Below are 72,089 nucleotides of genomic sequence, written 5' to 3'. Positions count from 1 at the left end.
AAAACTGGCTAAAATAACGACAGAAACAGGACTGAATTGGGTCAATGCTCTCCCATTGGCGCTACTATCTATTAGATCAGTCCCACATTCCAAATCTCTTCTTACCCCATACGAGGTAGTTTTTGGTAGGCCCATGAATATTTGGAATGCACCCTCTCCAAAGTCCATTTCACAACTACCGCAGGAGATATTGATTGATTATTTGTATGAACTTACTGAAACCCTGTCTTTAATCCATGAACAGGTGCGGGCCACTACTGAGGACAGATCCCAGGGTCCAGGCCACCACATCCTCCATGGCGACTTTGTCCTGGTGAAAAACTTCGCCCGCACCCAATCTCTACAACCACGCTGGAAGGGGCCTCTGCAGGTGCTCCTGGCCACTAGGACAGCCGTCAGAGTGGAAGGAAGAAAATCGTGGGTGCACGCTTCCCACTGCAGGAAAGTGGACCCGGTCACCAAAGAATAGCTACAAGCCCAAAAAGAAGTCTTAAGGCACGAGAAATCAGCAACACCACACCTTGAGTATGACACTGAATTGGAACTTTGTGACAAAGGAACAGACGGATACTATCTCCGGTCCAAGGCTAAGCTAAAGAACAAGTCCAGTTCCAAGGCCTAAGAAAGCTCTAATGAGAACTTGTAGCACCCGGACAGCAGTACTGATTATCTTGACTACAATTTGTGTCCTGTTCAGTATCCTATTCTGGACCCTCGAAGAAATGGCGCCCACCAAACATAATGTACTACCCCAAGCAACAGTTCCACCAACGCCACCTGAACATTCTCATGTACCTTGGCCGGACACACATCTCGACAGACGCTTGGAGTTTCATAATAATACTTTTATTCAAATGCTACACCAATTTAATCAGGTCTCCAATGCCACAGACTGTTATGTTTGCGGACTCCTGCCTCACGCCGTCCAGCACACTAACTCATTCTTAGTGTTCCCTGCCACTCCCGCCTACACTTGTGCTCTGATGTATAATTTGACGAACGTTTTTCCATCACGTTATGACAAAGGCAACCTTACAACATTCCAACCCTTTCTTTAGACTCTTCATGCAAAAAACAATACTATCTATAATGTCTCTGACCCACCACAAATGCGTGCTATTATGTCCACCCCTATGCAGGACACCTGGGGTTACACTTTCTTTCCCACCCAAGAGAAAGAAGTTGCCATCTCAGTCACACCACCTCCTGGTACATTGTGTCTGCAAGGTCAAGGAAAAATAGCTGTAGGAACCAGTCTATGCAATACTACCATAACCTACAGTAACTTCACCCCATAACTCAGCCTTCCGTCAGGACTGCACTTTGTATGTGGAAACAAAGCTTACACCTGGCTGCCTGCTGATTGGAGTGGCACCTGCTATATCGCATTCCTGCTGCCACCTACTTTCAACAGGAACAACTTGTACCACAGACAGAGAAGACGAGTACCAGATATAGACCAGACCGACACCAGCAACCAGCAATTCGGTGATGCCCTGAGAGGCCTTCTACCTTTTTGGGGTCCCATGTCCAACAGTCTCAACACCAGACGACTCACCAGGGTCCTGGAAGCTACTGCTAATACCACTGAAGGAATACTGACCCAACACACAGCTGAGATTGATACTACACGAATGGTTTCCCTTCAGAATCGCATGGTGCTCGACGTCATCCTGGCAGATCGAGGAGGAGCCTGTCGCATCATCAGGGCCAGCTGCTGTGTTTATATTCCTGATTCATCACCCTCTGTCTACGAAGCAATCTCCAAACTACACCGGATTGCCACCGAAATGCACCCAGACAATGGGACCCCTTGGACCTGGACAACTAGTTTTTGGCACATTCTGATCACTTGGGGATGGAAGATACTGGTGTTCCTCATGATCCCCTTGGGTACCGTCTTCTTTTGCAGTCTATGCATTCATTGTGGCCCAGCACTCTGTTCTATGTGTACTTCCATTTGCAGATCCACCCCATGACACATCAGGCTGAAACCAACAAAATACTATATCATCAGACATTTGAAGAACTCTGTAATATTGACATTTACTAATGATGTTGCACATGGCAAGAGGAGGGACTGTAATAACTATGTTTCTTAATGTTGCCGTGTATGAACTCCATCTTGCTCACAAAACCCTTTCTTGACCTTTCACAAAATTGTCTTCTACGTGACCCCGTGTTGATACTATGGACCAGTTTCTACTGCACCCACGCATTTATCTCTGGAACCTGTATAGACAACATAACAGGTCTGTCCCTAACCGGTCTGTCTCTGCCAACGGCCTAACACCTGGCCAGGTCATGAAACCCTCCTCACCTGCAAGGCATGAAAGCTGCCTCCAAACAGGAAAATGTCCAGTGCACTCCTGAATTTCCACATTCCATGGACTTTCCGCTGGCCCCAACACCTGAAATCCTGCTGCACACACCTAAATTCCTGCATACCAACTGACATTTCTGTCGTCCCCCCACCCCAGAGGGGAGGGTCTACATCCTATAAAAGATGCTGCATGCCAAGGACACGTTGAACAGTCTCCTGACACCTACGCAATCTGTGGGTCTCGGACACTCTTCCATCTCTAGAGATTATCATTTTGTTGTATTAAAATCAATCTTTTGTTTCCTTGCTTCCAGTATTGTGGTCTCCCTTTCTTTGGAATTACAGATCTCTGATTTGATTTCTTGTTTGATTAGCTTTGGCTTTCCATGCCAGCAATTTACCACATCCTTCTCCATAGTCATGATACGACATTTTACTGGCTTCCCATTTTTTCTTTATAATAGTCTCAAAATAGTCAGCTAACTCCAATTTTGCCTCTTGCAATTTTTTCTTTAACTGAGCAATGTTTGATTCACCCAAGTTTTGCTCAATTTGTACTTGTAAACTTTGAAAAGCATTTTCTAATTTATTTATCTCAGCCTTAACTTTTTCATTATGCTCAAACGATAGGGACATTATCATACCTCTTATATAGGCCTTATAGGTAATCCAAACAATCTCGAGTGGAGCCAAATCTATATTGAAGAAAAAAAACTCATTTGTGGCGTTTTTTCATTGTTCTACTACCCCTTGATCTGAAAGCAGAGATCTGTTTAGTGTCCACCTACTAGAGAGTGGCCTTGTTTTTAACGTGACCTCTAGAATAACAGCTGAATGATCGGAGAAGTGTTCTGGGGTATGAGTTACTTTATTCGTGATTTTACTAATATAGTTATCATTAAGAAAGAAATTGATCCTAGACCAATGGCCATACTTTTTGCAATGAAAAGTGAAAGCTCCCCCACCTGACCCAGCCTTGGCTCTCATTGACCTCCATATATCTATGAGGCCTAGATCAGACATTCATTGTTTTAAGATACTCCTCATCTCATGAGTCACCATACTTCTTTTAGATGTAGTGTCTAGGGTTAAATCTAAAACCACGTTAAAATCGCCACCAAGTAAAATGGGGGTTTTGATGTCTATCAGATGCAGCAATAGAGATTGCAACGGAGCAGGGTCATCTATATTAGGTCCATAATACCCCACGAAGGTCAGCCAAGACCCCTGTATTTTAACTGTAGCTATTGCCCATCTACCTAGAGGGTCAGCCCTCCATTCCCCCAGAAGAACTTGAATAGATTTTTTAAAAAATAAAGCAACTCCCTTAGTCGGACAGGTTTGGGTGGTACACACATAATGTTCTACCCAATTTTGTGATTTAAGTATCTCAGACCACTCATCTCTCAGTAGGTGAGACTTGTGTACTATAATCACTTCCCTATCCGAGATTCTCAAAAACTCTAGAATCTTTTTCCTCCTTGGGGCTACTCTAAGGCCGATGACGTTCCATGAGAATTTCTTTAATTTTTTTTAGTCTGTCTAAATTGGCCATATGACTCCAAGTATTTAGTGTTATTCAGGTGTTTATAGCTCTTTAATTGAGCTGAACTGTGCCAGGTTCTGTCTAAATCATTTTGACTAATGAGGTTTTTTCTTTTTTTGCCATTGTGCACGCCCACCCTATACGTGCAATTAAGTCATTTTTTGTTTAAGTTTTCTATTTTGCCAGTGGCCCTCCTTCCCCCCCCCACTTTCCCACCCCAGGAAACCCTCCTACTACTACTAGAGGTATCTGGGTAGATTACCTCCTATGTGAGCTCCAGGTGAAAGAAAATATAGTGCTTATTTACGTTGTGCCTTAATTTGTTCAATGAACTTGCAGACTTCAGTTGGATCCCAGAAACTATGCATTTTGTCATCCCTCATCACTTTGTGGGAGGCTGGGAAACGCAGGTTGGCAGTGGCACCCAATTCTCTCAGCTCTGGAATATACTTCCCCATCGCCCATTGTTTGTCTTGAGTTGAGCGAGAAATGTCTGATCTCACTTGAAAAGACCATTCACCCATCTTATATATATTTGCTTTAAGCCCTCCTGATAAAATGTTCTCTTTCAGGGAATAAGATTTGAAGTTAACCAGAATTTTCCTAGTTTTTTTTTCCCTGGTCTCTTGAGATAGGGATCTCGGTGGACTCTGTGGATATCCTCTTCTAGAGCAAGCTCATCAATATCCATGTTGAATTCTTTCAGAAGTTTAGTTATAAACCCCTTTAAATCCTCCCCTTCCAGACCCTCTGGGACATTCAAAGTCTTAATGTTATTTCTTCTGGCATTATTTTCAAGGACCTCCAGCTTATTCTGCAGTTCTTTATCGTTTTCTTTTAGTTTAGCAATCTTGTCACTGTTCACATCGACTTTTTTTTAGAGTTCTTCCATTAAAGCATAGGAGCATCGCCCTGCTAATTAAAATGCCTCAGCTGGGTTGGTAAGCAAGCACAGGCATCCAGTTAACTTGGGAGCGCTGTGAGTGCCAGCTCCATCCGAACCTGGCACTGCTCTCATGCTGTTAAACAGTTAAGGGAGTTGGCTGGGGCCCTAAATGTCATAAGCAAAGAACCCCGGATGGAGCGAAAACATGCTGGAAGGTAAGGGAATTTTGTTTCCTTTTTACTAAATGTATTTTATGTGTGTCACTCTGTCTTCATATGTGCGCTAAATCGCCAACAGTTTTAAAGTTAAACATTTCAACTTTGAAACGATAATGTAATGCATGTCGGAAATTTAGCGTGTGCCTGCACCCATTAGCTTTTTACCCACACCACCACTTCTCATTGTGGGCAGCCTCTGAATGCAGTCACAAACTTATTTTCACAATCAGCAGCACATAAAGATCATGGGTGCATAGGCAGACAATAGGAAAAAGAGGACTGCCCTTATTAAATAAAGTGGTACAAAAGGGGGTGGTGATGGACCATCACCACCCCCTTTTGTACCGCTTATGGCCGCCATAAGTGTGGCAGGGTATGCTCAGACATGAGTCCCTTGCTCACTTTGCCACTGGATTCAAGCAAGCCGGGCTAAAGACGGCTGGAATGCCAGAAACCGCTCATCGGAAGCTTGTTTCCGGTCCAGGGAAGACATGGCTTGGCAGTTCGGGCTGGACTGTTCCCATGAGGCACAGGGTCAGACTGATTTGCATATAGCCATGTCTGAACTGGGGTGGCAGAGTGGGCTAAAAAACGGTGATGGATTAAACCCAGATCTTTTGACTGGGTGTGAGTGTGTGATTGATTCAGATGCTCCGTCCATCACCACCTCCTTTTGTACCGCTTTTGGCCGCCCTAAGTGTGGCAGGGTATGCTCAGACGTGAGTCCCTTGCTCACTTTGCCACTGGATTCAAGCAAGCCGGGCTGAAGACGGCTGGAATGCCAGAAACCGGTCCTCGGAAGCTTGTTTCCGGTCCAGGGAAGACATGGCTTGGCAGTTTGGGCTGGACTGTTCCCATGAGGCACAGGCTCAGACTGATTTGCATATAGCCATGTCTGAACTGGGGTGGCAGAGTGGGCTAAAGAACGGTGATGGATTAAACCCAGATCTTTTGACTGGGTGTGAGTGTTTGATTGATTCAGATGCTCCGTCCATCACCACCCCCTTTTGTACTGCTTATTAAATAAAGTAGCATAACATTCTTACCTGGATCCGGTTTGATGATCTGATCCTCCACCTCGCGCTGCCAAGGAAAGATGTGCATGCTGGGTAACAGCAACCCAAGCCATGCCAATCACTGCTGTTATGCTGCTTTTAATACCAAACAGTGTAAGAGCAGTGCTAGGACTGCCTGGTTCAGGAAAGCAAAACTCTCGCTTGGAGACTGACAAGGCTGTGTCGAAGCTCTTCCAGCTCCCAGGTAGTGTTGATCATGGAAGCCTGAGCTGCGCTTGTCAGGCTGGCTACAGCGAAAACACTGTCCAATCAGACATGCGCAGTTTATTATCACAGTCTCCTCCAATCCTCGCCAGATTGTTCCATAGCTCCGCCCCTACCCTACAGGAGCCAAATACTCAGGTGTATGGAGTTTGTCTGAGGTGTAGTGGCTCGCAGTAGGGAGTCAACGCCCCCACGCTCATATGCTCCTATGGATGACCCACCCCCTGTCCCAAAGCACCAACTCCTCAGTCTCCACCCTGTGTACAGATTTCATATTCATACTGAGCCACCTGTTATTTGTGTTTCTCTTGTGTTTGGCCTTTCAGTGTTATCTTGTACTATGAGCATCAGGACTTTGAACCTGTTGGCGCACTGTGGGGGGGCGGTTACCATTTCCATCCAATGGACATTTGTGGTTCACTGATAGGCAAAGGGGTTAGCATTCAATAAAACCATTTATAGTTTGTGTAGCCCTATTGACCACACAATAAGGACCAGGAATCAGTAACTAAAGTTAAGTGGGTTCATTACACATTAATAATCAATCCAGTGAATAATCAGAATAAGAACATATTATGAACGTGGAACATTACAACAAGTATATTAATGCACCAGTACAGATTCTGGCTTGACAGTAAAAGGTCAATAAAGATTGCAGTCAGAATAATCCAGATACAAAAGAATACAACTCAGTGTTCTGTGAAACTCTGTTCCTCTTTCCTAAACATGAAAAGTTCTAAGTAGTTCAACCTAAGTCTTGAATCTATCTATGGAAGGGTGCTAAGGTAAAGGTGAGCTGGTAATTTAGAAATTCATGAAGGTGTCCGCATAGTGGGAATTTCAGTAGAAATCCTATAAAGGGAACAAGTGTTTAGCTTATAGCTGTACGCTCACAAGAATAGAGCAAGCAGAGATATCTGTACCTCTCAAAGTCCAAAAGAATATGCTCTAAGCTCTAGCAATGTATAACTTAATTAAAGCATACAAACCTTCATGATAGGCCATGTCTCACACCACCCCTTCAAGAACCAATGGTGTTGAACTTCACATTGTGTGATGGCAACTCTTCCAGATTTTCTCATCTCACGAAACCTGGACTCTCACAAGGACCTTGAGTATCCCACTGTTCCTAGTACGCGATGAAGTAGCAGCTTTGTCAGCTCATTTGGTCTCCACATCTCTGCCAATATTTCTCTCACTGGCCTCCTTATCACTAATACACAACACTCCTTTCTCTAATTAGCAAAGCCTTAACAAAGTACCTGCAGTAGGGTGACCAACCGTCCGTAAATTTCACGGACAGTCCGTAATTTCGGCCGTCTGTCCGTTGTCCGTGAAGGATTCTTTAACGGACGCCATTTGTCCGTCATTTTAACAGGGCACCGGTTGCCCCACCCTAAAGCCGGCACAGCTTGCACCCACCTCCCTTCTTCACTCCGATGCTGCACCAAAGCTCCTCAGATACTCAGCAGCATTGGAGAGGCACAGCGGGATGGCAACCCTCACACCTCCAGCCCTTGATGACCTGTTAAGAGGTGCTTGAAGGTGACAGAGGGAGGGGCTGCAGGTTCAGGAGCAGCGACATCTATTCACATGCAAACAGCCCTGAATGCGTCACGTCTCTGCTATTTAGAGGGGGCCTCACACATTCCATTTCTACCCAAGGCCCCAAACATCCTAGACTCGGCTAGATTATACCCCTGATTACACCGAGGCAGCATGTGCTTCTCTTCACTGAGCTTAATTACTGTCACTAAATTGTAAGCAAACCTCGGTTCGTCAAACATGCAGTCTATAATGTAATACAATAAAGAAATGGCGCAATCGCACCCACACTGATTAACAAAGTATGGAGGAAAATCAGTTCAATCAGTTCTCTTAGAGTATCTCCTGTAAGTACTGTACATCACAGTGGGAAATGGCATTTTGGACAGAGAGCCTTTCTTCTCGTCTTGTGCAGGAGTGGGCAAGGAGCCCAAGATGATACTAGAATACTGCATGCCCACCCCTGTGCCCACCCTGGTGGATCCTGTTCACTCTCCTGTGATGGCTCCTGCCCTCCCCTCAGTGATGGCTCCTGTCCCCCCATGTGGTGGCTCCAGTCCACCCCCCCCCCGCCTGTGATGGCTCTCTTCCCCCCATGTTGTGGCTCCAGTCCACCCCCGCCTGTGATGGCTCTTGTCCCCTCATGTTGTGGCTCCAGTCCACCCCCGCCTGTGATGGCTCTCGTCCCCCCATGTTGTGGCTCCAGTTCACCCCCGCCTGTGATGGCTCTTGTCCCCCCATGTTGTGGCTCCAGTCCACCCCCGCCTGTGATGGCTCTTGTCCCCCCCTGTGGTGGATCCTGTCTCCGCCCTGGGTGGCTTCTGTCCCAGTCCTGGAACGGCCCCTGCAGCGAGGGTGAAGTTCTTGATGGGCCTCTTCTCAAAAGGGCTCAGCTCAAAATTAATATGAAAAGGTGGGCGAGTAAGTAAGTGAAGGGATGGGTGGATGGCTGGACGAATTAGTGAAAGGGTGAATGGATGAATGAAAGATTGAATAAATGGATAATAAGAGAGGATGGATGGATTGGTGAGTGAGGGGAAGGATGGAGAGAAAATGTAAATAGCTGGATGTATGGGTGGAAGGGTAGCTGGATGATGGATGAGGGGAAAGATGGATGAGGGGAAGGATGATGGATGAGGAGAAGGAAGGATGGATGGATGGATGGAGGGGAAGGATGGATGGATGAGAGGAAGGATAAATGGATGGGATGGATGGATGTGATGGATGGATGGGTGAGGGGAAAGATGGATGATGGATGAAAGGAAGGATGGATGGATGAGAGGAAGGATGGATGGATGGATGGATGGATGAGGGGAAGGATGGATGGATGAGGGGATGGATGGATGAGGGTAAGGAAGGAAGGATGGATGAGGGGAAGGATGGATGGATGAGGGGATGGATGGATGGATGAGGGGATGGATGGATGGATGGGTGGGTGAAAGGATGGATGGATGATGAGGGGAAGGATGGATGATGAGGGGAAGGATGGATGGATGATGATGAGAGGAAGGATGGATGGATGGATGGATGATGAGGGGGTGGGTGAAAGGATGGATGATGAGGGGGAAGGGTGGATGGATGGATGATGAGGGGTGGGTGAAAGGATGGATGGATGGATGGATGATGAGGGAATGGATGGATGATGGATGATGAGAGGGTGGGTGAAAGGATGGATGGATGATGAGGGGAAGGATGGATGGATGATGAGGGGAAGGATGAATGGATGATGAGTGGGTGGGTAGAAGGATGGATGGATGGATGATGAGGGAAAAGGATGGATGGATGGATGATGAGGGAAAAGGATGGATGGATGATGAGGGGAAGGATGGATGGATGATGAGGGAAAGGACGGATGGATGGATGATGGGTGGGTGAAAGGATGGATGGATGGATGGAGAGTGGGTGGGTGAAAGGATGGATGGATGATGAGTGGGTGGGTGAAAGGATGAATGGATGATGAATGGGTGGGTGAAAGGATGGATGTATGGATGAGTGGGTGGATGGTGGGTGGGTGAAAGGATGGATCAGTGGATTGGATGGTGGGGGGGTCGAAGGATGGATAAGTGGATGGGTGGATGGTGGTGGGTGGTGGATGGTTGGGTGGATGATGGGTGGGTAGGTGGATCAGTGAAATGATGGATGGATTGATGGATTGATAAGTGCAAGGGTGAATGAATGGACATATGAGTGAAAGGGTGGATGTAAGGATGGATGAGTGAGTGAAAGGGGGTAGATGGGCAAAAAGATGAATAGATGTGTGAAGGAGTGAAATGATAGATGGATGAATGATAGGGTCAATGGATGGATTCATGAGTGGATGAGTAGATGGATGGATGGGTGGGTGGATGGATGGATGGAAGGAAGGATGGCTAAGTGAAAGGGTCAATGGAGAGAGAAAGGGAGGATGGATGGATGACTAAAAGAGTGGATGGGTGGAAGGATTAGTAAGTGAAAGGATGGCTGGATTGGTGAAAGGGTAAATGGCTGAATGGATGAGTGAATGGATGGATGGGATGAAGAGTGGATGGATAAGTGTACAGATGGATAGGGTGAAAGGGTGGATGGATGGATAATGGAGGATGAGTGAAAGGATGGATGAGGGGATGATGAGGGGAAGGATGAGGGGAAGGATGGATGGATGATGAGTGGAAGGATGGATGGATGGATGATGAGGGGGTGGGTGAAAGGATGGATGATGAGGGGAAGAGTGGATGGATGGATGATGAGGGGGTGGGTGAAAGGATGGATGGATGATGAGTGAATGGATGGATGATGAGGGGTGGGTGAAAGGATGGATGGATGATGAGGGGAAGGATGGATGAATGATGAGGGGAAGGATGGATGATGAGTGGGTGGGTAGAAGGATGGATGGATGGATGGATGATGAGGGAAAAGGATGGATGGGTAATGAGGGAAAAGGATGGATGGATGATGAGGGGAAGGATGGATGGATGGATGATGAGGGGAAGGACGGATGAATGGATGGATGGATGATGGGTGGGTGAAAGGATGGATGGATGGATGCAGAGTGGGTAGGTGAAAGGATGGATGGATGATGAGTGGGTGGGTGAAAGGATGGATGGATGATGAGTGGGTGGGTGAAAGTATGGATGGATGATGAGTGGGTGGGTGAAAGGATGGGTGGATGGATGAGTGGGTGGATGGTGGGTAGGTGAAAGGATGGATGGATGGATGAGTGGGTGGGTGGATGGTGGGTGGGTGAAAGGATGGATCAGTGGATTGGATGGTGGGTGGGTGAAAGGATGGATGAGTGGGTGGGTGGATGGTGGGTGGGTGGGTGGATGGTTGGGTGGATGATGGGTGGGTAGGTGGATGAGTGAAATGATGGATGGATTGATAAGTGCAAGGGTGAATGAATGGACATATGAGTGAAAGGGTGGATGTAAGGATGGATGAGTGAGTGAAAGGAGAGGTAGATGGACAGAAGGATGAATAGATGTGTGAAGGAGTGAAATGATAGATGGATGAATGATAGGGTTAATGGATGGATTCATGAGTGGATGAGTGGGTGGGTGGGTGGATGGAAAGAAGGATGGCTAAGTGAAAGGGTCAATGGAGAGAGAAAGGGAGGATGGATGGATGACTAAAAGAGTGGATGGGTGGAAGGATTAGTAAGTGAAAGGATGGCTGGATTGGTGAAAGGGTAAATGGCTGAATGGATAAGTGAATGGATGGATGGGATGAAGAGTGGATGGATAAGTGTACAGATGGATAGGGTGAAAGGGTGGATGGATGGATGGATAGATAATGGAGGATGAGTGAAAGGATGGATGAGGGGATGGATGAAGGGATGGATTAGTGAAAGGATAGGTGGAAGGATACATGATGGATAGGTTTGCAAATGGTTGAATATGTTTGGAAATGGCTGGGCTTACTTATATACTATTGCGCGACCTCTGATGTGTCTGTAAAACGTACCTATTGTCCTGAAGTTTTGTCCTGAATTTTGACCTCCTGTCCTGAATTTGTGTCCTGAATTTTTACCCTTTGTCCTGAATTTTTACACTCACCGTCCTGAATTTGCACCAATGCCAGTTGGTCACCCTAACCTGCAGAGGAGAGAACATGGAAGGCAAACAGAAAAATACATTTAGAAATTCAGGTCTAGTCGAATTAGCTTTTTTAGACACTACAATGTGCACTTCGACTACATTATTATATGTGCACATATAACTTCAAAATAACTGCAGCAATATCAATGTAACTTAGACAAGTCATGGTTACACATGCAATGCACTTTTAAAAGATGCAATAGGGCTTGAAATATACTTGTAAATATAGGTGAGGACTACATTTCTTCATGGTTAAGCTAAACATTAATATGCACACAGTTATAACTCTCTAGGTTCTACAGTGAATGCACTTCAGACGTACATTTGAATGCTTCACTCCATGTTAATAAAGTTAAGGCACGCAGAGTATATGGTGCTAAGTGTATGTGCATATTGCACTTCTGTGACGTGTAAAGGCGGGGCTAAAATTGCCCCACTCCAAACGTGTACACTGTCCTCTTAAATTCGGTTGTTTTCCTCTCCCCTGCTCTCATTGACTGGCATTTTCCTCAAATGACAGGCGAGGGCCAAACATATCAGTTTAATTTGACTGTACTTCATCATGAGGATTCTGAACTGGGCCCTCAATGCCTCCATTCACTTAGTACGACCTTCCATCCCCTGTTTGACTCCAAGTAACTATTATTGCCTTCTAGATCTCTTTCTTAAAAGTAGCTATTCCCATTCACATGAATCTGTATTAATCCACGACAGAAGGTCTCCAAATGTTTGCAATAATTTAATTTCTCCTAGGTCTTTTCTCTTTATTGGACTTCTAAACATATAAGCTGGTCCCTTTCTCTTCCAAAGCACCCTCATGGATCGCTGCAGACCCATGTTCTGAAGTTGCACCTTCTGAAACATTCTGCTGGGAAATGGTGATAAATGTCCACACTAATTTCCGTACAGTCCTTCGGTAATAAGAACAGTTGGATTTCAAGATCAATTTCCGGGTTAATTTTTCACCTTCCCAAGAACTTCATGAGCATGTTTGCTCCTTAACTGCTGGACAAGAGATTGCCAAATGCATTACAGGCACTTCAAGGTTTGCCTTCTCATATCTGCCTTGGAACTGCCACAGTTGGAATCTTGTGTGGATGTTGTTTCTGGAACAGAAGAGGTTAAAGCAGCATGGCATGTATCCCAATAGTTAAAATCAGGGCCACTAGCTTTATGCTTGTGGATGACTTCGGAACCCCTCTCAGAACACTTTTTTCTTGGCATAAATACCCTGTTTTTCCCTGTGGAAGTTTGTAAGTGTACAGGTACCCAGGGCAGAGATAAAAGGGCGTGTGCAGGAGTAGACAAATGGACCAGCAGACAAGAAGGATAGAGTGCTTGTTGTGAGCTCACAGGGCACTCGTGAGTAGTTGAAAGACCCATACTTCTTCATACAGTTCTAAACTGTACTGCATTCTGAGGTGGAAATGGATTAATGAAAGCAGGGCAATCTAGATGACAGCATGAGCAGTGAGAGCGGTCGCAGTCAGCATGTTATTGACGCACCAGCCTTGGAAATGTGTTAGAGTGGCTACAAATCAGAGGAGCAGAGCAGAGTAATTTAGGCTCCCCTTTTATACGTCACAACTACTCATACATGACATTTATATTCAATGTGTGACTTAATTTTATTAAAGCTTGTAAGGCATTTAAATTGCATAAATGATGTGTAACTACTGTAACCTAAGGATTCATATATAAATTAGTATATATAATATATGTAATATATGTATTAGAAGATCAATTTGCCAATGCAATCATGTTTTTTAAATATTCACGTTTAACTTGTGTTTCTATTATATACGTATGTAGGTGCCTAATTGTGTAACCAAAGTTCATATGGATTCTTGTGTTATCTTAGCCTGATTTTCTGGCCTTATTGTAATATGTGTTTAAACTTGCCAGTCGGCAATTTCCCTCCTTTTGCAGGTGCCTTTTCCTGTTTTTCGTTAGAGTAAAACATGTTGGGGCATATTATCAAGCCTGGGCGATAAAATTATCGCCGCTTTATCTGCAGAAAACTGCTGATAAAGTGGTGATAATGGGCTTGATAATATGCTCTATGGAATTCCAATCGAAGCCCATGTTAGATGTGAAGCAGTTTTCTGCTGATAAAGCGGCGATAATTGTATCGCCCAGGCTTGATAATATGCCCAATTGTTTTTATTAAACAACTGATAGTGAGGCCTGTGAGGAGGATGTTGGCAGTGAATTCGGAGCAATAATGGTTGAAGGATGCCTCCTGTTAACTGCGTACCAGGAGAATGAGGTGCCCAAGGTTGCGAGCAGCGAGAATGGTTTCGGGGGGATGGACCTGGGGATATGTCAATTTCTCTCACATTCAGCAATTTGGTTGGTTCTTGCTGATCAAAAGAGAGATAGAGATGTTTTTGAAGTCACTTTTATAATTAATTGGTGATTCCATAGCTAGGTAGGCAGACTTTCCCCCGACTTTGAGAGGGAACATACCTATATCTCTCTTGCTTGACTTTCCCCTGGCTGTGAGACTTCGTGCAGAACACTTCTTTATTTTCCCGAACTTCTACAGAAGTTCTATTAAATGCTAACACCTTCTATACTCCCTGGATAGAAATCCCCATGAGCTAATTATGTGCTCAATCTATGTTTAGAATAGAAAAGGAAAGTTTCTTTATAGAACACCTTTTTGCAACAATTTGCTTCATTCTCGTTGTGGCTGTTGCCATTCTGTATCTCGTACTATTACAGCTCAATTTATTGGCACATTTTGGCCTCCAGATTAAATTGTTGTATATTGGGATCTATTTTTACTTTGATAATATAACGGATGATTAATGGTCTAAAATAAACCCATTTAATCAAATGTATTGATTTCTTGTCCTTCCTATGGAGTCACATTGGCTTCTCCAGTTGGAAATGTATATTTGATGTTACCGCCCTTACAATGCGTCAAGTCAACTAACAAAGGTCCATTCGATCAATGGGGAAATATATCTGAAGACTTTACGGAGAGATTAATGTGCAAGTACCAGGGCATCATCAGAAGCAAAAGCTGGCATCATCCAGATCTCCTGTAGCAATATTGAGGGACCACAGACACACCTGTTCACTAACTCACACCTTTATGTCTGGACTCCCACATCTCTTGCTCTCTCAGATTCAACAACCACTGAAAGAGCATTAAGAGGCCTTCTTCTACTGGGCAAGTGCCTGCTTCAACCTTGAGTCACCTACCTCCATTCAAAGCAAAAACATACATCACATTCTGCATCGGTTATGTGGTTATGTCAATGTCTATGCATACGTTCTGATATTTATTTATTTATAGGGGAACAGTGTTTATGGTGGGTATGACAATGTTATTAATGGCAAATATTTAAAGCTCTGCCATTTGCAAGGTGCATAGGCAAGGACACAGCAATCAATTGGACATCATCTCCTACTTGCCTACTTTCTACTGAACCCTGCCCTGCTTTACTTCTACTGTCAGGTGTCACGTTGCTGGCATGGGCCCTAAAACTGCATGCACAACTGGTGTTAAGTGACTTTTGGAAGGATTTTCTTTTTGTACTATAGAGTAAATTCTGCCATGAATTTTGTGGTGGTGTTGCTCATAAAGTTGCTGCTTTTAATGATGTTAGCCTGATGTAAACAAACAATTCTTTCTAAGCAGTAAATAATGACAATGATTCTGTAGCCCATTTAGAAAGCACTGATCTTAGCTGGTTTGACGTTGTCTCTCTGACACATTGTGTACCTTTTCTGTAAATTTGTCAGCCTCTTTACAACTTATAGCTTTTCTGACACTTCTGCCTTTAGGAATTACCATAACATGGGGGTACAGATTCACTAAGGACTTTCATTACCCTTGCATCATGGCAACTCAAGCCCTTAAGAGGGATTTTCCAAGCCATGGCTCTGCTGGGTTTATTAAATCCACAGTAACACAAAGCAGCACAAATCTTTGCTTTGCTTTAATCTGTGTTAAAAATGCGTTCCATGGGTGGAGCATGGGTGTTCCCATTCATCCACCCATGGATTTTGACACAATCCTAGCATTACTAACGCCAGTAAACCTGGAATTGCATCAAAATAGTATCCCTTCCCAAGTGAGGCATAACAAGACGAAATATCTTTATTTCTCCTTTTTATTTCCTTTATCCAAGTGTGCTACAATACAGTGCAGTACAAATACAAAGAGGAAAATGCTGCTAAGTATTGTTTTAGTACAAGAAGATATCCATTCCTGCACAAAAACAATCATGCCTGTAACACACATACTCTTACACCATGGCGCATTTCTCCTCTCTCCCTGCATTAGTGCGAGGTAGCATACAGCTTGCCAGCGCAGGCAGAGAGGAGAAATGCATCATATCTCAGTAGACATGGCTGCTCTATGCTGAGTGACTATTTGATAAATCTGCCCGAGGTTTTTAGTGCTCCCTCGGTGGCAGAAATATCCGGATTTGCCCTAAGTAGTATTTCTCAAGTGAAGAATATGCTGGGTAGGAACCTGGTGCTTTCAAGGCTTCTGGAACTAAACCATGGCAACAAGAAATACATCCCTTTGCCTTCTACTTGCTTTGTGTGTTCCTGTGGTGTACTATGATGATCCTCTTATTACTTGACCATAGAGGAAAATGTCCAAAATAGTAATGTTCTCAGTGACAATTCAAAATGTGTCTAGAAATATAAATGTTAGTATTACAGTGTCCTGATCTTTAAGGTAAGTTGATAAAAGCACATTCAAATCCTCTTAAAAGTAGATAGCATTGAGTCATATATTATACCTGAAAGATTGAAATGCAGTGCATTTTAATAACTACAATAAAATATTGTAACAGATGTTTCTCTAGTGCCTCTTTTAGTAATACACACACCATAGGCATTATGTAAAGATATAACAGTCTAATGCAGTGGTTCTTGACCTGTGGTCGCCTGAATCCTGGGAGTCCGCAATGCCTACTCAGGGGGTCCGTGACTGCTCAAAAAACTAAATAATATTAACAGATTCATAAAGTGTATATAAGTATAGAAGTAAAATGTACAATTGAACATTTTAAAACATTTTGTAAACATTGGGAGAAAATGTGGCCTAACAGCTAGGGCAGTCGACCTTGGAGCTGGGGAAGTGGGTTCGAGTCTCTGCTTGAAGCTCAACAATCTGTGATTCTGGGCAAATCACTAAATCTCACCGTGCCTAATGATAGAGCGCGCAGGTCACCCGACGAACAACTTTACCAAATGCACACTTGGGCCCATGAATTTCAATACACCATACTAAATATAATCGGGTAACCTACACTCTACTACCAGTAACCCAATTCGTTCGTATTTATTTCCAATGTACCCGACTTACCAATCCTCATCACGGGTACCTATGATCACAATGGATCAGGGAGCTAGCTGGAAAAGATAAGCAGTTACCAAAATACAATAACATTTATAATACTCGCACTCTTTATAATAACCACAGACTCAAGAAGTTTTGAAAACCTTTATCTAATCTTCTTTAATATGTGAAAGTAAAAGATTTACAGCAAGTAAGCTATCAATAACCAAAATCATGAAAAGCGTATATCCATGTAAGAAGAATATAAAGCCAATCATTTAGAAGTCTAAAGGGAAGGTAAGAACAGGGAACATACTATAATAAACTCACAGAATCTTTATTTAGAAAGGTGTTTCTAAAGGACGGTAAAATAAGGAACATGCTAGAATATCACAGTTTATTGTTTAAAACAGGATGGGTAAGAAAAGGGAACATGAAACAATAATGACGAAAACCGAGCTCACCATGTAACTATAAGGTGGGTAAGAAACTGGAACATGCTAATAATTCAGAATGACCACTTTAGTACAATAAAGGGAAGGTAAAGAAAAGGAACATCTATTTATTCAGAGACAGTATCTTAGTATCCAACCTATAAGGTAGGGAAAAATGTAACATGCTAATAAAAGAACTTTCACGACTTCAGTATTTTGTCACGAGGGAAGGAAAAAAAAGAAAGGAACATATGCAATTATAACTTTTAGCAAGGTTTCAGTAAAGGGTAAGGGAAAAAGGACGCAAGTGTGTTTCCCTCACAAACTTATATTTACCTAGAACGGTCTGGAGACTAACCCTGGCCGCGGGTCAGTTAAGGACAGTAGGAACCCCAAGGAATGCAGTCGCCAGTAGGCCAGCAGATGCAGAATGGAAACCCAGGACAGGAAAACCAGATTAGGATCAGGACAGGACTACCAAAGTTGAGACCAGCACCCGCAGTTCAGTTGCAACGCCTGCGCTACACCTTCTGTGCAGCTATCAGTCAAAAACCCGATTGGGTTCTCGAATTCCCCCAGCAAAGTGCTTCGCCAGCACTTAAGGTTCTCAAAACCCCGAATGGGTCCGTGAGTCTGTCTGACAGAGTGCTCCGCAGCACCTCTGTTTCTCGATCAGCTATTGAGTGCGTTGGGTCAGTGACAGGTCAGCTACTCGGACAAGTCGGACAAATTCTCTAGCTAAACCTAGGCTGGTTATACTGTTTTCGGGTCAGTGTTCCACCCCCCAAATGTTGCAAGTGTAAGATCCCCAATTTCGATTGGACAAAAGAAAGGACAGGTCATCACACCACCTAGGATTTGACTTTCTCAAGCTCATAATTTGCATTTTCAAAGACCGCCTATCGAACTTCAGGTTCTCATGAGGTCTTCACTTTGCGAAACAATGGACAGTCTCTTGACAATTACATTGTTGTCATTTTAACTTCTTCTCAGTAGGGTCAAATGTGAGTTCCCAGGCACATCTTGGCCGGTGCTTCTGTCTGGTTGGCGTTCAATGACACAGAGTTCATCCTATGGTTGTGGACTGTCATGCGCAGAAAGGATTTTCAAAATGGAGTAGTCCCGTCCCTCATGCCCGAGGATTACAATACATGAAAAGTAAATAGAAACAGTTTTAGAACACACAAAAAAATGAATGCACTGTATACCATGAATCCCTATACTACTCCCATTACTTTATAATAACTATAGCTTTAGTGATTAATGCAGGACAAACAGCATAGCCAAAGCATTGCTGCAAGCTTCAGGCATGTGAGAACACAAAGCAGCCATTTTAGTTCTACTGCGCAAGTGCAAAGAGATTCCCACCAGAACTGCGAGTACGTCACGTCACATGGGTATGACCGACGCATGCGCAGAAGAAATTCCCACGTAGCAGCAGCCATCTTGAGTAGCAAGCGTATTACGATTAGAAAACACATAGGCAAGCTTCACTGGGACACCCCAATGTCAGAATAAAGGGTAAATTAATAAGACAAACAGATTGATTAATAAATTAAAGTTATTCGAGGTTCTTGATTACAAGCAAGTCACTTTGCGTGTGAATCCTTGCTCCATCAATCCCCTCTTTGATGATATTTTATATCATCACAAATTAATGGAACCAGATGACAACTTTTCACATTTCACCCAGTTCAATCTCTTCAAACATTTTGTTCAGCTTTTTCTCAGCATCTTTATTAGGATGAGAATTTTTCACCCTTTTGTAAATTTGATTATTCAGTTCTTCTAATTCGAGCTCATCAACATTTCTTTTCACTCCTCTCTTGTTCACAGTATATTTCTTTTTGTGTTTTCGACATTTGCAGCAAATTATTATTATAAACACTACTAGACCTATTCCTGAAATTGGCATCAGTATTTTGCTTACAAGACTTTTACCTAGGTTAGAAAACCAACTACCTCCAGCGGAGAGACCATCAGTAAGTCTCTTCCAGGCACTGTCAACCTCAAGTGGTTTAAGCTCTTTTTCCAAATTAGTAACATTTCTCACATACCCTTTAATTTCCACACTTTTGTCAGGTATGTAAGTGCAACAATGTTGTGCTTTCAACATTCTGCAGACTCCGCCCTCTTTTGACAATAATGTATCAAGAGCAAGTCTGTTTTGTAAAACCATAGATCTGCCCCCAACCAATTCGGTATTGACCATCAGGAAGCCTCCAGCAGTGTTAGTTGATAACCGATCTACTACTGTTGACAATTTGCAAATTCTGTGTGTATTCAGAGCCACTCCCACTGTAGGTATCATTGCACTAAAAATATCACCTACTATTTCTCCAACACTTTCTCTTTTACTACGTACTAATTAATTAGTTCTTTCAGTGCTTCCAGTGATTTTACCCACATGGTATATCTTTGGGAAGACAATACCAAAGTAACAGCTTCCATACCAATGGTCGGGCAATTTGAAATAAGCCTTGTTACCACATATATAATAAATTCCAGGAAACACAGGCTCTGACCCATCTTTGAAACCCCATCCCCCAAATACCTTGTAATTGTGTTCGCACTCACTGGAACCAATGAATATATTATTATAATAACTGGTTCTTTCTCTTTGAAGACAAAGTTTCCCTTTCTTTTCGAAATCCAGCAACATAGCAGCATTAGCCCCACCATTTGAGGTACTCTCTATGCTTTCAGCCCATTTAGGGGTTTTCTGATTTTTGTCTTTTGCTTTCTTTTGGAAACTTTCTCTTCTTTTTTCTACCATGTTTAGAAACATTTTCTCTTTTTCATGTAATGAACAGGTCAAGTTATCTTTGTGTGCGTCATCTATATTTATTTTACCTACAGTTAGAAAATAATCACTCATGTATTTTGCTACATCTCTAGTTGTATGTACAGGGTTCAGGTTTCTTCGCACAGGAAGTTCAGAAAATATCACAGCAAAATTTGAGTAATAATACTGTAAAGGTCCTCTTCTATAAAATAAACTAGTTAGAATACTACAGGAAATTCCATAGGTTAAGGGCAAGTGGTGGTACGTCACACCTTCAGCAACCGAAGTAGGCAGCTTCATACAGACATAACAGTCATCTATTTCCATAGCTTCTACATAATGTACTAACAGGTTTGCGAAAACATTTAAATGAGTTTTGTTCTTGATCTTATTATAATGTAATCCTTCCTCATCTGGTGCTTCTAAATCTAACTTTGTTTGCTTAAGGCTAAGTGTCTTCTCTGGTGCATCTACTCTTTGTGGTGTATTTCTTGTGTGTGATTCTACAGTGTCTTCTGGTAAGTGATTATTCGGGTACAGGGTCGGGTTTTTACTCATCATAGAAGGAATAGCTATTGTTAGTCCTATCCAGAGTATCAATACTATTGCTACACTACATAAACATACTTGGCAGCATGTTTTTACACAACTTCGTCTCGGTCTCCCATTCACAGAGGAATCAGACATTTTGACTCAAAAGAAGCTTCAACCCCTCTTTGTGACTCTGCACAGCTTGCTTACTCGAGCAACTTTTCAGGTTGGTTTCGCTTCTTCTTCAGCTTGGTCAATAATCAATTCTTTATCACTTTCGTCACTTATTTCCAAATTTTCAAATTCTTCCAATACAAAGTAAGTCCATTCAGGACTCTGATACTTGTTATTCAGTTTCTTTATACGGGCACTTCTTCTCTTGGCTTTTATCACAGCTGGGTCAGTTTGACTTGAGACCTCATTTATCTGTTCAGGGTCTTCGTTTATTGTCTTTAATCTTAATCTCAGTCTTTTTACGAATCTAGGTATTGAGTCACCTTTTCTGAGTCTTTTAACTGGCACTGTGTCTTGACTTTCCTCAAACACTCTTTTATTTTCGTTCAGTTGTGGCACATTTGTTTCAAGTTCGTCTTCAGTATTTCTTCCTAACTGACTAGGTCCAGGTCTTTCATCAGTTTCTTCTGCCTGGCCCCTAAACTGGCCTTGTTCATGTATATGCTGATTTTGGCTTTAGTTTGTATCGTTTTCTTCTTCCTGAACACAATTGTCTATTCCTATCTGTTCCTGTTCAAGCACTTCGAACCCTTGATTTTCTTCCGCTTGAACCTCCGCCCTAGTTTCTATCTGTCCCTCTCCTGGCTCAGGAGTTCTTGGTGGAGTGTCAATTACCTGTTCTCTCCCTATCTGGGCCTCCTCAGAATCAGATTTGACTTGGATTTCGATGATCTGAGTATCTTCCTCTTCACCTGTCTCGTCCTCACTATCCCACTGTCTATCTAAATAAATTTGTCTTCTGGTTCTCACAGGATCTATAGTCAGGTCGACTATTGGGATCCAATCATCTTGACTGGAGCTCGGTTGTTCTTCTTCTTCAGCTACTTCAGGACCGATATCTTGGGACCCCTCTGCTGCACAACCTTCAGCTTCAGTTTCTTCAGGTTCAGTCACTTTCTTCGTATGGCTGGCATGGATCCAGCGCGGTACTCCTGCACACTTCACAGCTGTGGTGGTTACTAGGATCACCTGTCGTGGCTTTCCCCACCTTGGTGTAAAGCAATTTTTCCGAGTATGTTTCTTTATTACGACCCAGTCACCTGGATTCAGGTCATGTGCTGGAGTCGTTGGCCTGGCGACAGCGTCTCCCCCAACCTGGTGAGAGATAGAACGCACTTGGTCAGCCAGTTCTTTACAGTATTCTGGTACCAAATCATCAGATATGCTTATCAGTTTGTATCCTGGCACCCATGCTTGCCGCATTGCTCTTCCCATTAGTATCTCATGGGGACTCAAGCCCGTGTTCCGATCTGGAATACTTCTAAGTCCCATCAACACAAGGGGCAAAGCATCTGGCCATTCCATTTGCGTGAATTCACACATCTTTCCTAATCTCGATTTGATAGTACCATTCAGTTGTTCTACCACTCCAGAAGCCTCTGGGCGATACGCACAGTGCAGTTTTTGAATGCTTCACAAATCTGCTTTATTACTTCATTTTGGAAATGACTTCCTCTGTCTGATTCAATTGTGACTGGAAAAACGTACCTAGGTATGAGTTCCCAAAGTAATAGTTTGGCTACTGTAATGCTGTCATTTCTACGTGCAGGGTAAGCTTCCACCCATTTTGAGAACAGGCAGACAATGACAAGTAATTATTTCATTCCTCGACAAGGAGGCAACGGAATGAAGTCAAGTTGTAGTCTAATAAAAGGGTCTTCTGCCTTTCCAATCTTACCTGGTAACACTACAGTTTTCTTTCCTGGGTTAAATTACTGACAAATCAGACACCTCTGCCTCTGCTATGTTTCTGAATTTCGAGTTGAACCATGTCTGGCGGAACATGCGAATCATTGCATCTCTTCCCAAATGTGTGTCTCCATGTATTAACCTAGACATAGGAGCAAGCAGACAGTCTGGCAACACAGGCATGCCATCCAAGTAAACAATGACACCATCTTCTACCCTTCTCTGACAACCAAAGTTTCTCCACCTTTGTTTTTCCTGTGGCTCTGCTGTGTCCTGTAAGTCTCTCACTTCCTCCCATGTATTCACTTCCTCTAGCATCAAAAGTTGGCAGCTGTTTCCGTTTCCCCCAACCTTTACATTGATTGCTATTCGGTATCTTGCACAATGTTGGGCTAACTGATCAGCATATCGATTACCTGCTGTCACCTTGTCATCGCCAGATTTGTGAGCAGCACACTTGACCACAGCCAATTCTTTTGGTAACTGGATTGCTTCCAGTAAATCCTGCACATAATTTCCATTTCTGATGGGAGTGCCCGAAGAAGTCAGTAACTCCCTTTGCATCCATAATTGGCCAAAGTCATGCACAACCCCATAACCATACTGGCTATCAGTATATATGGTTATCTTCGAGTTCCTCCCGAATTTACAAGCTTTTGTCAATGCAACCAATTCAGCTACTTGTGCAGACTTGACTCCATGTAAATAAGATGCTTCCACTGGACCTCCTAAAGTACACACTGAGTAGGCAGCACTTAGGCCTCCTTCCTCATGTCTCATGCATGAGCCGTCTACAAACAGCTCATAATCTTCATTAATTAAAGGGTCTTCTTTTATATCTGGGCGTGGTTTTGTACTAAACTCAGTCAAATCAATGCAGTCATGTTCAATTTCCTCCCTCACTTCTGCTACGAATGAATTTGGCAGTAAGGTGGCTGGATTCAGAATATTACATGTAGCAATGGTCACATTTCCTGCACCTACAAGGATTCTCTCATACTTAGTCAGCCGACTAGGTGTGAGATACTGAGTTTTAGTTCTTGTTAACAAAATTACAACAGAATGTGGAACATACACAGTTACTGGATGTCCCATCACAATGGACTCACTCTGTTCAAGACTCATGCACGTTGCAGCTACAGCTTTCAAACATCCAGGTAATCCAGCTGCGACTGGGTCCAATGTAGAAGAAAAATATGCCACTGGACGTCGAGTCAAACCATGAATTTGGGTCAGGACTGAAAGTGCACAGTTATCTCGTGTGTCACAGAAAAGTGCAAAATCTTTTGAATAGTCAGGCATTCCTAATGTAATTTTACAAAAGCCGTCATGCTTTCGTCATCCCATTCCACTGGATCCTTTGCTCCTTTCTTTGTCATTTTTATCAATGGTCTTGCTAGGACTGCAAATCCCACAATCCACTGCCTACAGTATCCTACAACTCCAAGGAACATTCTGATTTCTTTCTGAGTATTGGGCAATTCCATGTTTCGAATTATTCTTATTCTTTCTGTGGTAACTTTCCTGATACCTCTCTCTATCTGGTGCTCCAGATATTTTACTGAAGAGGTACAGAACTGCAGTTTGTCTGGTGATACTTTATGTCCTCCTTCACCTAAATGGTTCAGCAAGGCAATTGTGTCAGTCACACAGTCTTTTCGACTCTTAGACGCCACCAAGAGGTCGTCTATATATTGCACCAGGACTGATTTTCCCGGCAATACCAGAGTTTCAAGGCACTTTTTCAAAATGTGATTAAAAATCGAAGGACTCTCCGTGAACCCCTGAGGAACACGATTCCAGACGTATACATGACTGTCGAATTCAAATGAGAAAAGAAATTTGCTGTCTGGATGTAATGGAATTGAAAAGAATGCATGACATAGGTCAATGACGGTAAACCAGCCAGCATTCCATGGTATTTGGTATAGGATCAATGCAGGGTTTGGCACAACAGGACAGCAAGGAACAACAATTTTATTAACCTTGCGCAGGTCATGTACTACCCTGTACTTTCCACTAGGTTTCTTTATGCCAATTATCGGTGAATTGCAAGGACTGCTCAATACTTCTTGCAATATGCCTGCTTCTAGTAATCGTTTAATTTCTATAGCAACTCCTGCTTTGACTTCTGTACTCATTTTATACTGTTTAGTATTTGGGTAGACAGCATCTTCTTTTAAGGCTATTTTAATTGGGTCAACATTTGCCATTAATCCTACATCTCTTCCAGTGAAATCCCATACTTCCGGTTTCAATGTCTCTTGGAGTTCTTCAGGTAAGTCTTGTACTGTCAGTCTTTTAATTTCTGAGTCGGGTCTTGCTAACATTAATTTGTAAATTCCGTCTTCATCTGGGGTTTGAATTTCAACACCATTTGGAGTGCAAAAGATAGTACAGTTCATTTTGCTCAGCAAGTCTCGTCCTAGCAGGTTTACAGGACTGGAATCCCAAACAACAAATCTATGCATCTCTTTAAAATTCCCAATTTTAATCTCCATAGGTTCCGTAACTGGGGTACTAATTAGCTGATTAGAAACGCCTACTACTTGGATCGCTTCTCCCGAGAGGGGTAGGTTTGGAACGTCTGCTGTTCTCACAGTAGAGCGGGTAGCACCAGTGTCCAACAGAAAGGTGACGTCATTTCCTTCAACCTTTCCTTCAATGTATGGCCCTGATTGGTCCACCGGCAAGGAGGCGCCAAGCACGCACTCCTCGTCCTCCCCCCTCAGGCACCGTCAGTAGGTGTTGTCACAGAGAAATGTGTCATTTAACAGAAATTGTGAAGTTGCTGCATTTCTATCCTCCCTTCCTTCCCACACTTCGGTGTCTTCACTCTGTGGTGGTTTGCTCCTGTAATTTGGCCTAGGTGCACGAGGCAACTGATTCTGTTTGACCTGCTGCTGGGTCTTCCGTGGTGTCTCATTCTGCGTCTGTGGATTTAAATCATTAATTTGCAAATTACCATTCTGCACAGCCTTACACTCATCTTTCCTATCTTTCCGCACCCGTGACATGAGAATTTCTTCCTTGCCTCTTCTCGCCTCATTTTTACTCTCGGCTAAGCATGGGCGGATTTTGCGAATTGGCAATCCGCGAACTTGCGTATTTACGGATTCGCAATCCGCAAAATCCGCGAACTCTCGCAAATTTTTTTTTGTGTTCGCAAGGGTTTCTGCCAGTTCGCGAGGGTTGTGTACCAGTTCGCAATTGCGAACTTACTTGTCGGCTCGCAACGGCCGCGACTATGTTGTTTCTACATCTGGTTCATCATCACAGGTTCACAGCACCCTCTGTTTCACCACTGCCACCCACTGGTACACCCATGCCAACCTCTGGTTGGTTTATCACTGTAGATTATGGGGGTGAAAAAAGCAAGCACACCTGCCCTGCTTCAACTGACATGAATTAATTTGGGGTTGATTAATGTGTCACTGAATTTAAACTTCCAGTCTGGCTGGCACCTGCTTCCTTATCTGTAATTTGCTTTCTGTTGCAGTGCAATTTTTTTTCACAGGACCGTTGTGGCCTACTTGTAGCTATTCTCTGAGCCTGCTTTGAGGGTCAGAGCAGGGTCATAGAATAGTTGCAAGTAGGCAACTGAACTCTGAAGGGGCCCCTCAGGAAGCACTACAGGGAATGGTTACTAATGATAAGATTGAACTTTTGCACCTGCTGAGTGCTTTCAGTTTTGTCTGTATTTGCTTTCTGTTGCAGTGTAATTTTTTTAACAGGACCTTTGTTGTATACTTGTAGCTATTCTCTGTCTGAGCCTGCTGTGAGTGTCAGAGCAGGGTCATAGAATAGTTGCAAGTAGGCAAATGAACTCTGAAGGGGCCCCTCAGGAAGCACTATAGGGAATGGTTACTAATGATAAGATTGAACTTTTGCACCTGCTGAGTGCTTTCAGTTTTGCAAAAATCCAAATATCCAGCAGCATCCACAAAAAGTAATCCTTCCAGGTCAAGATCCAAATCAAAGTGACCAGCACATGAAGAAAGCACTGGGAGGAGCCTGCTGGACAGGAACAGGAAGTTGGAGACTGTGGGGCACTTCCTTCCTCCCACCCCCCCCCCAAAAAAATGGACTTCTTGCAAAGAAAAAGTGCAGGCAAATGTCAACCTGAGGAGTTATTCTGATAAAAATCATAATTTTCAAGGTTTATGCTGCCTGCTGGTGGATTTCTTGTGCGAAATTGCGAATTTTGCAATCTCGCAATTGCGAGATTGTTGCTGCCCGCCGCATCTACGTGTTCACAAGTGTTTACTCCCGCGAAATTGTATAGTATTCTAGTTGGCAAGTGCGACCAAGCAAAAAATCCGCTTCGCACGGATTTTACGAATTTTCGGCAAGTTTGCGAGAGTTCGCGGATTGCGAATTTGCTGAAAATCCGCGAGCGGAACGGATTTTACGCTCATGCTTACTCCCGGCTTTCCCCCACCCCCAGGGCCCTGACTCTGATTACTAGTCATTTTATTCAGCTGCTGTTCTTGGTGCTCTGCTAATTTTACCTGTGCCCACATGACCTTTTCTTTCAATTCTTTCCGTTTATCTTCCAGCTCATCTTCGCAATATTTAGCATACTTCAGGACTTCATCAGTTGGTTTAGCTTGCCAGCAGATTTTATTGTCTTTGATCCACTGTGAAATTTCAGGCCTTAACCCTAACACAAATCGATATATGAAGTGGGTCATGTCCTTCATCTCTATGTTATCCAGACCGCTGTACGTCTTGAACACCTGTAACAGTCGCTCACAATAAGAATGTACAGTTTCATCTCTATTATTTATTATTTATTATTTGTTTGCTTGTATACCGCAGGACTCGACCCCCGAAGAGGTATCTCCGCGCTTGTGTTCATCTAGGGTGCCCAAAACATAGCCAGGCGGTGCACAAAATTAGGATGTCAGGAACAAGTGTGTTTTAAGAGATTTCCTAAAGGCCTGAAGGTTGGTGTTTTGCCTCAGTGTGAGGGGGAGCGTGTTCCAAAGGGTGGGACCCTTATATGACAGTGCTCTGCCTCCCTGTCTTGCCCTCCTAACATGAGGGATCTGAAGCAACAGTTGGTTACTAGAACGCAGAAGACGTCCGGGCTTGTAGAGGTTGAATTTTTCAGCCAGGTATTTAGGGCCCGAGCCAAAGAGGCTTTTGTGTATTATACAACAGATTTTAAATTTGGCCCGTTGCCGAATGGGCAGCCAGTGAAGTTTCTCAAGGAGGGGGCGTGAGGGTGACCTAGCTGGGGCATTAAGGACCTGTCTTGCCGCAGTATTTTGAGCCACTTGTAGTCTGCTAAGCTGTTCCTCAGTGGCAGATATAAAGAGGCCGTTACAATAGGCCAGCCTGCTGACCACTAGGGTCTGGACAAGGGTCTTTCTGTAACTGTCAGGCAAAAACGGGAACACACGCCTCAAGAGTCCGATGACCCAAAAGCAGGACCCGGTTACCTGGTTTGCGTGCTCTTTCAACAACAGTGCCTGATCTAACCGCACCCCTAGATTCTTCACCGCCTGCTTAGGACAAGGGACCGGTCCTAAGTCCAGTGGCCACCATTCTGGAGACCACAGAAGGGGGGCCTCCCCAAAGAGCATGACCTCAGTTTTTCCCACATTACATTGAAGGCAATTAGAGGCCATCCAATCAGACACCGCTCTCATACCTTTGGCAAAGGATTGTTTAATTGCAGGTGTGAGGGTCTGGAATGGAAACAAAAGCTGAGTGTCGTCAGCATACGACACTGGGGTGAACCCATACGCTCTCACAATGTCAGCCAGGGGGGCCACATACACATTAAAGAGTGTAGGGCTTAGACATAAGCCTTGTGGGACCCCCTTAGTGAGCTCCCTAGAGATGGAATAATGGGAGCCCAATCTGACACCTTGTGAGCGGCCCAAGAGAAAACTCTCAAGCCAGGACAGAGCCAAACCTCCTATCCCCACCTTCCGCAGACGACCGAGAAGAATATCATGTGATACCGTGTCAAAGGTAGTTCTGTCTATTCGGGTCCAATCAGTTTCTTTTGCAGGCACCTTTCCTTTTAAATACAACATCACCTGATTGTATTTCCTCATCACATCCCCTGAAGGAGCCCCTGTCTTTGGGTCTCTGGCATACTCTTCACTAGGCCAATCAACAGCAATTTTGCATTCTGTCCATAAATCTACAGGAACTACAATGTCAAAGAAACCATCTAGATCCTTCAGAAGACATTTTTGAACTTTCACAAATCTCTCGACCTCTCTGTACCATTCTACAGGTTTTTCTCGTAATTTTGGGAAGTCATTTGTAAAGGACACAATATCCTGTCGGGACCACGGAACATGTACATATCCTCCACCTGGCACTTCTCGCATAGGATATTATTTTTCCACCTTTTCTGCTTCTTTTAAAACATATTCAGAGGTCATTTGCTTTGATCTACTATCTTCCTTTTTCTTGGCCCACCTGTCTTTCCATTTTTCTAAATCTCCCCATTTTTGTAACAGGTTTAGCAATTCTCTGATCTGTACCTTTTTCCCTGACACATTCAAGTTCTCTAATTCCTTGTCTGAGAATTCTGCTCTGTAGGGTTTTTGCAACACTTTCGATCGGCTAATGTCTATTCCCATGCTAGCTGCAGTATCCATTAATTTCTCATGGCACACTCTGGTATTTCGGGTAAGACTTTTACAAATGAATAACAACTCTTCTTCACTAAGGGTGTTTAGTCTGTCCAAACCCACATTCCCAGCAATTAGTTCCTCCAATTCTAATCTCAATTTATATATATCTAATGGTTTGGCTGAGAATTCGGTTTCTCCAATTCTCTGGTCCATCTGTCAATTTCTTCAGGCGTCACTACCGTGGCACTTCTAGTACCGGAAGATGACTCAATTTTCACTTCTCTTGAAATAAAAGGAGTGTTCTTTCTCTGTGAACTCCCTTCTGGTTCCCTTATCGGTAAATCCATCAAGGAAATCACAGATTCACATTCACTTGCCTGATCGTCTACTATCAAGGGCTCTTTCATCGGCTGTACTACATATGGGTTTATAATTGGAGTTTTCGGACTACTTTGCTTATCCCCGTACAGAGGAACAACTGGGCCAATAGTTACTGGAATTGTCAGAGCTTCAGGACGAGTATTTAATTGGGAAATTTTCTGAATTAGTTCTGTTCTTTGTTTAACTAAAGCCTCTCGTTCTCTATCCTGCAGTACCTTATCCATGGAGGTTTCATGTACTATCTGCAGAATCAAAGGAGGGTTATAATTCGGGGCACTTGGATTTGTCATACTCGGTCCCTCACCATAATTAGGTTTCAGGAATGGGTTTGCCGTACTTAGGGATCTAGGTTCCTCATTATAAGGTGGTGGATTCTTCATTAATAAATCCTCCAGATATTCATCGTCTGAATCTCCACTGGTCATTAAATGCTTTGTTTTCTCTGTCCTTTTCCCTCCCATGGGCTCTTCTACTGTTATTACAGGGTACAGTCCTTCTACCATCATGTTATGTCTCCATTCTTTCATTCTTTTCTCTTGGGTCTCTTTCTGTACATTTGGATAACATTTAGCTAACCCTTTGTCCATTCTGGGTCTGTCTCGCTCAAACGCCTCTATTTCCCATTCTTCTAATGCCTCATATTGCGTTAGTCTAGGTCTGGGATGCAAATCATTCATTCGGGTCCTCAGATTGAACAGAATTCTGCCATTAAAAGTTCCTTCCAAAGGAAATGCTAACATTCCGTCATCTTTAGTATATTCCACCCAATTCTCTAACCATACACAAGCATGGTAGCCTCTGTCAAACAACATAAATGATGCGGGAGTATTAGGTGGTGGAATAATAACTCCTTCTCTAGTTTTGATGGGCTTATCTTTCTTGAAGTAGTTCTTTACTTTTTCTACAAATGTCATTTTTTTCTTGCTTCCATACATGATGTTATATCTAGCGTTTTTCCACTGATCCCTCACAAAACCTTGATATCTCGGGTCAGGTCTAGTCTCGGGATGAGTTGGATACCACATATACTTTTTCCGCAAATTACTTTGTTTACAAAATCACTCTCAATACAAATGCGTCTTTTATTTTTCTACAACCAACCAAATGCGCGATTTCAAACAATTTCAACCAATGGGTGCGCGGCTTTTCTCGTGAGACGAGTTCCCACGCTTCTGTGCTCACCCCTCCTTTACAATGCTGTCTCAGCTACACGCCCGCTGTCTCGACCAATACCAGCGCGGCACTGAGTGACGTCAGCGCAGCTCCGCAACTGAATCCCTCCTTCACAAGGTATCGTAAATTAAATTCTTTATTTAAAGAGCAAGTGCTCTGTTTATTTTACAACGCAAAAACATTCCCCACTGTACTCGAGTGTATAGAAAGAAAAGATTTGTTTCACTGCAAGTAAATCCCTTCTGTTGACTTTTCATATACTGCGATAGAACCCTTCTGCCTATCCTTCACACAAGCATTAGAGAACCTGCGACTCATCCACTCTGGGATATATACAAAGCCAAAAGTTTCGCCAGTAAACCCCTTTGCTATCACTCAAGCTCAGACGAACCTGCTACTCCTTCCGTGTGACACTTACTAGGTTATATCACAATAGAAGTTTTGTCAGCGAACTCTTTGCTATCATTTATTCATACATTTATACAGAAAACCCTAATTAGTGCTTCCAGTTCTGCCCAACCCGCACTAACTTTCCTCGGCGTAAGTGACCTCGCTGCGACGTGGCTTCTATTCTACCACTCGCTATTCTGCCCCCGGGGATTCCAGACAAACATGTAACAATCACTAACGAGTTTGGTTAGAACATTAATCAATACATCAGCATATCATAGAACATTTTTAAACATTTCATAACATTTCAAAGCAATCACAATTTTACATTTGATCGATCAATACTTTTAGCAGCAATAACATTTTCCCAGTTTTAGCAGCAGTTTACCTATCTACCTATCTTAACTAGTCCTTACCTACCTGTAACTAGTCCCTAACCATAGCTCTGCTACCAGAAAATTACTGAGAGAGCGCGCAGGTCACCCGACTAACAACTTTACCATATGCACACTTGGGCCCATGGATTTCAATACACCATACTAAATATAATCGGGTAACCTACTCTCTACTACCAGTAACCCAATGTGTTCCTATTTATTTCCAATGTACCCGACTTACCAATCCTCATCACGGGTACCTATGATCACAATGGATCAGGGAGCTAGCTGGAAAAGATAAGCAGTTACCGAAATACAATAACATTTATGATACTCGCACTCTTTATAATAACCACAGACTCAAGAAGTTTTGAAAACCTTTATCTAATCTTCTTCAATATGTGAAAGTAAAATATTTACAGCAAGTAAGCTATCAATAACCAAAATCATGAAAAGCGCATATCCATGTAAGAAGAATATAAAGCCAACCATTTAGAAGTCTAAAGGGAAGGTAAGAACAGGGAACATACTATAATGAACTCACAGAATCTTTATTTAGAAAGGTGTTTCTAAAGGACGAGAAAATAAGGAACATGCTAGAATATCACAGTTTATTGTTTAAAACTGGATGGGTAAGAAAAGGGAACATGAAACAATAATGACGAAAACCGAGCTCACCATGTAACTATAAGGTGGGTAAGAAATTGGAACACGCTAATAATTCAGAAGGACTACTTTAGTACAAAAAAGGGAAGGTAAAGAGAAGGAACATCTATTTATTCAGAGACAGTATCTTAGTATCCAAACTATAAGGTAGGAAAAAATGGAACATGCTAATAAAAGCACTTTCACGTCTTCAGTATTTTGTCACAAGGGAAGGAAAAAAAAAGAAAGGAACACATGCAATTATAACTTTTAGCAAGGTTTCAGTAAAGGGTAAGGGAAAAGGACGCAAGTGTGTTTCCCTCACAGACTTATATTTACCTAGAACGGTGTGGAGACCAACCCTGGCCACGGGTCAGTTAAGGACAGTAGGAACCCCAAGGAATGCAGTCGCCAGTAGGCCAGCAAGTGCAGAATGGAAACCCAGGACAGGAAAACCAGATTAGGATCAGGACAGGACCACCAAAGTTGAGATCAGCACCCGCAGTTCAGTTGCAACGCCTGCGCTACACCTTCTCTGCAGCTATCAGTCAAAACCCCGATTGGGTTCTCTAATTCCCACAGTAAAGTGCTTCGCCAGCACTTAAGGTTCTCAAAACCCCAAATGGGTCTGTGAGTCTGTCTCACAGAGTGCTCCGCAGCACCTCTGTTTCTCGATCAGCTATTGAGTGCGTTGGGTCAGTGACAGGTCAGCTATTTGGAGAAGTCGGACAAATTCTCTAGCTAAACCTAGGCTGGTTATACTGTTTTCGGATCAGTGTTCCACCCCCCAAATGTTGCAAGTGTAAGGATCCCCAATTTCGATTGGACAAAAGAAAGGACACGTAATCACACCACCTAGGATTTGACTTTCTCAAGCTCATAATTTGCATTTTCTAAGACCGCCTATCGAACTTCAGGTTCTCATGAGGTCTTCACTTTGCGAAACAATGGACAGTCTATTGACAATTACATTGTTGTCATTTTAACTTCTTCTTAGTAGGGTCAAATGTGAGTTCCCAGGCACATCTTGGCCGGTGCTTCTGGCTGGCTGGCGTTCAATGACACAGAGTTCATCCTCTGGTTGTGGACTGTCAGGCGCAGAAAGGATTTTCAAAATGGAGTAGTCCCGTCCCTCATGCCAGAGGATTACGATACATGAAAAGTAAATAGATATAGTTTTAGAACACACAAAAAAATGAATGCACTCTATACCATGAATCCCTATACTACTCCCATTACTTTATAATAACTATAGCTTTAGTGATTAATGCAGGACAAACAGCATAGCCAAAGCATCGCTTCAAACTTCAGGCATGTGAGAACACAAAGCAGCCATTTTAGTTCTACTGCGCAAGTGCAAAGAGATTCCCACCAGAACTGCGAGTACGTCAATTCACATGGGTATGACCGACGCATGCGCAGGAGAAATTCCCTTGTAGCAGCAGCCATCTTGAGTAGCAAGTGTATTACGATTAGAAAACACATAGGCAAGCTTCACTGGGGCACCCCAATGTCAGAATAAAGGGTAAATTAATAAGACAAACAGATTGATTAATAAATTAAAGTTATTCGAGGTTCTTGATTACAAGCACGTCGCTTTGCGTGCGAATCCTTGCTCCATCACTAACCAAAAAATGAATGTGTCCATCTGTAACATAACTGGTGCTTGTGTAAAGCGCTCTGATACCTACGGGCAGGGCTTTAAGTGGGCCGGGTCTCAAGGGGTCTGAGCACCGGCAGTTTTTTTCAGGGGGCCTCGAAACGGGTCTCTATCGGGCTCTGTTTTGAGCCCTGGCGCAGGCGGTCCGTTTTTTTCCCCAGATTGCAGTGACAGCAGTTTGCTGTCACTGCACTCCAGGAAAAAGTGCCAGGATGCAAAACAAAGCCCGATAGAGACCTGTTTCGAGGCAGCATATCGATGTGCGCTGCCCACACTGCTCACACTTCTCGCTAGTGGAGAAGTTATGGCATGACGTCATGCCAGGTGAGCGTTGTGGAGGAAGGGAAATCCTTTAAAGAGTCATTTTCTTTCTGGATTTCCCTTCTCTTTCTGAAACTAAAGAGCAGCAACATTGTGGTAGGGTCACCAGGGCTTTAATTGGAAGCTTTGTCAATATTATATACAAGCCATAGTTGCAGCTTATTTATCTTCTGCAACTAATAACCATTAACAAAGCCAATAGTCCTTACTTGTTGTAGGTATGATGTTACTTGTATCACAGATCTGGATGCCATGACCGAAACAGCAAAAAACAAGTCGGGCGGCACACTATGCTAATCACAGATTTTAAATGTGAGTGTTTTAAAGCCACGCCCCTAAGTACACTGGCCACGCCCCTTTGAGAGACCCCCCAGTTTTTTCGTCCCACTTAAAGCCCTGCCTACGGGTCTAGTTTGCGCTATATAAAACTCCACAAAATAAAATAAATGAAGGAATTTGAAATTAGACGCAAACAATGAATATAGTATCTGCAGATTGATTCGTGGGAGCAGTGCAGGATCATTAGACAGAATATAGTATGGATGATGAGTGGCCTTAACTGAAATTAGAAAAGCTCGAATGTTCACATTCGAATTTAGATTTTATGTTTGTGAATTAAAGAAAATATTTAATTATTTGTATAGTTGTTTGATGAATACTTGTTTCTGTATCCTTTATGTATAATTTTGCAGTTCAATTATTGGGACTGCTTAGGCTGGGGTCCACAGTAGTTACTAAATGGGGTTACCCGGATTTCAATATCTGTGCAGTGGGGTTCCCTGGGTTCCAGTAATCACTAAGTGGGTGTCCTCACCAGTCTAAAAGTTAAAACCACTGCCCTAATGCAAGGTTACAACCACGTTTGAAAATACCAACATAGAAGTATTTTTGACAAAAAAAATATGATTTTGTTTTTGTGGAACGTCGAATAGAAATGCGCACTGAGCACCGAGCTAATGAAAACAGTCACTTTATATAAGGTCATTTTCAGCATATGATGATAATAAAACGGATGGAAAAACTCGGGTTTTGCAATAAAACGTGTTTTTCCTGAAACATTTTAGAGAATGTCATGACAGCAGTGTTTCCATGCATATTGCTTTGTTACAGTTCATGAAGAAATGAAACCGAATAAGCTTAATAGAATGTTAAGTGCTGTTTTACTGTAATATTTGCTATTGCATAAACATTTGAAGATCATATTGGAAGGATGCATTTTTTATTCACAGATGCTGGCATGTTCCTGCTTCTCTAAAGTCAAACCCAGCCTGCTTGTCTCAGGAGGTCACTCCTAAAGCCCACCGAGAAATGAAGCTGCTGGCTGTTAACGTTGCTTTGTAAGACTGCAAACAATTACCTTTGACCTTGACTTTAGAAAGGTAATTTACCAAAAGATGTAATGCTAAATAAAGAATAATTCTGCACGCCTATTAAAAAGGACCATTATTCTTTCCACCAGTTATTTAAAGGTCTGAAAACATAATCCTGGCTCTAAAGAATGCTTTCTTTTCCATGTGGGCTCGCGCCTGGCCGTGCACCTGTCATAATACCTGTTTGCGTGTCCCTCCGCCCTGCCAAATTAGCTCATAGTTTACAGTGCGGTTATACAGATCTCCTGCAAGGCCTTACTTTATACAGCGCTCCCTATTTGTGGAACCGACAGGATTACGTTGAGCGCATCAAACCTTCTAATAAAATGATTTTATTGCTTACGTATGGTGATACAGAGGTATAGCTGAAAATACAATGTGAGCAATTCATCGCGTGGAGATTAATTTCGTTTCTGTGTGCGTATTTTTACACGGGACAGTTAAATCGCTGTAGTTTATTTGAAGTAGGTGTGTAATCTGTTTTAGAGCGCAGAAGCTGACGTAATGTGGTATTTGGCATACGTTCATCACATTCCCTTAAAATAGGCAGTGAGTGAAGTGAACAAAATGCTTTCAGAAGAATAACAGCCATCGGGTAAAAATCATTAAAACGCTTATTCCTTCTTAACGTCGTAATTCTTCCGTCATAAAGCTCTGTGTTTGACGTTTACTGAGCAAGTGACTGGGTGATTGCGTCATCTGTTTACACTGCAATAATACTCTCTTTAATGGCGGTCAGAACGAGATGATTGACGAAAGTGACTGGCATTAGGGGGAGTTATTTTATATACTCTCTTGACACACTTCACAGTTTAGTGGTTATGAATACTAGAGGTAAGCCAAGTGTCAACATCATGGCACAAAGCATTTGAGACTGGATGTGCATTCTTTAGGCCCTTAGGGCTAGGATTTCCTAATATAGACACAAGCAAATTCTCTCTCTCTTTCTAGTGAAGTAAAGAAAGTCCCACCAGTAGCAGTAGAGATGATTGTCTTTTAACAAAATAGGTTAAACACATATTAAAGCGATTTAGGATTGAACTTGATAGTTACATACTAGTTCCTAATAAGTTCGAAGGGCAGCTAATTAATGTGCTACTGTTCTATAATTAACCCTTAAGCCCCACTACTCAAAGCTTACGATATGTGGGAGATAATATTGTTTTGTATGGCTTCACTGAGCCAGTAGATGAATACCAGATTCTAAATCTGGTTAAGCAATATAACTACATTACAGCAGTGGAAAGCAAAAGTTGTTTTCCACTTTAGTGATTCCACAGGGAATTTCGTGGCCACCTGGCAACGAGTACAACTTTGAGAGGGTGAGGAAAGCTGCAACGGTTGGCATGGGAGGGTTTCAGGACACCCAAAAATAATTTTTAGGTCGAATCCTACCAGTCGGGTTTGCTTACGACATCCTGGGGATGTTCAGAAAACTGACTTAGGAATGCATTCTGTCCATTGCTGACCATTTGCTTTCTGGTTTGTAACTCACATTTTCTGGCTTTCTATTTGCTGGCTTTATTTGTTTTAGGCTGTCCAACTTGAGTTCGACTCTCCTGTTGCCCAAACCTTGTTTATTGTATTCTTCCACAAGCCTGCTTTCTGTAAACAGGCTTTTAAATCTTGTTCTTATCTTGTCAAATTTGCTGTGTATTCAAAGACAGAGGTCAAATGTCAAGCTGTCTTCTGAGGGAGCTTTGTCTTTACTTTTCTTTCTCTGACTTCAAAGTGAGAGAATTTATGTGACAATCCCGCTGAGTACCCATGTAAGAGGAGAAAGTGTAGATTTCTTTTCCTATCACAAAAAAAGCTATGCTGATGTTTCAGAATATTTAGTACTAATGAAGCTCAATGTTTTTTGTAATTTTTAAATGTGGTGGAAACAAATATTTGAATACAATCAAAGCACATCAATACACTATGTGATGACATTTGCATACATTATCGTTTGTGCTCAGTAAACCCATATTTAGGTGCACATGTAATGATAATTTCAATTAGAAACGTGTACTCCGTAATGGCAGTGTGCTACCACACCATGCATATTCCACACTATGCCACTCTACACTATGATCTTGCGCTGTATTCCATGCCACTCCATTCTACGACACTCTATTCTACGACACTCCACTCTATGACATGCCACTCCACTCTATGACACTCCACTCTAAGGTACTCTGCGACACGCCATACCACTCAACTCCACGTCTTTCCAATCTATGCCACTCACTCCACAACACGCCACTCCACTCCACACCGCTTACCCCACCACAATCCACTCTACCCAACTCCAATCTACTCCACTCAATTCGAGTGTACCCCAAAATCTACCCTAATCAAGCCCATTCCACTCCAATCTACACCACTCTCCCCATTCTACCCCATTCCTCTGCAATCTACCCCAATCAACTCGACTATGATCTAATCTACCCAACTTTACTACACTGTACCCCACTCCACTCTACCCCTATCTACCTCAATCAATCTACCCCACTCCACTTTGATTTGTTCCACATCAATCTACCCTACTCAAGTCCAATACACCCAGTCAACCCCACCCCACCCCACCCCACTCCAATCTACACCACTCCGCCCAATCTACCACAGTCAACTTAAATTGACCCCACTCTTCTCCAATCCACTCAGTCTACCCCACTCCAATCCATTCCAATCTACCATACTCCAATGTACCCCAATCCACCCCACTCCAATGTACCCCAATCCAAACTACTACATTCCAAACTACTCAACTCCACTCCACTCCACTCTACTCCACTCTACCCCTGTCCAATTTACCACACTCCATTCCAGTTTCCCCCACTCCAACCCCCATTCCGCCACAATCAGCCCCACTCCACCACAATCTATCCCACTCTACTACAATCTACCTCACTCCAATCTACCACAATCTGCCCACTCCAATTTACCACAATCTACTCTACACTAATCTACCACACTCCAATCCACCCAATCTTCTGCCCTCCAGTCTTACTCACCACTCTACCACACTCCACTCCAATCTACCATACTACTCAAATCTACTGTACTCCTCAAATATAGCCCCTACACTCCAATCTAACCCACTCCAATCTACCCACCCCACTCCACCCCAATCTACCCTAGTCAAATGTACCCCAATCTACCATGCCCCAATCTACGCCATTCCAATCTACCCCTATCTTGTCCACTCCAATCTACCCTTCTACACCCCAATCTACCCCATCCCACCCTACTGCAATCTACCTCAACCTGCTCTACCCCACTCCAATCCACTCCAATCTCCTCCAGTCCACCTGAATCTACCCCACTCCAATCATTCCTTTTCAATCTACTCCACTCCAATCTATCCCACTCCAATCTACTCTACTCCAATCCAATCTACCCTACTCTAATCCAGCAAATCAACCCCACTCCACTTCACCCTAATCTACCCCACTCCGCATCAATCTACCCTACTCCTTTTCCCCCAATCTATCTCACTCCACTCCAATGTCAACTCCACTCCAATCTATTCAACTCCACTCAATCTACCCTGCTCCACTTTACCCCACTTCAATCTACTCAATCTACCCCACTCCACTCTACCCCATTCTACCACACTCCATTCCACTCTACCTCATCTACCCCAATCCACTTCACTCCAATCTACCACACCCACTCCACCCCAAACTACCCTACTCCAATTTATCCCACTCAAAACTACCCCAATCTACCCATTTCCATTCCATTCTACCCTACTACAATTCACCCAATCAACCCCACTCCACTCTACCCCATTCCACTCCAATCTACCCCAATCCACCCCACTCCACTCTTCCCCAATCTACCCCAATATATCCCACACCACTCTACCCCAATTTATCCCACTCCACTCTGTCTCAATCTATCGCAATCTGCCCTTCCCCTGTCTACCCGACTCCTAGTCATCCCACTGTAATCTACCCCATTCTACTCTGCTACAATCTACCCCACCAAGCCGATCTACTCTACTTCACCCAATCGATCCCACTCCAATCAATCAATTAATCAAGGGTTGGTAAAGCATAACTACTCACCCCTGAGGGTCTCGAGGTGATCAGGGAGGGGAGGAGCAGATCTGTCTGAGTGCTGGAGTCATTCTACGAGCCAGATCTTGAGGTCCTTCCTTACCTGGGGTAGCGTGGGAGATAGTCTGAGGTGGGCGGGTTGGATGTTCCAGGTCTTGGCAGCAAGGAATGCGAAGGACTTTCCTACATTTCTGGTCTTGCGGGTCCATGGGACGGTGGCCAGGGCAAGCTGGCCACCGTCTTTTAGGTACATGGGAGGAGAGGCAGCTGTTTAGGTATGGCTGTAAGGCGTTGTGGAGGGCCTTGTAAGCATGGGTGAGGAGTTTGAAGGTTATTCTTCTGTCTGCCAGGAGCCAGTGGAGTTCACTGAAGTCTTGAGTGACTTGATTGTGCCGGGGAGGTCGATGACCAGTCTGCTGCAGCATTCTGGACATTCTGGAGCTTGCAGAGGTTTTTCTGGGTAACGCTGACGTAGAGTGCTTTTCCGTAGTCGAGCCTGCTGCTGATGAGCATGTGAGTGACAGTCTTCTGGATTAAGTGGGAATCCATCTGAGGGTCCTTCACAGCAGGTGGAGGATAAACAGGCTGAGGATACTGAGTTGATCTGGGGTTCATAGTGAGCGATGCGTCTAGTATGATGCTGAGGGTTCGTGCGTGGTCTGTCGGGGTTGGGGGAGGCCCTAGTGCAGAGGGCCACCAGGTATTGTTCCATGCATAGAGGTTGGATCCCAAGATGAGGACTTCTGTCTTGTCTGAGCTAAGCTGAAGGCAGCTGTTCTTCATCCAGGTGGTGGCGGCTTTCATCCCATCTTGGAAGTTGTGCCTGGTGACGTTGGGTTTGTTGGTGAGGGAGAGGATCATCTGTGTGTCGTCCGCATAGGAGATGATGTTGAGTCTGTGGTTCCTGATGATGGTTATGAAGGGGGCCATGTAGATGTTCAAGAGGGTGGGGCTGAGAGTGGAGCCCTGGGGCACTCCACAGTTGGTCTCTGTTGGGACTGAGAGGTGTGGCAAAAGCCTGATCCATTGTGTTCTGCCTGTGAGGAACTGTCAGATCCAGTCGAGGTCCTTGTCGCGGATGCCAGCACGGTGGATTCTAGTGGTTAGGGTGCGATGGGAGACAATGTCGAATGCTACTGAGAAGTCCAGGTGGATGAGGGCTGTGATTTCGCCCTGGTCAAGGAGAGAGCGAATGTTGTCGGTGGCAGTGAGGAGGGTGGTCTTGGTGCTGTGATTGCTTCAGAAACCGGATTAGGAGATGTCCAGGATGTCGTTTGTTTCAATGAAGTCGGCTAGTTGGTTGTTGATGGCTTTTTCGATGGATTTGGCTGTGAAGGAAAACAGGGATATGAGCCTGAAGTTCTTAAGGTCTGTCAGGTCTGCGGAGGGTTTCTTCCCGACTGACTTGATTTTGGCATGTTTCCAGGGATGTATGACATTACAACGCATGCTTTTACATCGCATGCCTTTACAACGTAAGTATTACAACGCAGTCCATTACAACGCATAGTGCTTTGGGGTGCTGGATAGTGAATAGTTTAATTTACTATTCCAACTCCAGTCCCCGTGGACACTAGGGAAGGTTATTGGATAGTAAATTAACCTATTCCCTATCCTAGAGCGCCCCCCAGAGCAATGCGTTGTAATAGTTTGCGTTGTAATGGTTGCGTTGTAAAGGCTCTGCGATGTAAAAGTTGCGTTGTAAAGGTTGTTTACCATTTCCAGTCATCGGGGAAGGAGGTGGTCTCGAGGGAGCAGTTGATGGTTCAGTGAAACTCGGGTGCTAAGGATGGGGTGGTTCTGTGGAAGATGCAGTGTGGGCAGGGGTTCGATGGTGCTTGAGAGTGGATGCTTTTCATGGTCTTTAGGGTGTCATCCATTGTGAGTGGGATTCAACTGAGCAGGGTCAGTCAGGGGGCATTGGTTGAGGAGGTTGCTGGTGCAATTGATAGGTCCTGCTTGTCGAAGTTGTCATAGATTATCTTGATCAGTGGTGGAGTTTGATGCAGAGGTCTTGGGAGGGTGGGATGGCTGTAGATTTGCTGTTGGGTTTGGCGAATTCCTTGATGATGGTGAAGAGTTCTTTGCTGTTGTATGCGTTGGTGTTGATTCTGGCCTTCTTCCTGTGTTTTTGATGAAGTGGTGGTCTCCAGTGGTGGCTGCTTTGAAGGTGGTGTGTGCTTTCTGGGTTTTGTGGTTCCTCCATGTCTTTTCGAGTCACCTGCAGGGGCATCTGGATTCTTGGAGGGCAGGCGTGAACCAGCTTGCTTTCTTGATGTGTTTGCCCCTGGGTTTCTTGAGGGGGCATGGGTGTCGGCACAGTTTGAAATCCATCGGCGAAGGTTGCGTGCTGTGGTGTTGGAGGTTGGCAGTGATGAGGTGCTTTTGAGGGCGGTGATGAGCTAGTTGTTGTAAAGAAGAAAGATGCATAGACCAGGTGATGTAGTTCAGGATCACAGCTTTATTAGATGTTAGTCAGATCCTTTAAAGTGCCCCACCAGGAGCAGCCTCCTCAGCCCATCCACGCCAACTGATTCTCCCTTCCAATCCAAACACACTCAACATTCTATCTGACCTCATCATAGGCAGAGCAGCAAGGCAGAGTACTTCTGTAGGGAGAGTGCATTGAATACAAAGCACATTACCACACTGGTCCTCAGTGACCTGGTTACAGCTTCTGCGGGAAAACAGTGGGCTTGCTTGGGTGCGGTGGGTTTGTTGAAGAAGAAGTGGATACAGTGGTGGTCCGCCCAGAGAAGTTCCATGGTGTGGCTGTAGGAGATGCTGTTTCCTGCGGTGAAGACGGGGACGAGTATGTGCCCTGCTGTGTGCGTTTGGGCGGTGATTAGATGTTTCCGTCCTATGTTGGTGAAGTTCTCTAGGAGGGAGGAGGTGTTTGGCCCATTGTGGTTGTCCAGGTAGAAATTGAGTTCTCTGAGTAGGATTAAGCCTGTGGATGTGAGGGCCTGGGGTGTGATGAGGTCGATGATGGTGTCGATGAATTGAGTGCGGGCTGGGAGGTCTGTAGATAAGGGTGCCACGGAGAGTGGTTTTCGGTTTGGTCTGGATCTGGAATGCAGGTGCTCCATGTGGGTTGTGGAGTCGTCTGGGGGGGGTGGTCAGGTGGAGGGTGCTTTTGTGGATGATGGTGATGCCTCCTTCTGGTCAGTAGGGGGGGTCCTTGCGGATGATCTTGTAGCTGTCAGGAATGGGGATGTGCCGTCTAGTGCTGATATGTGTTCATAGAGGTTTCCGTAAGGAAGGCAACGTCGGGTGAGGTGGCATCGAAGAAGTTCCATATCTCTGTGGCCTGTTTATGGAGGGATCGCATGTTGAGGATGATCTAGTTTACCGCTTTGAGTGCGGTGAGGGTTGTTTGGTTGGGTGATGGAGCTGGAGTATGGAGGTGGGAGAAGGTGAGGTGGCAGTGAAGGCAGGATAGAGGGCTGTGGGTGCTGCTTGGCATCGAGAGCTGGCAGTTGTTGCATCTGGGGTTGAGATCATGGAGGCTGCTGGAGTCATAGCAGAGGCAATTCAGAAGCCAGGGTTCCTGTCGCCGGGAACTGTTGTGGTGCAGATGGGCACAGACAGGCGCACACGGGCACAGCCAGGCTTGCCTTTGGCACTTCAGTGTCAGCCATTAAGTAGGGTGAGGGGGGAGGACGGGTCAGGTGGGAGGCGGGAAGCATGGAGCGGGAGCGGTGCAGTGGAGGAGGGAATGGCCGCAAGGCAGCAGTGGTGGGAAAAGGTCAATGGAGGCGTGAGGGAAAAGAAACAGTAAAAAAGGAATAACAGGAAAACAGGCCAAAACTGAAAGAAGGCACAGAGAAGGAGACAAGACAAAAGAAAAAAAGGCAGGGAAGAAAGACAGAGGGCAGAACGGCAGAATAGCAGAATTCTTTTCCACTGGACCACTAGGGATGCAGCGCAGGCGGGAGCCTGCCGGTGGAGGAGGTCCTCAAATACCCTGACACAGAGGTCAGAGCACGCTCAGGGGCAGCACTTGGCTGGTGGAGCTGCCCGGGAGGAGAGCAGTTTCACTGACTAGATCAGTGGGCTTGCCACACTAATCTACACAACTTCCCCACTCCAATCTACCTCACTGCATCTACCCCACTCTACCCCACGCCACTCTACACCAATGTACCCACTCCACTCTATCGACAATCTACTCCGTCACACTCTACCGCAATCTAGACCTCTTCAATCCACCCCACTCTGCCCCACTGCACACCACTTACTTTTAGCCATGCTGAACAGCAGCCACAGTGGTATACAACATGGGTAAAACACCTTGCCAAAGCCAATAGCTGGCACATAGGCGAGACCTATTGGCTTTGCCAATGCTTGTTTATTTTTGGGAGAGGGAGGTGAGAGTATATGCAGAGGGTGGTAAGTTTGGATGGTGGGGCACCAGATCCATAGATAGGCTTGGATTTTGTTTAAAGTTTGAGACTGTGAGGGAACAGTTATGCTGAAGATGGCGTGTGAGGGAGGTAAGTTGACAGGGGTGGGATGGCCAGAGAGTGGTGTGAAGGGTGGCAGGACACAAGGTGCAGCACAAATCAGGGCTCCCCCATGACTCCTGTAGCATTTTAAAAAAAGGAAGCAATTGTTGGAGAGGGGCATAAGTAAAATAAAATGTAAGTAGGTATTAGTTAATAATGTGGACTGTTTTCACCTATAGATTATGATTAATATCAAATATAACTAGAGCTTTACACTTCTTGTCTATTAACCCAAACCCTTAATACAAAACTCAGCAAAAGCACCCCACTAGCCATTTTTACCAATCTATAATTTTAGATTTTAGCACTTGTGGCCCTAATGTCAACCAACTCGACAAAATCATCCCTGATGTTGCTTCACACTCGCACTGAACCTTTGATGCCATAAAACAACAATAGTCATAAAACCTTTTGATTGGATTAGTGAAATGATCAGAACATAAAAAGGCGTTAATAGTATTTAGAGTGTGTGTGGGAATTTTCTCAGGTATCCTTTGGTGGTCAGGCGTTACTTGGCTCAGATTGTATTAACCGAAGAAATTTTCCACTAGTGCCCAGGGGCTTAACCCTGCTCTTAGACCCGAAACTAATGTTTAAGATCTCCACTTTAGTACTTGACTCTCAGGGAAGTGAGGGTGAGCAATCCAAAGCATACAAGGAGGTGGTGAAGAGTTAGAGCCTCATCAGTCAGTAAACACCAATTACAATCAATACAATGCTGCCCAGTTAGTACTTCAGATTATGAAATTAAGAAGTACTTTAATACTACACACACTGGAAATATATACTGTACTTAAGGGAAACAGTATTCACAGGTTTTTAGGTTTTTAGGTTCCATCTCTTAGGAATGGAATTGGCCTTTGACCAAATCGGTAAACAAATCTGTGAGACTTGCTGAGACTTCTTCCATAAATCACAGTCTCAGTTTCCCCCAGTTAATAACACTTTTGCCACAATACCTGTGTATCGGTTGTGGAGTAGTTCATTAGTGACTCCTGGACACAACATTGTCATTGGGAGCGGGCCAATTGCTGTCAGCATATGGAATAATCTGACTGTGTGCTGTTAATACCCAGCCAAATGTAATCTCTGTACGCAATGAGCAATGATGCCCACAACCTCTAGTAAGTCATGACAACGCTAGAACTAGTCAGTCTCAAGGTAATGGAGACATTTTAACTTGGGCCTTTCTCAGTCCCAATCTCAAAACTTCCCTTCTTTACATACAAGTGCCCACCCTGAGTCACACCAGTGATACTATTCCTGTTGATTTCGACTTCTCTCTACACTTGAAGTCTTTCTTGGAAGACTGACCCTACCCAAAGACCAAGTTTGTCATAGCATTCCTCAGTGCTAGGTTTCAAATTGGGAATCTCCTGGAAGATACCCAGACATACACCGCTGATGTGTTGATTCACCCACTACTGACAATATATGTCAGGGCCATCAATCCCCGTGCTATATTTGTGACACTGCTTCACTCTACATCTTCACAGCCTTGGCTTCTTCTGAGAATGGGTACTTACAATGGCTCTTCTGAGCAGCCAGTTTACTGTTCCCACCTTGGAAGTTAGTTACAGGCAGTCCATCCTAGCAGTCTTGTCATCAACCCTAGAGCTCAGAGGAATATCCAGTTCTCCAGGGACACCAGGCTTCTTGTCAGGAAATCCTTATACACTAACTGCAATTTTCTGTTCCATCTTTATAATATTCAAATTACAGTTAGTCATTGTGTATTCCAGCAGTTCAATTCTATGGTCGGTTCTAGGCAGTTCTGTACGCTTGTGATGTGCATGCACACAGCTCCAATCATAGTCTTTGTGAAAAGTGTGAGCATGAAGGCAAGGAGAAGTTGGGAGTCTCTTCTCATGAGCAACCCATAACGAGAGCACAGAGGCAAGTGAAGCTGCCCCATTTATCAATCTGTTAACCTCTAGTGGATAGCTTTCCCCAAAGAACAATGGGCCCGACGGGGCCTGGGGAACACCCTAGTATCAAAGGGGCTGTTTGTCTCCTTTCCTAATTTCAGCAAAACTTCTCTGTCTGACTCACTGAAAAAGATTCCTGGATTTCTCTGGGAGATGAGTGGGTGTCGCAACTGCTGTGCGCTTGGCAGCCACGACTCAGACCACGTTACTCAGGACGAGGTGTAGTTGTGCTTGTGCACACCCATGCAGCGTGCAGCAGCCAGCCACGCCCACCCCATTAGACTCCAGACCTTGCGGTTTCAGGGCCTTCTTTATGAGACCTTGCGACAGTTTTGCGCTTCCGTTGCGTTACTTTTTATGATGCATCGGCAGCTTAAAACAGGCCTCCTGTTGCACCATATTTACAAAGTGATGCAGCTAAGCAGATACGTCACTTTGTAAACTCCTGCGCTACTTTATACCTGCGTCAGGTATAATGTATATAGGGTGGGCGTTCCCATGTAAGTAAGCCTCGTAGAAGTGGCGCAGTGAAATCTACCAGATTTCACTGCGCCACTTCTCGGGTGCCAATGCGTCAATATCTTACGCCTGCCTCACAGCAGGCGTAAGACTGACGCAAGCCCTTTCACAAGGTTTTTGCCCCATGTGAAAGGACACATTGCTGGAGTTGCATCACTTTTGTGACACACTCCAGCAATGCATCACTTTTGTGCCATACAGATACATCAGAAATACTGACGTTTCTCATACTCCTTGCGACATGATGCGTCATACAGTAAATATGAAGCATCAATCATTTCGTAAGGCGGGTGCACTAAGAAGTAAAGCATCACTGCTTTCACGCAGCGATGCGTCACTTCTCATAAATGAGGCCCTCAGTATCCTGTTCAGGAGGATAATGTGTGAGAGCTCAACTCACTCATTTGCCTGTTATTCACAGAATGTACACTGTAGTTACACAAATTCCTGGTTATGTCTTCCCAGCATTATTTTCGTCTTGAAAATTGTGAAGACAGCAAACTGGGTTCAGTCTTTTTTCTTGCTATTAGTCACTTACCATGTATGAGACCTGAAGTTGATAGGTTTCTCTCTGTCACTCACTACTCCATGTTTGGTAGTAGGGACCTGCAGAAAAGAGAAATGAGAGAAAAGAGCAGCTATTGGCAGTGGAACAATTCTACACTTCGGTAAGATGCATGCATAATTACCGTATATCTCTTCATGGAACCTCGCTGGCTTGAAATCATCCTTTTCTGAGAAACTCTGAATCTCCAGAGATTGGAACAGAGAAGAGACTGTATGAAAAAACAAGTTATTTAGTGTATCTTTATCCTATAAATATGATACATGATACCAAAGCATCTGGTGTGGATTTCTTCGTGGACTTTCATGTTTGACTTCGTGAGATTTATACTAAGAAGTCAGAATGCATTTATCAATATTAGTCCTTCTTTCAGTGTCTAATAGCCAATTGGGACTTATATGGGGTATTGCATCAGCTCTTCTTGTTATGATTTAAGTTTGTAATGTGTTTTCTTTCCTTGTGGGTTTTATGTTATACACTCACATGCAGTTGATAATTAAGAGGGGAGTTAATTGGTAAGTACTAGATACAACATAAGTAGTAGAAATAATACTCTTCATGCATTAAGGAATTGTCGCTTAACTCTCTCCCTGGATGTATGATGTTACAACGCGATCAAAATGATCGCGGTAAATCACAATGCATCTTTTACAACGCAAGTCGTTACCACGACTTGCGCTGTAGGGTGCTGGACTTAGGAATAGTAAGATTTACTATTCCAACTCCAGCCTACGTACAGTAGGGAAGGTGTTGGAATAGTAAATCTACTATTCCTTAGTCTAGAGCGCCCTCCAGCGCAAGTCGTGGTAACGACTTGCGTTGTAAAAGACGCGTCGTAATGGCACCACGGTGTTTTGACCGCGTTGTGAAGGATGTTTACCCTCTCCCTTATCTCTCACAGTTGTATTCCAGATAACGCTAAATTGACCAGTGCAGAGATGTCCATAACCATAGAATCTTGTTAGCAGACCACGCTGATTTTCTTTTCTTTATTTTTCGCTTTCCCTTTCCCCTGAACACTAGTATGTCATGGAATCTTTATATAGGAGTTGGACAGATACAGTAGTTGGGTGGTACTGGGAATTTCCTTCTGTATTTGCTTCTCACTCCTACAGGATAGCACTACCTGAAGGTAAAAATGAATCGCAGTATAGTGCATAGCATTGCAGCAGGAGTCCTGCGCTATACATCTGCTGTCTGGGCTATCCTTCCAAGCCTCCATCTCAGGTACCATCAAAATATGCCTGATACAAAATGGAACCCACAGTGGCTGTAGCCACATGCACTGTTTGATCTCTACAGTACAGATACGTAATATGTTTGATCTGTTTAAAGATATTCGAAAGAGAGTAACACAAAGGAATTTCCCATATTGGGACATACACTTTGTAACATTTGTGGCCCTGTCCATGTTAGATGACTTATGACCAGTGCAGAAAGGATCTAAAATCTTTCAGTTCAAACAGTCCTTGGACCTTTGATGTAGCCTGTTTCAATAGGGATTCCACTTCTTAATCAAGAAAGGACTGTCAGGTCATGTGCTTTGGGACGGCTAGCTGTGCAATACAACACAGACCTGGGCGTCTAATGGGTCCATATTCAGCAGGTTCTCCTCAGATTAAAATAATACTTTAATCTGGAGTTCAATAGGTGACAGAAGCAGAACTCATTATTCAAAGTTAACCTGAATGTAGACGTGGATCTTCAGGTTAAAGATGTGAACCTTTATTCAATAGCATATATCCATCAATCATCCACAATCAACATTGTTGTACTCACTATAAAGTGAACATTATTATGGACTTTCTTTTCATGAGAGTGACTACATTTCAGTTACTGCTCCTGGCGGCATAAATACACGGGCCAAGCATGGAACTGGACCCTATCCTCTACCCCATTATTGTACTTTGCATGAGTAAAACCAATTTGATACATCTCACAATCTCCTCAAAGAAATTGGGCGCAAAATGTCATGCATTACATAACAAACAAAGTGTGTATAAAAGAGAGAGCTTAGTCTGCATCACTATCAGTGAGCCTAATGAAGGAAATCTGAGTCTGCATATGACCCTTTGTAATAATCCCAAATCAATGAAACCATATGTGAAAGTCATGTTTAGTACTGAGCACATTAGTTGTGGGCGGAGGTTTTATGTCGTCATTTAGAAGGCCTATGTTGTATTTTTTTGTGCTAGGCTTGTGTGTGCTCAACTTTGTAAGCAGTGGGACAAGCTCTTCCTTACCATGTGAGTAGTGTGATGTGTTCATTTTTTAGGAATAATACAAGAAGTATGTTTTTTGAGACAGTTCCTTTCAGTTTGTGGCTTTAAAATTCACTTGTGGAATATAAAACCTTAGAATTAGGAAAATAAAAGAAATATGGATTGAATAATGAACTTGAAAGCTAAATGAGTTTTTGTTGCATGTTGAACCTTAACATTGTGAGCAGTCTGTAATAGAGTAGGTGCGTAGTCTTCGATTTAATCTAAAATCATAATGCTTGAAGATAAGGGACACAATCAAGGTAAATGTTTGATGGATTGTAGAGTGTATAATGTTTTGAAGGGTTGTTTTTAAAACGTTGCAAAGTTCTACTTAATCACAGGCACAACTCTTTGATGCAACCTGACACTGGAATTCTTCAGCTTTTTTGCTTCATTTCCCTGTCTGAAATTTGAGTTGAAAACAATGTGGAGACACATCAAGGGGCATATTCAGAAGAAAACTGTGCCACCGGAACGTCACTTTTCTGACGTTCCGATGGCGTAATGCCCTGCACCATATTTACAAAGCAGTGCTAAGCTACTTTGCATGGCTTAACGCTGCTTTGTAAATATGGTGTCTAGAACTAGACAATGCTACAAACAGACCTAGGAAACTATTCGATATACTCAAAGAACAGTCGAATAAATCTGTCAAATCAGCACCGATCTTCGCCAAAACAAGCTTAAATAGTGAGGATTTCTCAGTCTTCTTTAACAACAAAGCTAACACTCTAGAAAGGGAACTTAAAAAATCAGCGGATGACTTGGAAAGGGAGAAAGGTTACTTGGATGAACCACAATTCCAACAAGAAGATGACAATCCAAAAAACAACGCGCGATGGTCAGGATTTAAGCCAATCAGCGAATTAGACATTTCATAGATCATTGCATCTACTAAACCTAACAACCATTATAACAACCTCCTTCCAGCAAAGTGCTGGTTCTCACTTAACCATTTGTTAATCCCATCGTGTACTAAGATCATAAATGCCTTGTTATCTGAAGGTCAAATCCCAGACTGCCTAAAAACTGGGCAAGTCACTCCTCTTCTAAAAAAAACCAACTGAAAACCCTTCCGATCCAAACAACTTCAGACCTGTTACTAACATCCCTATGCTTGCCAAAGTTCTGGAAAAATGTGTCCAGCAACAAAAATGTGTCCAGCAACAATTGAGTCTTCACATCTCGGATTTCAATCTTCTAAATGATTACCAATCAGGGTTCAGACCGAACCATAGTACAGAAACTGCAATACTGCAAATAGTAGATGACGCACTAAGAGCTCTCGATCACAATGACACATGTCTCCTAATACTGTTGGATTTATCATCTGCGTTCGATACGGTAAATTATGCCAGAATCTTGTATAGGTTGAAAAACAGAATGGGGCTAGATGGTTTAGTACTTAAGTGGTTCAGCTCCTTCCTAGAGAATAGATCTAAAAAATTCATTGTCAACCAAACCCTGTCAGGGTCTACCAGAAACACAATTGGAGTTCCTCAAGGCTCTACGTTATCCCGGGCGATTTTCAACCTTTATGTAGAACCACTAACGGCTATACTACAAAATGCGAACATTGCATTCCATATGTACGCTGATGACACGCAACTGTACATCAAGGTGACATCAACTGAAGACATAAAAACTATGAACGAAGCCCTTACGAGTACCCTCCAATGGCTAACCCTAAATCATCTGAAGCTAAACCTGCAAAAAACTGAATTCTTACTGATTACACCTCAGAAAAGTAAACTTAAGTCAGCAGAGTGGTCTAACTTTATCACAGCTCTAAACTGCACCCTGAAGATTGTCGACTCAACTAAATCCTTGGGAATTACTCTTGACAAAAATCTGAACATGACTGCACACATTAACACAATGGCAAAGAACGCCTGTTTCCACCTAAGCTACCTGCGGAAACTAAAACCATTCCTAAATAAAACAGATCTGAAAACAGCAGTCCAGTCACTGGTCATCTCAAGGATAGAATACGGGTGCACTACTCTGGCAGGGCTTCCTAAGATCACAACAGCCCCTTTGAAAGCATGTCTTAATGCAGCCGCAAGACTGATATCAGGATCAAAAAAGTACGACCACATCTCCCCCCATCTGAAAGTACTCAACTGGCTACCCTTCGAGGCAAGAATTCACTTCAAGTTAGCGTGCATCACCCATAATGCATTGCACCATAAAACTCCGGTCTACCTTGCACAAAAACTCACGCTGTCAGGAGGAAACAGAGGCACCAGGAGCAAGGACAATCTTCTTCTGCAACCAGCTCGTTTTCGTAAGAAAAAAACGTATGAACGAGCATTCTCTGGGGCAGCACCATGAATTTGGAACGCTCTCCCCCCTAGCATTAGAAGAATTCCATCCACCGCAGCATTAAAAAAAGAAGCGAAATTGTTCTATATGGGAAAGATTCTACAATGAGTAATGACATCATTAACTCTGGATATAATCTCTCCATATTTGTTCCATTCACACGCCAGCATCTCTCTTCACTCATTGGAGAGGGCACATTTGTAACATACATGGTGGGGTGATTTAATTGCGCTTCGGATATATCTGTTATACGCTTTCCCGAAATGTACTGTTGTAAAGAGTTTGTTTGTTTTCTGCAATCTATGGTTATTAATGGTTCTATTATTGAGACATCTCTATAAAGCGCTCTGATACCCCTTACAGGGTCATGTTCGCGCTATAAAAAACACGAAATAAATAAATAAATAAATGGTGCCCTTCCGCACAGATTTCTGTGTGAAAGAGGCGTGCAATGGGGGTTGCTTTGGGTGTTCCACCGCAAGACTCATTGCTTTTTTACAAGGATGTGTAAATCTGAGACAGCGACAAAGACTAACGCCACTGACTACCATGTGTATGATTGACTCATTGAGGAGAAATACTTACATTTCTCCTCGTTTCTGCCCTTTCTATGTGTACTGAATTCTGCAGCACACATAGCCTTTAAAGGTTGTTTATGTTCAGGAAGGTGTTCCGTCCTGCACATAGACAATCATCCCTGCAACACAGACACTGTGGCGCAGGGGTGTCTGTGTTGGCGCCAGACAGCTTGTTTTAGTGCCATTGCTAGGGAAAATGCAGGGGTGGCCCATATTCTTGTGAATATGGCGCTTTCCTGCGATTTGCAAATGATGCAGCATGGCTCTGCTAAATTGTGTGCAATGCTGCGCCATTTTGTTGTACATATCCCCCCAATTTACTTAATACCTACAGCATTACTCTTAGATTAATATCAAGAACACACGATCCATGCTGTCCTTCACATGCACACCAACTGGGTGTACTGCTGGAAATGGATTGTTTACTCAGGTCACCAAAGGAAATCTCTAGGGTACATTTACTGTTTCATTTCCTTTTTCATATTTTGGCCCTTGTTCAAAGGTTTTTCTTTAGAAAAGTTACTGGAGAATCTTAATTTACCGGACTTTCCTGTGAAATAATACAGACATTTGTTTGAAATATATTACCTCATATTATCTTAACATTCAAAATGCTACAGGTAATTTCAGACTGCCTAAGCCTATTTACTCTGAAAGTAATAGGTTCTCATAAAGTCAGTCAGTCAAAATGCCATGGCAGTAAATTCTTCTGGAAGCAGTATGAGGCAATTCATTGAGACCTTCTTCAAATTTCACTTAGATGACAGTAAAACAGTTCTTGAGAAAGTACAAGTTTCCATGTCTGCAGTTACGCGTCTGTATGTTAGAAAACTTATTTTTTAGCATTTCTGTCTGTATTTATCCATATTTATTTTTCCTAATTTTATTTGTATCAATCCACTTTCATTTTTCAATTACTGAAAAACTTAAGTTGTGCCTAGTATATTTCCACGTTAAAGGTTTATTTATTAAAAAGTAATGCATTGCAGAGCAGCAAGTCACCTTGCTGTGCTGCATTGCAAGAAAAGGTCAAGAATGCCCCATATTTATTACAATACAGCACATTCCTGTCCTTTCTCCAGTGCTGGTGCACAATTGGCTGCCTAGTGCCAATGCAGGTAACCTTGTACCATGGTGCAAGAGTGTCTGCGTTACATGCATGATTGTTTTTGTTGTAGGAAGGGGCACCTTCTGGCACAAAAATAATCCTCAGAGGCATATTCCTCCATCGATGTGTGCTGCACAATGCAGCACACATAGAAAGAGGATGTAACGAGGAGAAATGCAGTTATTTCTACTCAGTATGCCTTCCCTGGGAAAGTCTATCTTTTTGGCACATTCTCAGCTCCACCAGTGATGGCAAATCTGTCAATGTGTTGAGATCCATGGGAGTTGCATGGGAACGGCTTCCCAGTGCGTTGCATTAGTCCTGATTTATCAGTGAAAGAAGTGGCCCTTAGGGGCCACCCGGGTTACTTATAACCACCTGCTATGCCTTCCCAAGAAAGAAGAGTCGGTCAGACAGTAGAGAATACAAACAGACTTTTATTAGCAATACTCTGCAGAGGAGTCCAATCTGACCTGCACCCTAAGATGTCTGCCGAGTAACTGACCCCCCCCCAACAGTCTACAACACGTAATGATTCTTCACAACCACGCCCACAGTGGATAGTTACCATCCTGGGCCGAACATGAGCAAAGAGGGCTGAGCTACCACCTGCCAGATGGGTACATGCTATCTGCAACTCAAGGTTACCATGCTGAGCCTCAGCGTCTCCTAACGTGGGAGCAGAACTACACACTCTGATAGGTATGCGAGGGCAGAATGGCCTATTCTTTAGTAAGTCGAGAAACAGCCTTGAACAGAAGAGAAAATAATAACGAAATACAGTGTTCTGCTGAGGCAAGCAATACGAGTAATGAGGCCTAGTTCAGGCACATTCTAAGCAGCCTAATAGGGATTACGAAATACAAAATGTAGTCACACTCACTAACTGAAGCCTGCACATTACGGGGATAACTCAGTGGGTTACATAACGTGAATACAAATGGCGTCTATTTAGCCACACACTGCTAACCTAATATAGCATGAAACAAGTGCATTGCAGGAATGGGATTTTCAAACCTAATATCAGGCCACGCGGGGCCTTGCGTGGCTTGATAAATCGAATTTTAGTGTTAGCTTGGCGGATGTACAATGTTGCGTGGTGCAAATGCGACACAAACCCATGATAAATAGGGCCCTTAGTTCATTGATAAATTAATGTACAGTCACACTTCCTTGCCTGCATGTTCTTTTTGTGAACACATTTTATTAGCATTTATAATTGCAGACCCAGAATATCTTGGCGACATGAGACATACACATCATCTGTAGGATATATCCAATATTACCATTTGTACCAGTCGCAGAGTAAACATTATGGGCTTGAACCGTAATACAATAACACAGATATCAAACCTATATCTAACTATGCGCCCTGTCATGCTACATTTATTATCTTGGTCCCTCACATCCCCGGTGTAGATGGCTTTTGGTAAAGCTGTTATCCCGCTATTCAGGCTCATATGTTATTATCTCTTTTTCTATTTGACTATCTACTGTAGTGTGTGACTCCAGGGGAATGTTTTTGTATGTGGCCCACCTCTGCCATATAATAGTGTGTTTCTGTGGGCATCCACATGCGATGAAGACAGAAAGTTCCGGTTCCATAATAAAATCCATGCCCTTCTTTCATTGTGTTACATGGGGTGCGGTATCTGCCTTCCATTGCCTGGCAATGTCTCATTTTACTAATATGAGGCCTAAAAATAGTAGGTGTCTTTTTAATCTATTTCCCCCTATTCCTTCTCTCAATGTATGAGTGTAAGTTTTGGGGATCTATTTAAGTCCCATGCTAGCACCTCTGTCAGGTGATTTAGCAGGCCACACCAGAAGCGATCTAGGGCAGGACATGTTCAAAATTCTGTGTATGAGTGTGCCCACATGATTGACACCATAGGTATTGTGGGGAAGCGATTAGCCCGTCAATAATGTATGTCTGGTATAATATACCCTGTGTAGATATTTGAATTGAATGAGAGAGTCGGGTAGAGATTGCCGCCTCTCGTGGTAATTGGAGTGCCGCAGCCCAATCCTAGTCATCGGAGAATTCTTTTTGGAGGTCTTGGAAGGGTTTGAGGACATTCCCCTACATAATGTCGCGAAGGGTTGAGATTCCAATTCGATCCCAGCCGAAGAATCCCTGAAGGTATGCAACTTGCGGAAGCAAGCGATTTCGCCACAGCTAGGTCTCCCTTGTAACGAGGCCCCACCAACCTATTCACCGAAGGGTTCGTCGCCAGGCCAAGTTCACCACCTGTGTCGCAGGGGGAAGGTCTTTTGGGACAGTCCTACTGTAAAGGAGTGTATGTAAGGAGGGTTTTCTCATGATTCACTGTTCGACTCTATATGCAGGATCTTCTCTGGGCCCATACCACCATTCATTCATGCTCTACAAATGTGCAGCTGCATGGTAGGAATGTAGGACAGCGGCAGCAATACCTCCACATTATGTGGATTGAAAGCAGGTCCTTAGGGCAACTCATGCTATGCTGCCTCCCCATAGGAAGTAATAAAGAAACACCAACAGGGTTTGGCTAAAGCGCAGTAAGGCTGCGCCGCATATCAATCTAAACAAAACAAGATGCCAGTACTGCGAATATAAGTTCACATAATTTCTATGCACAATGAAATTAAACAATTGTCGCATAAACACAGGTCACCATGTGTCTGTATTAATCTTTTTATTTTATTTTTATAAATTCAAAAGTTGATTTTTATCATTTTCAAAAAGGTTTACGAATTTAAACACATAAAGAAACGGAGGGAAAAATATTTTTAATTTTTATTTCGAAGGAGTGCAAAGTGGAAAGGGAAGATTATCACTCATCCTGACTCAATATACATCCATCATTTGTTCTGTGAAACTCTCATACAGAAGATACAACTCTCAAGGGTGAACAAACAAAAATAAAGTGAAGAAATAAATAGTGGAAATGGATTTTTTGGGGGGAAGTGAAAGAGAGATTTTTAGTATCCTCCCCAAGGTTCCAAAGCACCTATTTCTCAAAATGGTGAGGTACTAATATTTATTTTATCATCATCTCAAAAGACAATTAGTTTAATTATGGATAAGGCCATCAAACCTATTTATGATCTAAAATATTTCACAATCACATTTATCATAAAGATTGGCCTAATGTACAAAGGAAGGTCGACGGGTTTCGAAACCCCTTAGTTGTGGGGGTTCTCAACAGGACCTTGAAAGGGTTGAGTCCTGTGAAAGAAAAACAACACATCTTACTAATCTGATTCCTGAGCGAAACCCTCAACTTAAAAACGGACAAGCACAGCCTACGGTGTTACCTTGTCTTCTTAGCGTATTGTCAAATACTCCTGTTCTTAATGGTCAAATCTGTTCTCCCGTTGTGGGTTCAGGCTCCCATTTACTCTGTTGACAAAAGCGAAACTATAAGATCTAACTTAAACAAGTCCTACTCGTTCGAAAATCAAATGGAGCACGCATTACCTTCATTATGAAGTCAATTGATTCTGCATGGGGCAAGCGCGTTTATTCGGTAGTTTCTTCCCGTCCAATTCCTGCATGGAACGGAGAAACAAACGTGATTAGTCCTTGCCGTCCAACTTTTATGCGTGCGGTATAGCGTCTGTCTACATTCCTACTGTGCATCTGCATGACACTTTAAACTTGCAGCCGCGAAGGCGCGAGAATTGTTTTATAATCCATTGCGCTCACCTTATTTTGAAACCGGACTCGTCTCAATCGCTCGGCGTCTGTCAGTCCGCCGTCGCGTTAGAGGCTCCATCTGTCTCGGCGAGTATATTACGCGTATCTCGTCGCTAGGGATTCTGGGAATGGTAGTTGTGAATGGTTGCAAAGGATAACCAATTCTCCAGTTTCATAATCCAAACATTGTTGTTTTAAGTTATGCAGTCACATCCTTCCTTATAGTTGCAGATTCGACATTCCAAATTTGTGTTTTTTTTGGTAAAAGTGTCATTTTTCTTTGCATTAAATAATGAGAACCGGATGTTTGTCTGGTGAGGCCATGTTGATGGCATAGTGTCACGGTGCATGCTGGATGCTGTAGTTTGCGTACTTGCTTGTTAAAGCTAGTGTTGATAGCTCAAAACTTACGGTCAGGTATATGTAAACGATGCAAACCATTGAGGATGTTAAAATTTCGTGTTAAAGATGGTATAATTTGGACATCTCGTTTAGTCCTGTAACAGCAGAGTTGTATTTCAGAATCAAAGTTGCCTCTCGTGTAGATAGTTTCGCCTCTAGGTCACCTCCTCTTTGGTCGGGTTCCACCTTGGAGATCACTGTCCATTTTACATCATTTTCTGTATGCGCATGGTCAATCCACGTTTCAATAATTTTGCCGGATATCCACGGAGTGATAGCCTCTCTCTTAGGGCGTTTGCGTGGAACATATATTCATCCTTGAAGGTGCAATTCTTGCGGATGCGCAAGAATTGCCCCAGGGGTCAATTTTCTTTCAAACTTCTGGCATGGTAACTTGAGCAGTGCAGCGCTTTGTTACGATCCGTTTCCTTCTTGTATAGTGTAGTGACCAGGATCCCATCCGTACAGTATACTTCCATGTCCAGGAATGGTAGCCGATGTTTAGAATGTTGGACACTGAATTTTATATATTCGGTCCGATTGTTGAGCCACTGGTGAAAGTCTAGTAATTGTTCCTCCGTTCCTGACCATGTGAAGAAAATGTCGTCTATGTATCGGAGCCACCCTCCGATCCATTGTGCAAAGGGGTTGTTCTCATAGATATATTTCTCCTCAAATTGGCTCATATATAGTACTGCTAATTCCGGGGCGAAGGGACAGCCCATCGCCACACCACGAATTTGAAAAAAGAAATCATCTTTAAATTTGAAGTAGTTCCTTTTTAAAGCCAATTTGGCCAAATCAAGGATGAATTCGGTGGGCACTTTCATCGGTCTTTCTCTCATATTCAAAAAAAGTCTTAATATCTCTAATCCCTCTTCCTGGGGGATCTGGGTGTATAGAGAGGTGATATCCATACTTACTAGATAGTCTTTGTTGTCTTCAAATGGTAACAGGGTCAGTTTATTAATAAAGTCAGTGGTGTCCTGTAGAAATGACTTCACTTTTCCCATGCAAGGTTTTAGGAAAAAATCAATGAACTTTGAGACCGGCTCAAAAAGGGAATCACACCCAGAGACTATGGGTCTCCCGGGCGGTTGCTTCTCATCTTTATGGATTTTCGGTAACGCATACAAAAGAGGTATACGCGGATGTTTATTTTGAAGATATTCTTTTTCTTTTTTGCCGAGAAATCCATGTTGGAAACCTTGATTTACAATTGCAAATAGTTCTCTCTGTAGGTCCTGAGTGGGATCCTTGTCAAGTCTTTTATAACAGCCTTCATCCGATAATTGCTTGTTAATCTCAGATGTATAAGACTCCATTCCCCAGATCACAATTGAGCCGCCCTTGTCTGCCTGTTTAATGATCACTTCTTTGTCATTGGCAAGTGTTTGTAGGGCATATTTTTGGGCTTTTGAAAGATTGGGTTTGATAAAAGGAGTTTTCTTCTTTTCTTGTGATGAAATGGCAGAGAGTATAGATTTTTCGAAAGTGAGCACCTCCCTAGGTACCTTACTAGCCGGAGGGCAAAATTTTGATTTATTCTTCAGACCAGTAGTTTCTGAGCTATAGGGCTGTGTTTGTTCTGCAAAAAATGTAGTCAACCTTATTTTACCAAAAAAAACACAAATTTGGAATGTCGAATCTGCAACTATAAGGAAGGATGTGACTGCATAACTTAAAATAACAATGTTTGGATTATGAAACTTGAGAATTGGTTATCCTTTGCAACCATTCACAACTACCTTTCCCAGAATCCCTAGCGACGAGATACGCGTAATATACTCGCCGAGACAGATGGAGCCTCTAACGCGATGGCGGACTGACAGACGCCGAGCGACTGAGACGAGTCCGGTTTCAAAATAAGGTGAGCGCAATGGATTATAAAACAATTCCCGCGCCTTCGCGGCTGCAAGTTTAAGGTGTCATGCAGATGCACAGTAGGAATGTAGACAGACGCTATACCGCTCGCATAAAAGTTGGACGGCAAGGACTAATCGCGTTTGTTTCTCCGTTCCATGCAGGAATTGGACGGGAAGAAACTACCGAATAAACGCGCTTGCCCCATGCAGAATCAATTGACTTCATAATGAAGGTAATGCGTGCTCCATTTGATTTTCGAACGAGTAGGACTTGTTTAAGTTAGATCTTATAGTTCCGCTTTTGTCAACAGAGTAAATGGGAGCCTGAACCCACGGGAGAACAGATTTGACCATTAAGAACAGGAGTATTTGACAATACGCTAAGAAGACAAGGTAACACCGTAGGCTGTGCTTGTCCGTTTTTAAGTTGAGGGTTTCGCTCAGGAATCAGATTAGTAAGATGTGTTGTTTTTCTTTCATAGGACTCAACCCTTTCGAGGTCCTGAGGAGAACCCCCACAACTAAGGGGTTTCGAAACGCGTCGACCTTCCTTTGTACATTAGGCCAATCTTTATGATAAATGTGATTGTGAAATATTTTAGATCATAAATAGGTTTGATGGCCTTATCCATAATTAAACTAATTGTCTTTGGAGATGATGATAAAATAAATATTAGTACCTCACCATTTTGAGAAATAGGTGCTTTGGAACCTTGGTGAGGATACTAAAAATCTCTCTTTCACTTCCCCCCCAAAAATCCCCTTCCACTATTTATTTCTTCACTTTATTTTTGTTTGTTCACCCTTGAGAGTTGTATCTTCTGTATGAGAGTTTCACAGAACAATGATGGATGTATATTGAGTCAGGATGAGTGATAATCTTCCCTTTCCACTTCTTGTATTTTCTTTGTACTTTGCACTCCTTCGAAAAAAAAATTAAAAATATTTTTCACTCCGTTTCTTTATGTGTTTAAATTCGTAAACCTTTTTGAAAATGATAAAAATCAACTTTTGAATTTATAAAAATAAAACAAAAAGATTAATACAGACACATGGTGACCTGTGTTTATGCGACAATTGTTTAGATCCCCATAGGAAGTGTCACAGAATTGCATTCATTTGACAGAACCAAGACAAAGGAATTGGGTAGGTGTGGGACTGTAGTTGATTTAATAATCATGGTAGAGAAACCATTTTGAAAATGGCTGATCTTCTACAGAGGGACAAGGGGAGTGTAGACCAAGTCTTCATCTCTGTTTTATCCTATCTGTCATTTCACCTATGTTACGTTTTCATGAGACAGCTTGGCTGTCTGACACAATGACGCTTAGGTAAGTGAAGCCAAGTGTGACCAGTGTAAGACCCTCTGTCCAGCGGCCGCTCCCTAAGGTCCCTTGTATCGGCCAGACTAGCGATTTGATACTATTCTTGTGGAGGCCGGATGTCTCACTGAAGATACGCATTATCTGAGGATTTTGGGACCAGACCTGTGAGGGTCATTAACAAAGAATAGGACATCATCTGTGTTTAATGCTATAAGATATTTTTGTAGTCCGTTTGAAACCGCAATGTAGTGTGTCCCGTCTCACCCAAATAGCTAGAGACTCAAGGGCAAATAATAGGGGGGAGAGGGGGCATCCTTGTCTGGTTCCCTGCTTGACTGTGAATTGGGTCGATGTGGTTCCCACTTCCTGCCACCAAAATGGAGGCCGTAAGGGCTGTATATAAAAATTTCACATGTGCGAAAAATTGGGGACCTATATTTAAATGCTTCAGCAGTAAGAACATATACATCCAGCTGACTGAATCAATGGCCTTGTCCATGTCCACTAAAGGTAGGGCTGCTGGTCTATCTAGTCGATCGATGGGGGCAATCGTATTGTGGGCTTTGCGTATAATATACCGGGTCACTCTTTGCTGCATGAAGCCAGCTTGATCTGGGTGGATCAGGTCATTGAGGTGCGGGACCAGTCTATTCACTAGTACCTTAGCCAACAGCTTGACTTCGATATTTAAAGGGGAGATTGGCCGGTAGGATGAACATAGCTCAGGTGAGCGACCCGGTTTAAGGAAGACAACGATTTCAGCATGTCTCCAATCTGGGGGCATGCATTTATTTTTGAGGGCTTCATTGATGGCCGCCAGATATCGCAGCCCTAGTATCATTGCAAAGGTTTATAGAAGTTGTATGGGAATCCGTTGGATCCGGCAATTTCCCAGATGTAATTTCGGAGACGGCTGATGTTAATTCCTCGAGTGTGATGGAGGATTCTAATGATTCTCGCACGGTGTCAGACAATGCCTTTCGTGGTATGTCTTGGAAGAAGTTTTCTATCTGGGATTTAGTTAGGACTTTGTGCTGGGTGTAAAGGGATTGATAGAATTTGGCAAAGGATTGGGCAATCTGCATGAGGTTAGTGAGCATCATACCTGCATGTGATTTAACCCCGAGGGCGCCAAGACGCCCTCGGGCATTCGTTTGCGCCTTTTATTAATCTCATAAATAAATAAATAAATAATGGCTGGTAATTGAACTTGAAATTGAAATTGATTCAAAGTGTGTTGGCAAAACCTGTGTTGGAGTTTCCTAGATGTATTCCCTTTTTGATATATCCTACTTTGAGTAGCCTGCCATGTGTGTTTGGCCTTGTCTAGTAGCTTGCTTTAATATCGTCTCTACAAGGTGCCTAGTTGTGTGCGAACACTACTATTCTGCTCCTGAACGCGTCTTTCAGTGTCTATGATCTTGGCTTCAAGTTGTATTAAGGTCTGCCTTTTTTTACATTTAGCTGCAGTGCAGTGACTAATGTCGAATCCCCAAATGACTGGTTTCATGGCCTCCGATAGTGTAGTGCTGGAGCTTGCCATCTACTCATTGAATGAGAAATATTCTAGCAGGGCTTTATGAAGGTTGGTTTTGTAACTGGGTTTGTGCTAATGCCAGGGTGACAGTCACTAGTGAAACGGAAACCACCTTGGGCCAATTAATTACTAACTGAAGCTGAACGGGGGAGTGATCTGACAGGCCTCTAGGCAAGAATCCTGTTTTAACCATTCTATGTATGTCTTCCCTGGTGATAAAGATGTAATTAATCTAGAGAATGACCCATGAACAGCTGAAAAGTATGTGTAGCTCACACCTGCAGACTGTAGGGTCCTCTATGAATTAGGCCAACCCAGTGTCTCCACTACTGCTGCCAGGTGAGACTCCCTTGGTGCATAGTGTAGGGCTGTGGAACACCATCTGTCACTATCAGGGTGGATGACATTGTTCCAAACCCCCTATGAATGCAAGGGGAACAGGTAATGATCCCCAAGTGCCAATAATACGTTCAATGAAGGTTTGACTAAGGGGTGGGGGCACTTATGCTACCCAGCACTATAGGCTCTCCACTTATCGTAACTTGAATGAACAGATATCTGTCCATCGTATCAGCCTACGTGCGAGTATGCTCAGAGGATATTCTACGATGCATCAATATGTCAACTCCCCTGGAGCCTCTAGTAAAGCTGGAGTGAAAGACGTGTATATAACTAAAGCGGGCCAAACATGGGGATTAAGTCCCCAGTAAGTGGGTTTCTTGTAAGAGAAGGACATCAGTCCCTGTACGTTTCATGTATTTGAGGACTGCACCTCGTTTGATCTTGTCTAAGAGACCTTGTACGTTCCATGTTACTACGTTATGTTCCCCTGTTGGAGTTTGACTACTTTGGTATGTCATAACATTGTGTAGCATGAAGAATTGGAGGTGTGATACTTGAGTACCAAGTAAAGATAGTGAGTTGTGGGTGCGTATTTAACCACAAGGTCTGTAACTGAAACTCCCACCACCCTCCCGCTCCATCCCAACCCAATACCTCAAAGAACATTGAAGCATCTGTCATGGAAAGTAAGCAGTTCCTACCCCAACAGGGGGTGAGGGCTGAAACAGTCTAATGGGTCCCCAAAAATACCATCCCTGGCGAATGTCCAAGGAATTTGAGGTGATCAGTTCATATATAGTAGCACATATTGGTGCCGGTAAGGGATCATGTATTCAAAGGAGTTTTATCGTTGACAACCATGTGGTCTGGGGGTACAGTAATGTTGGATTTCTTTGAGTCAGTTGTCCAGTATCTCAGGTTCATGGTCACCTTGAGACCGGGAGCGCCAGGATGACCTCGATTGATGCCTTCCTTTATCCTTTTTATTGTTCTGATGGAGGCGAGGGTCTCCAGAGAATGAGTCAGAATCCCAAGGCAGCAGTGTATAAGGCTTGACCAGGCTGCTTTCATCTGCCCATTGGAAGACCTCCTTGGGGGTGTCGAAGTACAGGGTGCTATTTTTGTCGCTGCCTCTGAGATGGGCCGGGACAAGCAGCATGTATGGGATTTGCTGTTTGCAGAGGCGTGTTTTCGTGGCCGTTGAGGAGTGTCTCTATTGTTGTACCAATTTATTGTAACTTGAGAAGATCATTATTGGTTGGGATTTGAAGGTAAGGGTATTTTGCACCCTGGCTTGTCGCAGGAGATGTCCCTATTGGTAGTTAAGGATCCGAACAATGACTGGCGGAGGCCTGGCGCCTGTGGGAGGCTTAGCTGTGAGTCCCGGGTGTGCGCGTTCTAGGACGAAGCAGGAGGACAGATTTCCATCCTGGATCCAGGTTTTGAGCCATTGTCCTAGGAATGCACACATGTCGGAGCCCTCACATGCCACCGGAAACCCTTTCGATGGGCCCTCCCTTCTGCATCTTCAACTCAAGTAGCCAGGCCCCGTGTAAGGTTTTCAAGGGTGTTGACCTATCCAAGCAGTATGGTGATCATGTCGTCCATTCTAGAGATCCTAGATTCGGCCTTGGTTAAGCATTCTACGGCATTGCGGAGATCTTGGCGTAGCAGCGTGATGTCAGCTCCGACTGCGCCAATCTTAGACTCCTGCATGTCTTGCGACTGAGTAATCATGGCGAGGAGCATGGCATTGTCTGGTGTAGTAGTTTGGGTGTCAGTGGTGTTTGTGGATCCAGTGCTAACGCCGTGAATTTGTCCATCGTGCTTTGCTTCATGACCGTGCCCGTTGCATGACACTTAGACATGTTTGCTGTGTAGAAGATGTCTGTGAAGGTGGATTTAAAGGAGATTAATGTGAGGAGTAGGATTGCTGTATTTTCACAGGCTTGTGGGGGTCCAGGGTCAAGCGCATAGGGACCCATGCGCTAAAAGGGGTCCTCTCACCCACAGGCCGCACCAGGAAGGCCACTTCTGCAGATAAGGTTACACCCCCTCCTCTATAGGGTGCCTCCCCTCGCTCTCTCCCCTCTCGGCTATGTGACCCTGGTGTAGTGGTGCCTAAGGAGCGTTGAGGGGGTTGGCAGATTTGTTTCAACGGTTGTTCGCTCCTTATTGGTTTTCAAGTTGGCTTATCGCCACATGTCCCGAGCCAATTTATTCTACAGTGTGATCTGGGGTCCAGAAAATGTTCGGACGCAGTGGATTCCTGAGGCTTCGGCTCTATATATTTGCTGCTAGGCCCTCATGCACTTGTTATGGCGGCATGGTAACTTCTTCATACAGCGTGCATTGGCCCACTGCATCTAAATCTCAATGTTCAAATTGTCCCCATGTTAATTATTCACGGTATTATTAACACTGCGCTGTCTTTGCATTGCCCTACAATCATGCCACGTTCGAGGATGGAATGCGGGTCAGTCCAGATCTTGCGGGAGCACTATGCGCCTCACCTCTGCATCCACATTTCACCGAGTGTCCGCTCTGCCGAGCTCCCAGGACTCTGGCGCACTCACCCGTTTGCAGAACGTGGCAGCGGCAAGGCTTGGACACCAGCACAGGAGAGTTGTGTATTGTGTTGCAAAGGAAGTACGTAGTCGATTAAATGAATAATCCTTTAATCAAGAAAACCATAACCCCAATGACAGATGAAGACGGACGCAGCTGTCGGTCAGCTCTCACCACCCGATCTGCCCCAACAGTCTACATGCATGCAATAACGTTAATAAGCAAGTTTCAATTCATAACAATGGCGCATGAAGACTGTGTGGTGCTCGAGCCACAGAAGGCGGAATGCCGGCTGGCACGAGACACAACACAGTGGCACGCGATACAACACAGAGCTACAGCTCAGGACATAACACTTCTCCCCCTTTGTAAAACAAAAAATAAACAAAACAAAAAATATAAAAAAATAAGAATTACGTAATATAATCTTCCAATTTTTTTGGTTTTGTGCAAGCACGTTTTGGACGTACAACATCGGACGTTCTATCAATACACAAGTCATGTTTGGATGATAAACTCCCGCTGGTACCAGGACACTCCAAGGAATCCTGCCCTGATGATGAACTCCCACTAGTACTAGGACACGCTAAGGAGCTTCTACCAGATAAAGAGTCTACAGCTTCGAGTGGTACAGATGTATCCTCAATCCACTCGTCATTTTTATTAATAGTGGAAGAATCAAAATCACCCCTGAACAAAGCAATTCTGTTAGCATTCCATACCTTCCCATCACTTAATAGGGCAGAATTACAAAAAACATTAATGACTTTCAGCGGGGCAGAGTATTTACTTTCACCCTTTGGAACAATCCTTCCTTTTTTTACTTTCACAACATCACCCACATTAGGTGCAACGTACTTTTTGATCTTGCTGAGTTTCTCCTTCCAATTTTCCTGATATTCAACTAGGGAATCCCTTACAACTTTAGGGGACCACGTAACTCTTTTGGTACAGCTTAACCAACCCACGTTATCTTTAGTGTGAGGGGAACTTCCCTTCATGAGTTCAAACGGTGAAAAACCAGAAGCATCATTTTTAGTAACTCTATACGCCCATACTGTCTTCCTCAACTCATCCTCCCAATCTTTGTTGTTACTGTTGCACAATTCAATGATCCCCTTGATAACTCTATTAAAGCGTTCTACGCTACCATTACCTTCTGGGTGATAAACAGAAGTAGGCCTATGTACAATGCCTGAATCTTTGATACATTTTTTAAACCTGTCACCACAAAACTGCCCGCCATTGTCAGAAACTAGGTCCTTAGGAAGACCCTCCTTACTAAAAACATCAGCTTAGAACTTTAACACACTTTCAGGATCAATTCTCTCAACAATATCATATTCTGGCCATTTAGAAAAATGATCCACAAGTACAAGAATGTACTTCTGCTCACCTACAGTGTTATTTACAGGACCAAAAATGTCAACTCCAATCCTTTCCCAAGGCATCTTTGGTACTACGATGGGGTGTAAATTGGTTTTACAGGTAACTAAACTCTTGTCTGAATTGATACAATCACAGCATTCGCGAACAGTCCTCTCTATTTCCCTATCAATACCTGGCCACCAATATTCATGTCTTATTCTACTTTTGGTCTTTACGATATCAAGATGTCCTTCGTGGCACAAATTAATGACTTTCTCCCGCAGAACAGAAGGTGGAACCAGTTTGCCTCCCCTAAGCAATAATTCATTCTCTACCGATAATTCTTGTCTAACCTCCAAGAAGGGTACAAGAGACATCTTAATAGCCTGTTTTTTTGGCCACCCACATTTAACAAATTTGCAAACCTCCCGGATTTCTGCATCTGACGTCATAGTTTCCAACCATTCCTTGTGTGTTATGCATTTTTCTTCATTACCAAAAATGCTAGCAAAGTACCAACCCTCCCAGTCATCCCCACTCTTATCCACCACTGGAAGAGGACTTCTACTGAGAAAATCTGCGATTCTATTACGTACACCTGGCACATACACAACCTCATACACAAAATCCGGAAGCTGCGCAGAAAACCTTGAAATCCTCTGAGACACATTATTCAAACCCGAAGAAGTAAGAACTTTTGTAAGGGGTTTATGATCCGTACGTAAGGTGACACAAGTTCCCCAAATGAATTGTTTAAAATGTCTCAAACCCCATAAACAACCCAGAGCTTCACGTTCAATAACTGAATAATTACATTCAGTAACAGACAGTGTCCTTGATGCGAAAGCAACTATACATTCGGAACCATCATGTTGCAACTGAGAGAGGACTGCACCAATTCCTCTACTGCTGGCGTCAGTGGTAATAAAACTTTTCAATTTTGAATCAAACCCTTTGAGCGCAGGGGCTCCACAAATCTCCTTTTTAATTATATCGGAGCTCTTTTGGCATTCATCGGACCAATGAAAATTACACCCCTTCTTCAAAAGTTGCCTGATGGAATACATCTTCTCAGCAAAATTGTGTACAAACAGAGTAGTATTCAGCGAGTCCCAAGAAGGACTTCACCTCATCTTTATTTCTGGGAACAGGAGCTTTCAAGATGGCATCTACTAGCTCGGTGAACAGCGTTTACAACAAAACTTTTACAACGCACTACCATTACATCGCAACTTTTACAACGCAAACTATTACAACGCATAGCGTTTGGTGGCGCTCTAGGATAGGGAATAGGTTAATTTACTATCCAATAACCTTCCCTAGTGTCCACGGGGACTGGAGTTGGAATAGTAAATTAAACTATTCACTATCCAGCGCCCAAAAGCATTATGCGTTGTAATGGTATGCGTTGTAAAAAATGTGATGTAAAGGTAGGCGTTGTAAAAGTATGCGTTGTAACGTCATACATCCACTAGCTCAGACTTAGGACTGATAGCAAATGCACTAATATCATGGCCTAAATAGGTCACATTCCTTCTAGCAATTTTGCACTTAGAGCTCTCTGCGGCAAGACCCTTATTATCAAGAACCTCCAAGACCTTAGCCAAACGCTGTTCATGTTCATCCTTGTGTTTACCCATGATAAGGATGTCGTCCTGAAAAAACGTTACGCATTTAAACCCTTTAAATAAGGTGAACATGATATGTTGAAACATAGCAGCAGCCGATGCCAAACCAAACGGTACTCTTTTGAACTGGAATAAACCGAAAGGAGTGACAAAGGCGGTTAAGTGTTTGCTATTGGGGTGAAGAGGAACCTAATGGTATGCCGAGGTTAAGTCTATAGTGGAAAACCATTCCATGTCTTTAGTGTGGCAAAGCAATTCAGCAATTCTGGGTAGTGGAAAAACATCAATAAATATACATTTATTCAGCTCCCTGAGGTCCACACGTAGACGAATTTTGCCATTGGCCTTCCTCGCGACCACCAAGGGAGCCACCCAATCAGAGGATTCCACACACTCAATTATATTTCTGTCTACCAGTTTTTGTATCTCCGATTGCACCTCGTCCTTCACACCCACAGGAATGTTCCTGACTTTATGGATGCGAGGAACAGCATTATCTTTCAGGATAATTTTGTGCGAGAAACCCTTAAGCACACCCATTTTACCGGAGAATACTCTAGGAAATTTCTCATACACGTCCTTGCGAAATCCATCTTGGAAACAATCTTGGTTGATGCAAAGGACCGGATCAGGACTATTTGGGTCAAGAAGTATACCTAAATCACCCTGGTCCCACCACCCAAGAACACAGGGTCCCGCTTTAGAGACATAAAGTTTGCACGTTGCAGATCTACCCTTGAACTCAAAAAGCATACTGCGGAAACCAATCAGGCCAATGGGTTTGCCTGTGTAGCCTACAGGATGAATATCAGGAGCTTTCAAATCTTGACCAAACTTTAAACTAAATAGTTCATCCCATCTCATCTTGTTGATGATTGTATAAGGAGAACCCGAATCGGCTGTAAGTGTTACCACTATACCATCAGCAACAATATCACAGACAGGTTTTTTCCTAATCCTCTTTGGGCTAGAGGATTCTTCATCACTTACACAGCAGACAATATTATCACTCAAATCAGTCTCATTACTGTCATTGTCTTCATCACACTCATCTACAACACATTTTACACTTTTGGTATTCTTACAAGCCCTGGCGAAATGCCCAGACATTTTGCAATAGGCACATTTTTGACCCAACGCAGGGCATTTCTTATCATTAGCCAGATACGATAAACTGCCACACCTAAAGCAAGCCCCTTTAACATCAAAAGTCTTAGTACTGTTAATATCTCTAGTTTTGCCTTTCCCCTTAGGATTAGGTTTAAATTTGTATTTCTCTGTATTAGGCTGAACAGGAGTTCTGACGATCTTGATTATCTCATCACCTTGGTCACCTTTCGCTTTGTTAATGACAGTCTTAGCACATCTCGAGGTTAGTTCAGCTTTGCTAATGATCGCTGAAATTTCTCTTAAACTCGCGTCACCATTTACCCATAACTTATCCTGTAAATTGTGATTTTTGCAATGCATTACTAATTGGTCACGTATCAGTTCTTCTTCGATAGTCCCAAAGTTACAGGATAAAGCAAGTCTCCTAAGTGAAGCGATATAATCTTCGATTTTCTCATTTGATTCTTGCTTTATATGATAAAAAAATAAATCTGTGCACAGCCTTACAGACTGTTGGTGCGAAATAGGAATTAAGATCATTAATAGCTTGCAAAAAGACATTGACTTCACCCCCACTAGCATTTTTTTTCTCTATTCTATTGTAGACTCTTAATCCACCAGGACCAAGACAGTGTAGGAGTATTTTTTCTTTCTTTCTGGAGTCAATTCTTTGCTTTCGAAGGTATCTAAGTAGTTTATTAAATAATTCCTCCATTCCTCCTATCTCTGACTAGAAATTTCCCCATCTTTAATAAGAAATGCTTGTGGAGCTGGCAAATTCATAGTTGTGGTGGACATCCTGGAATTGTAGAAGTTATAAGCAATTAATGTTACACTGTAGTATAAATGTGTTTTCCTATTATTTTCTAAAAAAGAAGAAAATAAAATATGTTCACTTTCTAAATTAAGGTTAATACACAAAAGTAAACATGCTGTATAGATAAAATATTAAAGGCGAGAATTGGCAAGTAAAAGCACTAAGAGCACTTAAAAATGTTTTTTTTGTAACACACTGATAAGAATAAGCAAAAGCGTTAAAAATGCTTAATGAAACACAGCGTGTCGCACAAGATGCGATCGTATCGCAGATGAAGCAGTCAGATACGCAGCGAGCGTATCGCTGATGATGTAACGTACCGTAGATGGAAAGTCAAATTTCCACAATTAAATCCTTTAAAAGTAGATTGAAAGTCAATCTCCACAATTAAATCCTTGAAAAAGGTACCTTGAGGATAAACGTACACTTCGTTTTATCGAAAAGAGGCAGTCTGACCTCCGATGCTCAGTTCCGGTGTTCGTTGACTCAATCACGCAGATCCGTCTAATCACGCAGGTAAAGTGACGTGGTAGCAATTGCGGATCGCGAGAATTACTCCAGTCGACGTTCCGAAGAAGAAGCGTAGAGATTCCAATCATGAAAGGTTTCACACGATCAAAAAATGCGCAGAGGAACGATCATCCATGTGTCAAATCATCAAGGTATTTAATCTTTTGCCAATAATTAACCAAGACCAGGACATTGCTGGGCAGCAAGCACGGCAGGGCGTGATCTTTACGCGCAGCCCAGGCCCGCCCGCCCACCATCCTCAGCTTGACGTTCCAACCTCCACGAGGGTTGAATTGCTGCGGCAAGAGAACTGGATGCTGCCCAGAGCACCAGGCAGTGACAATGCTTCAGAGTGAGGGTTGTAGAAGGGGCTTGCCGGCAGGATGGTGACGGATATTTACAGGACTGTGGGAGTCAGGCTAAGACACGTCCGCCATTTTGGACTGCTTGGTCACACCGCCATGCCTGCTAGGTTTTAGTGCACCAAGTAGTCACATACAATCAAATAATACACTTGCCTGAAAATACTTGTATGGCAGTACTAGAACTTGTGCACATCTGAAGCTGTTGAAACTTGATTAGTATAGTCCTGTGCTGTGAATGTGCGTAGCTATTAGCATCACATTCATGATCAAACCATGGCGAGAGACATAAAAAGGCCACATTTCTGTATTTTCGCATTTCTAAAAATAAAAACAGAAAAAGAAACAGCTTGATTTAAGTCCGTGTTTGTGGGTTAAAATAAGTCAAATCGGAAAACTCTGAGACTTAATCATAGCTTATACGTTGTGAATCCAGGATATGCTCATCTTTTTTACCTTGTTACACGTTTATAACAATTTTTAATAGCGATCAGTTTCACAACTGCTGAAATAATCACTTGAAAGATTCTTTCATTTCCATGCCACTCATGTTGAAGTCTCGGAAACGTATTCAATAGAAAAGTTAAAGCATGGTCGACAGGTTTCATCCTACAGCTTGCCAAGATTTTTTTTTGGGTGATCCACAAATAACTCTTGAAGTATGCATGGACATCCATGCATATTTGATCATGATAATAATCTGGCGGATGGACAATCGATAATCATGACATCATTTCCAATTGCTTTCAAATTCAGGGGAAATTCCGGGTATTTAATAGTAGAGACAAGCTGGAATCATGCTTTATACTTCCCTTTTATATGCTGCCCAAAATGTTGCTTGGTATTAAATTATAACAAGAAAAAATAAAGAGAGTGACCCATCTAACCTGGGGGATAGGGTCTATTAAATGAAAAGGACTAAAAATCCTCTGGGTGTATCGGAAACTGAATGAGT

Source organism: Lissotriton helveticus, chromosome 4_1, assembly GCF_964261635.1.
Source record: "Lissotriton helveticus chromosome 4_1, aLisHel1.1, whole genome shotgun sequence".
Taxonomy (NCBI): domain Eukaryota; kingdom Metazoa; phylum Chordata; class Amphibia; order Caudata; family Salamandridae; genus Lissotriton; species Lissotriton helveticus.
This window is presented reverse-complemented; position numbering follows the sequence as displayed.